Genomic DNA, 72,089 nt, shown 5'->3' on the forward strand with positions numbered 1-72,089 from the left:
CTATTATTTCTGTATTTATGATGCAATAAATGTTTCTTATAGTCTTAAATGCAGTAGTTCTACATTGATTAACTGAAGAAAAATTAATAATAAAGAATTTCAAGATAGATTTAGTTGATACTTTGCACAGGCGTTTGTGATTTTATGGTTTGCAAATTCACCATTTTATGTTAAATAAGAGAAACCCAAACCATAGATCTGTTAGTCACTACGTGGTGCTTAAGTCAAGGAAGAAAAATATAAAAACAAGCATGGTGGTATGGGGGTTGGAATATTCATTTGTTAACAGGATTTTTTGTTAATAGTTGTTAGAACGATCGAATCGAATAAAGATCAGTCTAAGGAATGTAAGTTCGTGAATATCGTTAAACCTTTTAGTTGATTAACTCTGTGTTGGTGTATATATCTCATTACTGTGATAAACTAAATCAGACGTCGTTAACGTAGCCTGGAAGTGAACAGTAATCGACAGGATCTATTTAATGTTATGTTACAGTCAACAGTACATGTCTTACAGTTACACCACGTTTGTTACTCTGGTCGCCAGTTTATAAAACGTAAACATCAACTTATCCGTTCTAACTAGAAATTATCATATGTCTAGCCGAACTGAACTATCTGTCCATTGTTATACAGGTTTACCGTGTTCTGTGAGAAACAGTCAACGCGCAGAAGGTATAACAGGAGTCGACCGTCGTACAAGTACGTATCTGATTAAGAGTGATCACTCTAGAGATATAAGTTTAATTTGTATCTATTATTCACATGCTACAGTTAAGGTAATATTAAAATATATTAGTGTTTTTTATAATCTGTTGTATGTATAAAATTTATATATGTGACGAACAGTTACATTTAAAATGACACAAAAAATGTAAAGTTGTCGACATTTATGGGAAAAACTCATCACGTGATGTTGTTTTAGAGGCATGTTTATTAGTTTTGATGGTAAAGCATCCATTAACTAAGGCAGTGCCCCTAGCTTGGATAGCAGTAAGTCTTCGTCTTTACAACACTAAAATCAGGGGTTTGATTCCTCTCAGTGGATACAGATAGCCCAATGTGGCTTTGCTATAAGAAAACACATACACCTCACACACACCAAAGCAGTAGCAAAAGAAATAGAAAGAATCATTTGCTCTGTGTCTCTGTTACATTGTTTGCTGTCATGTGTACCAATAAAAGTTTTGTTCTTTGCCATAAGAATTTGCATACAAAGGCTACAAGAAGAAGCTGAAGTGACTTACAGTAGCTTGTTTACAGCTGCAACCAGTGGGCCAGTGTATGATTTACTTATTTGTATTCTCTGTATTATGAATGAAGCAGTTAGGGTATGTATTATTTGCAGGAGAACAATTAATATGGTCTTGATTAACATTTCCAAAAGTGTAGGTGGAGGGAACAATAGCAGTTAGGGTGCACTTGATTGTGTAATAATGCAAAATTAATCATTTTAATATTTTTTATTAATGAAGTAATAAGTAATTGCAACAACACACAACCTTTTAATCTGTATGTGTGTATTGTATCTCTTTATTTAAGATAGGGTGTGTGTGTGTGTATTAAAGAGGAGATGTGGATAACAAGAATCCAGGAAGTGCTAGTCTAGATTTTTATTTCTTTGTTATGCCTACACATCTAAATGTTAAATGAGAATCTCTTTTTTTCATACAAGTTGTAATTTGCTAGGAAAAAGTAGTTTGAAGTTCCTGGATTGGGTCTTCAGTAACATAATTATGAAGTGTCTGTTTCTTTTGTCAAGAAAGTGATCAGTTTAAAACAGTTTCCTGGAAGAAACTTGTATCTATCTGTAAAGACTTTGACACTGAATGATTTTAGTGTTGCAATCTTCTCGCACAATAAAACTCGAGTTTGAAGATTTATACATAAATTAGATGGCCTATATATCAATCAGTTTGTGAAACTTACTAAATTCTGTATCAACACTGAAATGAAAGTTAAACATGAAAAAATATTGATCCATGTTTTAGAACTTGTTTCACACTTGACAAATTTATTTTTAGTTGCTTGTATTCATCAGTGGTATAATTGCAGATTATAATATTACTCTTTATCATGTTAATACTTGCATTGACTTTTTATGTGAAACAAGCCATTTTATTTTGATTCAATTTTAACTTTTAAATATTTGCTAGAACATGTCATTATAAGTAAAAGTTATAGGCAGTGGACAAGTCATTTTTGTAACTATCTATGGTAAACCTAATGATTAATGTTACTTGCTATTTTCTTTAGTTAAAACTTTGATATTCTTCACAAGTATAAAATATAAAACATTGCCTGAGGAAGTATCTCAAGTCTTAATTAGTTACAGCATTCCTGTTTCACTATGACATAATTTTTGTGTAACTTTGTTGATGTGATAAAGAGATCATCATATCAAAGTAGTGAAATATAAAATTATAGCAGTCTGATGAGCAACGTTACAGTAATTACTCAACCATGAAGTTATAGTTTACTGTAATGTCAGATTTAGATACAGGCTATTTGGATCAAAATTATTGTATAAGCTTATTTTAAATAACTTTGCAATCATTTTGGAAAGAGTCCTTTATATTTTTGCTTACATTTCTTTAGTTTATTAAAACTGTTGAACTTGGCAAACAATTTGGAAAAATATTACACATCAAGCTTATGTTTTGGGAAAGATAGTTATTACCCTACTCAGTGTCCTCAAATACCAAAAATGCATGTGCATAATAAAATTAGTTAAGTTTATTTTGTCTTTGTCCTTATTTAAGTAACCAAATATGCCATTGTTTAAGTTCACCAAATTAAAAAATATATATTATTGTTTTTATTATTTCATGTTTCCAGTATTAAATAAAGTATTTAATTAAATACTTTTTATTGTAATAACTCATTTAAAGTTGACTGAAGTTATCAAATTTAACAGAGTTAAACATGGTCCATGAATATACTGAAGCCAAGAGAATGATGTATGTCATCTGTAATTTATGTATCGTGTAGACATTATGAAATATATACTGATGCATAAAATTCTGTTTAATTAAATAAACACTGAAAATAAGGTAACAAAGATTATCTTCTTGTCACTTATTTTCACTCAATTTTCAGTTCAGAGCAATTTCTTCCAGTTGTTAATTCTATTAAGATGACAAACAGTACATCAGTATTCATAAGGTAACTGTGCTGATTTGAAGATCAAAGGAAGATTCATTTGAAATTTTCAATTAACCCTACCAATGAATTACACTATTTTCTTTCTGGAATGACTAAACATTAAAATTTAAAAACAGAGGTTTTGTTTGAATACTTAAAATCTCATAACATTATCCATTTATATATATGTTTATACTTTTTATTAAATTGACTCTACAGCTGTTTCTGGCTGACATTACATGTGATGCTGTGATTCAGTACACATGCACTCCTTACTTTATCCAAGAACCTAAAACTCGTCTTTACAAAGTGACCTGTATTGGCTGTATTTGTGTGAACTAGTATTTTGTAAAATAGTCACAACTAAGTTATAAAGTTCTTAAATTTAAGTTTTCTTAAAATACAGAACAGTAAATAAAGAAGTGGAGTAAACAATAATATTTTCTAGTTTTGAACTTTTTACTCATTTGAGGCTTGACTCAGTACTGAATATTGTCTTATCAAATTTCACAGGAGGATGTGGAACAAAATAACAGTAATCTTTTAGATTTAGCATGTATACATATCAAAATAACAAAAGGTCATAAATTACTAAATCAGTACCTTAGAATTGCACTATACTTTATAAAACTCAGTAACTTAGCTCTGTTTGAGTCATAGACAGAAGTGTACATAAACAAGTGCTTCCAAAAATGGAAAGAGGTAGGTAGGGGCACTGAGACTAATTTAGTAAATGCAGCAAGCAGAAAAGATGGGAGATTCAATTTTCCCTGTTATAGCTTTACAATATCAGTAATTTGAGTTCCTAACTCATTAGAAACTGTAGACTTGGTATTTGGACATCACAAACTCTAATTTGAGCACATCATATAATCTATAAAAACTGATATTTAGAAATTGTTTTCTTCAATATTTACTTTTAAATTAAAAATCTAACTAATATATAATACTAAAATTTGAATTATAATTTGCAATTTGAAACCAAACTTATTGACATGCATTTATAAAATAGTTTTTCAATAGAATTTTAAATGTATCTATAAAAATGATGACATAGCCTTTGGCCCATGATCATAAGAAGACTTGAAGAGAAGGGGATAAGTTAATTGCACTGAATGACCAAGTGAGCACATTGAATGAATTAACCATCTTGATATTTGTTTGAAATAATTTTTTTTGTGTTACAAAGTGATATTTGAGCAGCAAGTTATTAAATCCTAAATTAATTCATTCTTATATATTTTAATTATTTTCAAAATGTAGAAGAATTCTAATTTAAATTAATGGAACTGTTTCACCTGAAACTATTATACTTTATATTCATTCCAGTATAAAGGTACACAATCTTACTGATTTTGACCATTTTATTTAGCTATTCTAACCATCTGTTAGTTATTTGTTTGAATATAACTTTTTGGTCTGTGCAGAGATTCATTTGTTTTTAATTTCGAGCAAAGCTTTACGAAGGCTATCTGTACTAGTCTTCCCTAATTTAGCAATGTAAGACTAGAGGGAAGGCAACTAGTCATCATCACCCACCACCAACTCTTGGGCTTCTCTTTTACCAGTGAATGGTGGGATTGGCCAACATGTTTGTTGTGATGTGGATTCAAACCAGCAACCCATGTGTTAAGAGTTGAGTGCCTTAACCACCTGATTTGAAAAAATGTTTAATGAAAAATTTTGCGGTAAGTAAATTTTTCTTATCTAGCTTATATCATTGAGTCGTAGAAGTTGAAATGAATGTTATGATATCAAGTCATTCAGTAGACATGTGGTATTTGAATATGTATTTTCACCACCTTAGTTTCAAACTTCCAAAAGGAGTATGTAAAAAAAAGTGTTTTTTTTTGTAACCGTTTTGAAATAATACTAAATCATAAGTTGTTTTATCCATACCACAAAATTCCATTGTAATTAATCATTTTTATTAAGTAAACTGTATCTAGTCTAAAAAAAAAAAGCTTTCAAACATCACCCTTTCTTCATGAGACTATAACAACAACAACGAAAAAACAAGTTTACTTGTGAATACATTTTGCAAAGGCTGAGAAATTGTGCAGGAGGAACTCTGAACTTTTGACTGGTTATGCTGATTTCTCCAAGCCAGTTCCCTTGGCTGTGGTTTTGCTAGATAGTAGATAGGGACAGTGGGAATCTCCTTAATCCATTCATGCACATCACTAGACATTTGGCTAATTTAAGAGAGTTGAAGTTGTTCCAGCTGTTTACCCATGCGTGGTTGAATTTCTTCACTTTGACATTCAGAGCATTTTCAAAGATGGTAGTGATGTATGTACCAAGTTGTTTGATTCACCAACTGTATTGACATATATTTATAAAATAGTAATCCACTAAGATTTTGAATGTAAGTCTACAAATAAGATGACATGCTTTTTGATTCCTGTCTGTAGCATTAGGGTTAAGCATGTTGAAGATGAAACAGGTGTTCTTGTTTGCACAAAATAATAAATACCACTTTAGTAACTAGAAGTAGTGCTTATGGATTTTAATGCTATTGCACTGTTGTAATGTGCACTGTGAAACCACCATCCTCATACATTGGTCAGGTTATGCAATGTGTAGGATGTGTGGTGAGCTTTAAAATTATAGTTTTGTAATAGAAGATTTCGCAGCATTAAAAATGCTATAGAGCTGTGGTACAGATGCAAAGAAAATAAATATTATGTCAACAATAAAGGACTAGTAACTTAGATGTTAAACATGATAATATTGTATTAATTCACCACATGTATGTGTAGTGTGCATGTGTGTGTATTAATTTATAAAAATATTAAACATAGCTTCTAAAGCTAATAACTAAAATTTTACTCACTTGTAGCAAGATAAAATTAGTTGAAATATATCATGCAGTCTTTCACTTCAGTGTTACACAAAGAGGGATATCTGAGAAAAATTAACTACAAATGTCTTTATGCTCCTATTACACTGTTATTAAAGAAGCAAGCAGTCTGTCATTATTATTTATAGCATATTTTGTATTACAAATGTTATTATACACATTTTGTTAACATGAATGTTCCTTCATAAATAAGTTTTGTAGCATTAGAATATCCCAGTTAATTTTTATGCAAATAAAAATGTTGAAAGGCTTCTAATAACTTCTAAAGAATGTTAAAATAAATTAGTCTTTCCTTTGTACAAAAGGCAGAATAAACAAAGATACCTAACGTCAGTACCATTGAGTTTTAAGTGTTCTGCCTCTTCCATTCCTATGTTCAAATTTTCCTGTCTTGGCCTCAAGGGTGTGCTTGACAGTGTTTTGGGAACAATTGAAGCATGCAGAATTTTGTTGAGAGTCCAAAGAGAATCGCATAAAGGTCTTGTGCAAATTCTCTGATCTGCACTTTAGTGACTGTGGTATGACAACAAAACCTAATGTATACTGTTAATCCCTGTTTTTAGTTCCTGAAGTCTATGACTTGTTTACTTATTCCATCTGATACTGTTGCTGTCCACTTCTCTTTTAGTTTGTGATTTTAAACATTATGCAAACTTTTTGTGGATGTAGAAAGCATATCTTATCATTATACACATTAGTATTTTTGGATATTTAAAATTGCTAATTTAAGAATGCTGGACATTTGAGATGATCTTATTCAAATTAGGTGTAATTAAGCTACAACATGACATTCCTGAAGTTTAGGACTTATCCATATTATAACAAATACATCAAATATAAGTAAGTAAATTTACAACTAATTATCCTTTGTTCTTTTTATGTGGAAAATAATATTTTACACAATTTCTAATATTTTTATTTAGATGCAATATTAAGTGTGCAAAAGTAATGTTGAAACGCCAAAAACAAGTACTGTGTGGAATACCTAATAGCCTATAAGTTACACTGCTAACTGATTTACCTTTTTGCTTTTCAAATGAAATTAATATACTCATGCTATTGCTACTTAGTAGCACTATGTGGCTCTCCAATGGTATGTCTGCAGACTTATACCACTAGAAACCTAGTTTTGATACAGTGGTGGGCAGATCAGAGTTAGTACTACATATCATAAGAGTAAATTCTGACTGCATAAAAAAGTGTTAACTGTGTAATGCCAAAATGTTATGAAGTTATGTTATTACGAAGCATATGCTACACATTATTTGGATATTATCAAACTACCATATCACCATGTGGTGTTTATGCTGAGAAGCTACTGGAAATATGTTTTTATTGATGTGTAAACTGTTGTTGGGGGGAATCTTCTTTCAAAATCTAGGAACATGAATATGATACATTACTGTATTATCCATCTGAGGTCGTAAAAAGAACTGAGGTGTGTATATAGCTTCTGAGCCTTCTGCACTCAGTGGCACTCAGGAGTCCACCTTGAATGATGTTGAAATTAGGATTTGAGATCATATTTGAACAGATCTTATTGAGTCCATTTTAAAAACATGTAGTTTTACTTATGTTTTGTTATCTGATGAAAGATATAACAAATTAACAAAATTTCCTAGAGGGGTACCTTTTTATGAGGGAGAATCTCAAATAACATTACAGATAAGTTATTACACATGTGTGCAATATCTTTTTTTTTTTTTTTTTTGCTTTATGTTATTAACTTTATATAATACCTGCTACTCTGTGGATCTCATTAGAACCATTGAAATTTCAGATGGTAACATAAAGGGTGCAGGATGGGAATTATATTTATAATGTAGGTTGGGATGAGTAGAGTAACACCTAATGCCTTGTTATTTATGTCAAAACATTGTGTTGAGAGCTGAAATGCTAAATTCAAGGACAGTTTTGCTATTTCCCTTGTTGGTGTAATGTTTTTTCTCTAATTTATTTTCATTTTTTTTTTGTTTCACTTTATTTATTCAGTTTTTGGAAACATCCACCTTTCCACTTATGCTCAATTTTTGTCTTAATCATGTGAGACTGACAAAATGGAGGTTAAACTAGTTAAATGTTGTATTCTCCAATTCCATTTTTATCTCACTTCCCTCAGTTCCTCTGAACACCAGGACAAATTACATGATAACCTACCTTATGATTTGTGCCTGGTACTGGTTGTTTGTGTTGTTGTGGCTGTGATTGTTCCTCTCTCATAAATTGGCCTTTAATTATATTCCATCTAATATTTGGATAAGCTATGTTAGATTTGTGTTGTCCTATCTTTGGATATTTTCTCTTTTTAATCTTCAGATGTTCTGTACAGGTACAGTTTCCTTTCTCTATTCTCATGCAGGATGTAAGAATTAGAAACAATGTTCTCGTCCTCCTCTGACTCATTGGTTTCATCTCCAGTTTCCTAGTCAATAAACTAAGGGTTTGTCTGAGATGTATGGACACAGCTGATTAATGTGTTCTATATACATTGCATTTGAATAGCTCACACATTACAGGGCAAACTTTGTCAGAGTATTATACATACCAATATAGCCATATCGATACTGTTTTCATGCTTCTGGCATGTACTACAGTCATTCTCAGTCATTACATTGGGACATGTTTGTATAGTATCACCATTTCATCCTCTTTGGGCTGTCTTCTTTGATGTGTACCAATCTTCAAATTTCCATATGACTGGCTAGGTAAGTTATTTTTTTTTATTATTCTTATATTATTCTTGGGTTTTATTTACCTTTTGATGGTAATTGTTGTTATTAATGTTATTGCACCTTCTGAACTTGAAGTTTAGACAGTATGCTCCTCACCCTATCCCTGCATAGATGTCAGTTCCCAGTAACATAGATTTTGATGTAGTTGGTTTGCTGAATGTGATCTGTTGTGCCTTAGTCATTCTACTCTTGGAAGCAGTTCCATTGTTTTTTCACACATCACTTTGACACTGTTTTCCATTCACATGTACCACAATTTTCTTCAATGGACAAAGAATTCAGTTGTAGTACAGTCTCTCACATCTATTCTTTGCATCCTGTTCTTTTGTTTCCAGATGTTTTTCTTCTACGCTTTCAATGTGGGATTAAAAAAAACTGTATTGTAGGTTTTGGAGGTAACTGGTGAAGTTGGATCAACATTGCAGTGGGGATACACTGTTTTTCAACTTTAACCTCCAATTTACTAGTCTTACATAAGATTAGAAATCAGGAGAGTGATTTCCCACAACATCCCACATCTATATCACTGCATATATACATATGACTTTAAAATAACTTAAATATTGTGTTCCTACCAATAACTTCTCTCAACATAACAAGATTTAGCTGTAACACTATTTCTACACCATACCTTTATTCATCTTTCATGCATGTTTTAGTTCACATTGTTTTATTTGTGGTTGTTGAAATTTATTTTGTACAGAAAAAGTTAAGTTTGTTAAATTATTAGTAGCTTATATGATACTTAAATGCATCATTATTCGGAAGACTTTAAACATTGTTTAGTGTGTTAAAGCAAATCACAAAACCAATCCATTTCTTTATAAATTTTTGGCATTAGATCACAGTTTAAGTGTCATATCAAAGAGTGAACTTCTAAACATTTAAAAATTCTTTAGGTAGAAAAATGAACATGAAGAATTGAAGAAAAACAAAGATACAGAAAACTATTCTTTTCTAATTCACTCTTTCTTAACACTCTTGAAATAGAATTTTTTTTTCAATGAACAACACTTCTTTCTAGATAAGTGTTTCAAACTTCAGTCATTCATGTACCACCTTCACAATTTTTGCTATATCTGAGTATCACCTGTATTATTATTTAAGTTTCACTTTATATTTTTCTTTAAAACAACTTACTTTCAAAAGGAAATTTCATAACATTAGGATAAAAGGAAAATCAGTACCACTTACCTTAATACAGTAAAGTGTGTGTAAGGCAGGATCGCACGGGACCAAGCAAAACTTCTGGCTTAAGCAGGTTTTCCAGCTTACACATTGAGCATGCATTTCCTTATTATATATAATTTTTGAGTGGAACATTATATTGGCTTGACTCAAGGAAAGTAAGATGTTTGTGGATGAACTTATTATACTGTTTTTGCTATGTTTATTAGAATAAGAAAAATATAGACATTAAAAATACATAATTACACAAGATCTTAAATTTATTTGAAGAACGTGTTCAGTCTCAACTGTTTCATTTTTTTTAGTGGACTTTCTATTGTACTTGAACACCAATTCTGTAGTCTTTTCATGAAGTTCATTTTCCCCTTTCATTTTGACAGTGTTAATACAACTTAACACGTGCGATGAAGTAGGAATTTATATTTCCTCACTATCTTTTCCATTTTGTTCATTTTCTGAATCTCTTGTACTTTTACAATCTTGCAATTCTATTATAGATTTTCAATCAAATTCGTTAGTTTCTGTTTAAAACATTCTTGGGAGATTTCACAAAACTTTTCACGTGTACAGAATCATCTGCATCAGTCTTCTCAAAGTTTGGATTTCACTAGAATCATTATAACAAATAACGTCTCCACTATCTATGACATTATCAAGAATAAATCCACTTTTTCGAAAGCACTTTATTATTCATTTGCCTTTCACATATTTCATTGAATGATTTAAAAATGCAATTGCATCTAACATGTCAGTTTTCGTGGTCATTTCAGATTCAGTATCAATCGGGAAAAACATCTATACACATACAAATGAAACAATAGCAATTTTAACAAATTATACAGTTTTATAACAGACAGCACTTTCACGCCATTGGAGGTTTTAATTATTATCTACAGAAGTTGAGTTACCATATTTAATATATGACTCTATATGTATTATCAGTATTTCGTATATTTTGTGACTAAAAAGGGTTGATGCAGGTCATGCGTCATAAAAAGACTGTCTGCTGTATTGTATTAAAAATGAAATGGAAATAGGAAAAAAGAAATACCCCATAAACAAGTGGTAAATAATAAATAGTTTTTAATGTTTTTATCATTTCGGGCCTCTAGTGACTTTAAACTTTCATGTAACACAAGATTATCAAACCTGAAATGTTAGAAGTGTGTTTCTACAACAGACAAAAAGAAGAAACTGAGTGAATTATAAAATCTGTATTACTTCAGAATCAGGTTAATATTATTTTTGTTTGTTTAATTTAAGTTTGTTAAAACTACGCAATGAGTTATCTGCATTTTACACACCACGGTAGTGCAGATAGCCCTCCTCTGCGTGAAATTCAAAACAAACTAAACCAAACACAATTTGGCTACTGAAACTACTTTGAGAGTTTAAGCTTTTTAATGCTGAACTAGCTGGTGGAAGGTGGGGTGAAAAAAACTTTAAAATATATCACATTTTTGGAGGCAACAATGCCATGTTTCTAAAGTTTGAAAGTTGCATAGTAATCTACATTCTAAAAATTAAATATAAAAATGAATGATGATAAATATTAAATAATTAAATAGCAGTAAAAAGGTCGTGTGTATGTGTATACACAAGGAAAATATACGTGAGGGCATGCGTTTCAATATTTATAAACTCAAGTACATTTATGTTTGTTTTTTCTTATAGCAAAGCTCCATCAGGCTGTCTGCTGAGCCCACCGAGAGGAATCGAACCCCTGATTTTAACATTATAAATCCGTAGACTTACCGTTGTACTAGCGGGGAGCAAGTACATTTACATTCTCACACACATGTTATGGAAAAGTAAATCTTTCGATCCTTCCCCCATCGGTGTGGATTGCTGTACATGGTGAGGGGACCTCCCAGGGAAGGTTTTGTTCTATCTGGTTACCTTCTCTGTGATCTAAACATCCATCCACGTGTTTGCCGTGTGTGGCGACCCGTGAAGGGGAGGAGAGGATCCTGGTGGTTGAGGGGTCCAACCCTAACACACCACTTTGGCCTCGAATTCCTGTAGACGGGCGGCCTTTGGGTGGTCCCCCTTGGGTCAATCGGCTGGTCCACTTGGGCTAGAGTCAACCAAGTACCAGTGTTGGAAGTTCTCAAAGGGTGTTGTGGACATTGTGCCTGATGCTGGTGTTTGGGTATAGTGCTCACCAAACCCTGGCGTTGCTGCATTGTCCTTGTGTGACTTTGTAGTGCGTCCCCTTGTAGGGCTCCATGGTGGGTGGGGTCAGTGGGTACCGAACCAACTTTTACATCATGGATGTTATGAACCTGTTAAGATTGCTTTGTCAGAATACATTTTGAAACTATTATATGGATGAAGCAGAAAAACCTTGTTTAACAAATATGTTCATTTCTATGTCTCTGTTGATCAGTTGTGTGTCTTAATTTACAGTTGCTGAAGATCTGGAAAAGTAAGTTGCAGCATCTCCAACTCTTTTAACATGTTAATAATTGTAGAGAATTCCCTCACATTTTTATCATGGAAAGACTGAGTTGTAAAGACCAGGAATGTGTGGAAACTGATGTTGGAGATATTACAAACCTGAATGTGACAGTTCTGTCTAGTGATAGTCAAAGTATTCTGGCTTTAGGTTGATTAATTGGAAAGCACTCATGAGATATGCTTTAGAAATTATTCTTTGATTGTATATATACTGAAGTAACTCGGTAATTTCATTGCAATTAGTTTTCCTGGAGATATCTCTCCTTTTTTCACTAATATTTCCTGAATTTTCAGTATTAATCCTATCCATCCCTGAATATCTTATGTTTTGAAAATTTCTGTGATAATTAATCCAAAATTGCATACAAAATAAAATTATAAATGTCATAATATGGTTTCAAGTTTCTTTGTCTGGATAGAATAACTCATAAAATTCCAAATAACTAAGTGTAAGTTTTTATTTGGCTTCCTCCATCAAATTTGTAATATTTAATTATATTACCTGCTTTCACTGGTACAACTTGTCAGTATACAAAACAAAGGTACAAACCTGTAAACTGTTATCTATTTACATTTGTATGATATCTACCTCTGACTTTGTATTAATAAACCTGTAAACTTTGTTGCTTCTTTTTAGTTATCAACACAAATGGTTCAAAAACTGTATTTTTAAAGTACATTGCAAGAAAGTGCAAAATTTTCTATTTTGTCATTGATTTGTAATAAAGCTTCCTTCCTCCCTTATATGAAAAGTTTTAAAATTTCACTGCTACATTTTGGGCATATTAAGGCTTTGGAGGTTTAGCTCCTTGATATTATGGAAGTTTTTAGTAGTTTTATATAAGATGGAAAAAGTATGTAGACTTCTCTGCATTATTATTTATTTTGTAAAAGTAATTGTTTTTGCAGTTTGTTTTGTATACAAGAACTCATTCTGTTGTAACTTTGTACAAAGTGGATTAGGTGAAGGTCCAGATCTTGATGGAATGTATTCCTTTTAAACACCATTTCATAAATTTGTAAAAGAAGGAGAGAAGTTTTATTTATAAAATAAACTTCTATATATTTACATTTGTATAGTATCTACCTCTGACCTTGTATTTAAAAAGATTTATAATTCATAAATGTTACAGGATTTAAAACAAATGCTTTATACATTAGATAATGATGGGATGTACTGAAATAGAAATTTCATTTCTTTAGTCAGTTTATGATTTACAATATGATAGTAATTGCATTTAAATTTGTTATTTTGCTGAATAGTTCTTTTTAACATAAATATGAAAGATAAATATTTAGGTGAAAAGTATCTGATGCTAATAAACTAATGTAGAAATAATTTCTTATTTCAAGTTATATTGGCTCGAATGCATATGGAGACAATATTTTTTGGCTTAATTTTCATGTACGTGTTAAAATGAGATGATTGCTAATTTGCTGTGTGTTTGAAGGTCGGTGTTTTTATTGGGAATCCAAACTAAAGCACTTCTAATCTCCAATGGTGAAAATGTGGAGATGAAAAGTTTCTGGTCATTTAATGTTATGAAACTACAGTGTGTTCCTTTTTTGCACTTTGGGTCTATTAGCTGTATACATTTGGATAAAAAAAATGAGATTTTATAATTTTTTCATACATTATTAAACAATATTACTTTAGCGTGTTTTTTTGTTTCTCAAATTTCAATAGCTAAGCCAAAATGGTTTGTTTGCTGTTGAACCTAAGGCTACAGAATGGACTGTTTGGTCTCTGACAACTGTGGGCATCAAGACCGTGATTTAATGATATTTACCATAGTAATGGCTATTTATCTTTAGGCTATCATAGATTTTATAAAAATTAACATTGAGTGACAGGCAATAACATAAGCTACAATTTTATTTTTCATATTTTAAAGTGAATTTGATATATTGGGAATATAGTCTTAAAGTGCAGAAATGTCTTAATAAATAAAATCAAAGAATGACTTTAATATTGTTTTAATATTTTATGTGTTTGTGGTCTGAAAATAACCCTGCTTTTCACATTACATCCTGTACTGGAAAAATAGAAAGGTAAAATCTTTGTAAAATAATAAGTTACTCTATTTTTTTTCCATAAAAGTAATAAAACATAGTTTCAATGTACAATATTCTTGGAGGTTTTTGGGTTATAGAAATATATATGAAAAACTTAGCAACATAATCTGATTTATTGTGATTTCAAAGAACAAGCTTGAGTGAATCGTGTTAATAAGTGAATAGTGTTCTGTTAAGCACTCCTTATCAATCACATTAAAGTGCTATTACAGCTAAAACATTCATTTATGACATAATGTTTTCCAGTTTGATTATTTTTATCCAAATTGCAGTTCATTAACATTGACAAGGTTCTGACATCTTAACAAATCATGTCTAACATTCCTTGAAATTATACACAACTTTTCTATCAAACTAAAATGTTATCTAAAACATAGATTACAGAGAAGATAACAGAAGAAGGTGAAACTTCATTCTTTCAAGATTAAGCCCTCTTTGACAATGAAGAAGTCCCAGGAATTTGTAGAGGAATCTGGAGAAGATATTTTGGTTTACTTGACAGAAGATAACTGGTTGGTATCTAACCCTATTTTTATAATTCACTATTTTTATAATTCATGTACATTACAGGTTGTATGCAAGGTGTCATATCACTATTTTAAGATACAAGTTTAATTAAAGGACTGCAAATAATTGTGAAATAACAGTGAAATCACTTGATTCATGTAAGAAGAGTTTGTGAACAACATTTAATTTATTAGTGTTTATTAGTCTTCATACAGAGATATACAATGAGTTTCAGGCACTATCTACCGCAAGAAATGAAACCCCAGATTTTAGCATTGTAAGTCAGTAAACATATCACTAAGCAGTGGTGCAGTGTTAAATAAAGAAGTTGGGGAACATGTTTTAAAAGTGTTAGTATAATTTATATGTATTACATTTTCTATATATTAAAACACAAATTTCAGGAATATTAGCTATAATGGGATGGTTTTTGATCTGATATAATATGGTGCCCAATGTTCAGAAATTCTCTATATGCAGCAATTGAGTTTGGAAATGACAATCTGAAACATTTTCCAAGGAGTTCTGTTTCATTTTCTTCAAAGCCTCGATTTTTATCTGCTGACCACTTATTGAATTCTAAGGTACTTAGCTCAGAAATTATGTTTGGAATGGAATTAGAAATGCCTAACCTTGTTCCAGTTGGTTCATGAAAAAAGAATCTGTGAAACACTGTTGTCTCAAATGTTTTATAATACTAGTTATAGGTAACTATGACTGATTGAAACAACCTTGTTGCTATCGGCCAGTTGTTGATATAAACTTCATTTCTTTTATGGTAGTCCAAGAATTTTGGCTTTACATTACTTGTAAAAATAGCATGGTGCAGCAAATTAACTTGTCTGTGTAAAGTGTAGTAATATTTTCTGTGCATGGTTTTGGAAAGAAGAGGTAGTTTTAATACATTACACAAATACTGGTCAAATTTTGATTGATCTTTATCAATGTTACTACTAATTGACTTGAAATGGTAACATTAAGACATTTAACATTTCTAAACAGCTGAAACAGTTATGAATGAACTTACAACTCATCTAGTTCTCAAAATGTTTCATTTCTTCATTCTGTTTTTATATTACTGGAAACTAAATTTGCTACTCTTGTAAGTATGGTAAAATAGAAAAGACAATGTTCAAAAGCCCTTGCACACTTTGACAACCAATCAGGAAAAATAACTAATAAGTTTATTGAATCAGATCACACTTTCTGTGGAGAAATGTTGTAACTATTTTCTCCCATTTCTATACAATACTTTAGACAATCACATACAATACACTATTGTCTTCAAAGCTGGGAAAATATAGCTGCAATTTTACTTGCTTAAGTGGTTCTTGAAATCAATTACAAAACCAAAGTTTATTTCTTACTTGTATAAGAAAGTTTTATAGTCGCAAGTGAAATAACAAAAATCACACTGATGATGAAAATGTATAGCACATCAAGGCAGTAAACTGAACCTGATTATTTTGTTGCTCTAAATTAACACAACAGTCTCTATTAGTCGGTAAATCAGCTAAAAACTTACAAACATGTAACATCAAAGTTTGGGATTTGATTTTTCACCATGGATGAAGTAAAACCAATTAACACATTTTATATTAATTTTACAGGGAGACAAAAATCCTCAGAATGAAACGCCTGGTAAACCTGGCTAGAAAGACACAGTACTTATCCCTGTCTTGCGTTAAATAATGACTTTAGCGAATAACTTTTTGTAAACTGGGTGACCTTGTTCTAAAGATGCTCCTACTAAAATCAGGAGAAATTATGCAGTTTCTTCAGTGGGGTTAAAAACCTTAAATAACATGGTGGCCAATATTCCCCTTAAAAACTTTGTGTCAGCCCTTCTAAAAGTCGGAATAGGGTAACTGTCAAGACTGAAAATACATATCAGTTTACTTTTCAGTAATATTTTTCACTGTTAAAGTAAAACACAAGCTTACCTGTTTAATGGAATGGATAAGAAAACAAAACGCAGAACCATAACAATAGTATACAACTTAAGGTAAATATTATTCCTTCCTTATCACAAAAGTGTTTTATCAAAGATAAAAGTACAAAGCTTAAACTTGAAATGAAATTATATTAGTAATTAATATTTCTTTTGTGTAAATATGGGAAAATATCTATTTTTGTTGTTATTCTTCCTGTTAACTTCCTATAGCACATTTAAAATTAAGTTGAACAAGGCCTGAAAAAATATTCTGTCATTACTTCTTTACACAAAGATATTTCAGGATATATTTATTTAGAAAGAAACTTCTGTTACCTTGAATAAGACTAGTTGTGTTCCACGTGCATGAAAAATATAATAAATGAATGATTGGTCCGTGTATGACAGACACTACAATAGTGCAATTCAGAGGATCACAGAACAATTTGACAAATTGATTCTTCTTCTCCAGTTGTTGTATGGGTATCATAGAAATTGTTTCCAGAACACAGATTTAGTGACAGCTAAGTTTATCATAGCTGATAAATCAGAAGTCAAGTATTTGTATTTCTTCATTTGTATATTTGCAGCAGCAACATTTGTTTTCAACACATAGGAAATAAGACGAAGACATCTTTTACGAGCTAAAAGAGCTTCAACATGCAGAAATGATGCTCTAACTTGCTTTGTGGAACCTGCAAACAAATGATGAAAACCACTTGCATATTGTTTGCAAGTACAAGTTTAGAAAATAATATCAGCAGAACATGATAGAAGGTTTTTGTTATTTTGATTAACACTGTTGTTATTTGGATGATGCACTACAAGTCAACATTCATCACAAATTAAGGTTGCATGTTCTGCAGCTGTAATCAGAACATTAAAATCATAGATAAATTGTGTTTTTTGTTCAAATAAAACAGCAGTGGTGTTTATATGTTACCACTGCTCAGAAATCACTGTGATCACATTGTCATTTATAAAAGTTTCAAAGCTCAGACATTTTCTATCTTGCGTATTAAAGAATATTTGATAGTGTTTTCGGATCTAGTGGCATAGCGATAAGTCTTGAAAGATAAAAACCAAGCTTCAATACATGTGGTGGCTGCAGCTATAGTGTAGCTTCCTGCTTAACATAAAATAGAAGCTATTTCTTTTTATTTCAAATAGACATGATTTTTATTCAAAATAACATGAGGGCTATCAGCACGAGCTCTTCCCAGTTCAGTGCTAAAAACTAGAGGGGAGGGAACTAGTCATCACCACCATCCCCACCAACTCTTGAGTTGTTCTTTTTCATAACAATATCATATAGAATAAATGATTTTGAAATCATACACACTGTAAATAATGTTAAAGGAAATTAAATAAAATACTTAATAGTACACCAAGGAAATTACTAATTTATTTTATATTTATTCTTATGATAAATTCCCAAACCCTAATTGTATCAAATGTTTTAAATCGGATGTCTTTATTTCAATATTCTTATTCCAATAAGACCACACTGCAGGATGAAACGTTTTAGTGTCTTTTTAATTGTGATATTTTTCCTATCTTTAATATATTCTATTTTGCATTTCAACTTCTGTTTATTGAACTAATTCAGTTAAAACACCAAAAATGAACAGTATCCGAATAAGGATTAAACATGAGGACTTGGAAGGTACATGTAGTGTGTTTTTACAAATTTTGATGGTTAATAATTATCACAACAAATAGTTTTTAAAAGAACTAATTATCAAAATATTGAATCAGAGAACTGTAAAATTGGTTTTAATGTGTTTGTCAAATTGCAATAAATTAATAAAAATATATGTCAGAATAATTTAAGTTCAATATGAAACTACTTTCTTAATGGGTGACATACAGAAATTGAAAACACAAACCTGTGTTGTTGTTTTTTCATTATCAGTACTATTTCATGACATGAGTAAGAGTGTAATGCAATCTAAATCACATTAAAATATCTGCAATGCCTAAAGTTTAAAAACAAAACTGTAACAAGGATTCCTCTGGAGCCCAGGTTATTACTAAACCAGTGTGAACCTTTACTTTCAGCAGTGAGAAAAATAAAATTTGTCTTTACTCATTCGCAATGTCACAAAAGTTTTGAAGTAAATAACATCACGTTTGTTACTGAACTGACATTAACAGGTTTAATGTTGTTACTTTTAGATTGACTGTTTTATTTCAAAACTAAGCTTTCTTTGTATTAAATAATGTATTTGGACTGTCTCTACTTTTTTTCAGTATTTTCAAATTAATGTACAAGCTTTCAGTTAAATCACTTAAGCCTTCTATAAGTGCAAGACATTTGATAGACAACAGGATATAAGGTAACAATTCAAATCGCAAGTTGCATAACAACAACAAAAAACAAAACATGTCTAATACATTAAAAAAAATGTTACAAGTTGAAGAAACATAGCAAGTAGTACTGTAATTGTGGTTTGTTATACTAGAAAATAATAGCAAGAACAGCAATAAGGTAAGATAGATAAGAAAATAAAAATAAAATTAGGTTATTAAATTAACATTTTTACAGTTAATGAATGAATTGATACAAGTGGTTATAAGGGTAGGTTTAATTGTTACTACTGTAATGCTAGAAGTGTAAAAAAATAATGATGACAACAGGAATGGACAATTTTGATGTAATTAGAATAACTTGCACATAGATGATGTTGATGACAAAAGTTCTTTAAAATGCAGGTTTACAGGTTGTTGATAAAGTACAAAAGAGGAGTGGCTTTATCTGCCCTTTTAGTTGTGGAGACATTGTAATATGATGGTCAATCTCACTAGTTGTTTGTAAACGAGTAGCCCAAGAGTTGGTAGTTGGTGGTGGTGATTAGTCTTACACTGCTAAATTAGGGATGGGTACCACAGATAGCCCTAGTGTAGCTTTGCATGAATTTAAAATCAAACAAACATACCAAGTGAGCCCTGAGAAGATGCACCTGAGTGTTATTACTTATTCACACACGTGCATCTCTGTTTGTAAGGGAAATTAGGGTAAAAATACGTAGAAAAGAATATCTGACCTCACAATCTGCAAAAGGTAAGAGCTTAGAAACCTGAAATTTTGCACACATACTAAATGGGCCCTTAAAGATGTGCACCTGAGTATTATTACTGATAGACATGCGAGCTTATTATTATGATGAGACTAGCTAATTTAAAAACAAATTGAAAAGGTGTGACTGCCATAGTTTGAAAGAGAAATAACCTAAGCACTTGAATATTCCTCTAATACTGAAGGTGTAAACTGAGTATTACTTATCCACATGCATGTGCATCTTCTTAATGAAGTCAGCTAGCGAAAACCACCACAAAGAAGAAATGGTTCCTGATACTACAAATAAAAATCGCAAGTAGAGAAAGAAACTCATGGTGCGCATGCGTGTCTGTTTATGTTTTACTGCTATAGCTCCATGACAAAAGAATCTATGAACTTGAAATTTTATATCCATATTAAGTGAACCCTAAGGGTTTGCATCGGTATATTATTACTTGTCATCTTGAGTGTGCATATCTTTTTGTGTTAAAAACTATATACAAAAGAAATATGACTGTCATATCTCTAAGAGGAAAGAATCTAGAAACCTGAAAGTTTCTAGATAATAATCATTGTTCATCTGTTCTACTTCTCTTTGGTATATCCTGGGTACAATAATAAATGATCATCTGTACTTCCTCTATATGTTATATTCTAGGTATAGTTATCATTGTTCATCTCCTCTACCTCTGTGTTATATCCTGGGTAGAGGAATCAATATTTATCTGTTTTACCTCTGTATATTATATTCTTGGAACAGTATTCAATGATTATCTGTTTTATCTCTATATTTTGTATCCTGTGTACAATAATCAAAGTATGTTATATCCAATGTACAGCAATCATTTTTCATCTCTTTGACGTCTATATATTATATCCTGGGTACATTAATCAAAGTCCATCTGTTTTACCTTTATTTTTTATATCCTGAGTACAATTATCAATGTTCATCTGTATTACCTCTGCAATTTATATCCTCAGTGCATTTATCAATGTTTATCTGTTTTGCTTCTCTGTGTTCTATCCTGGGTACAATAAACAATGTTCATCAGTTCTACCTGTGCATGTTATATCCTGGGTAGAAGAATCAATGTATATCTCTTTTAACTCTGTAGGTTTATCGTAGGTACGGTTATCAATGTTCATATGTTTTACCACTGTATGTTATCTAATGGGTATAGAAATCAGTGATCATCCGTTTCACCTCTGTGTGATATATCCTGGGTATAGAAATCAATGTTCAACTGCTCTACCTGTGTGTGTTATATGCTGGGTACAATTATCGATGTTCATCTGTACTCCCTGTGAGTTCTTATATCCTTGGTACAGTTATCAAAGTTTATCTGTTTTTCCTTTGTATGTTAAATCCTCATACAGTAACAAATGTTATATCCTGGGTACAGAAATCAAATTTCATCTGGTCTACCTCAAGGTCTATCCTGGGTACAATATTCAATGTTTATCTGCTTTTCCCTCTATATTATATCCTGGGTAAAGTAATTAATGATCATCTTTCCTACTTCTGTATGTTATATTTTGGGTACAATAATCAGTTTTCATCTTTTCTACCTCTCTATGTTGTATCCTGGATAGAATAATCAATGCTCATCTGTACTTCCTTTGTATTTTATATCCTGGGTACTGTTATCAATGTTCATCTGTTTTACCTCTGTACGTTATATCCTGGATAAAATAATCAATGTTTATCTGTACTACCTCTTTATGTTATATCATGGGTACAGTAATCAATGTTCATGTGTTTCTATCTCTGTATATTATGTCCTGGGTACAATAATAAACGTTTATTCTCTATCGTAGGAATAAATTAGTTTTATAGTCTGTAATTAACCTCCATAAAAGGTAATGTTCTCTCCGTTGATTGGTTCTTGATGATATGATTGTAAGTATTCATTACTTGTGTACTCTACACTAATGTGGTTGTGTTTTATCTTTTTATTTTTCCTGTTTTGTGTTCTTAGTGTTTTAAACATGATGCCAGTAAATTTTATATCAGAAAATTTCATGGATATTTAAAAAAAAAATTGAATGTAGAAGAATATACTTGTCATTTCTTTATATAAACATTACTTGAAAGACAATTAGTTGTAATAGGTATTTATATCCCAAAAATATTTTGTTTGTTGTTGAGTACAAAGTTACATTATAAGCTCTCAACTGGTAGAGGGAGCATTGGCAAATTTAGGTAAGGGGTAGATGGGACCCAGCTCCACTGCCTATGGTCTTAATGGGAACCCATTGATTTTGTTCTATGTAAAACTAAATAGGATGGACAGACCACAAAAATTATTAGCCCCTGGGACCACAGAACTTTTAATCTGCCACTGAGAGGAGCAGTTTGTTTGGTTTGAATTTCACACAAACTATATTTGAGCTAGCTGCAGTAGCCGTCACTAATTTAGCAGTGAAAAAGTAGAGGGAAGGCAGCTAGTTATCACCATCTTCCACCAGGTCTTGATTTAATGTTTTATTAAGGAATAGTGGGATGTACCGTGACTTGTAACGCCCCTACGTCTGAAAGGTTGAGTATATTTGGTGTAATGGTGATTCAAATTCGCGACCCTCAGATGTAGAGTCAAGTGCCCTAATCATCTGGACATGTTTGATTGGAATTTGGTATAAAATTTCAAAGAGCCTGCAATTTGCCCTCCATGGGTATTGAAACCCAGGTTCTAGTGTTGTAAAATTGCAGATATCCCGTTATACCACATGAGGGCCAGAGGAACAGACAACAACGTAAATAAGATAGTAGCAACTATCATGAAAACAATTAAAAATGTTGCTTTAAAAGTAGACTATAAAATATTCAAATTATATTATTATTATTATTATTCCAACAGTTTAAAATTTAGTTTTCAACCACCATAATGAGTACCTTACGACCCTGAATAATGATATTATTATGCTACTCTTCTGAAAAGAGACAAAAGGAAAGATATATAGGATAATTAATTAACTTAAAGTATTTGATAAAATGAATTAGATTATATTATTATTTTCTACTAGTTTATCACATTTATCAAACATATTTCTAAATTGTTGTAATATCTGAATATGATAAGCATTGGTTTGTTTATTTGCACAAGGACTACCTGAGGTAGACATCCCTAACTTTAAAGTGATAGAGTAGATGAAAGGCAAAAGTCAAAACCAGCCACCGCCAACTTTTGAAGTGCTCTTCTTAGACCAAATTAAGTAGGTTGAACTCTTCACTGATATCACTTGTTCGTGCACATCCTCATAGAACGGGTAGCAATATTTTTTGGCGTTAACATCACCGTTATTTTGAGTCCTTTAACTTGTTCTTTCATAAAGTTTTATTATTTTGGAATTTGATGATGATGTAACTTAAAAACAATCGTTCTGTAACTGTAGCAAATGTACTGAAATTTTTAAATGATCGAATATCACATTTACAGTGAAAGAAAAGTTCGAGATTTTGTTTGTAGCTGTTGTTGATAAGCTGGAGTCACTACACTGAAAGTTATATCAAAAGTGACAAAGAAACAAATTGTTATACTGTGATGTTTGTTTTGAACAAACCATCTACTGAGAAATTTGTAGCATCATTCTTAAGTTATCGTTGGAGGTAAATGTTTGCTTTTATTTTCTAAAAAAATAAGTAAACTTAACTTGTACACATTAATAGAAATTTGGTTATATTTGTTCTCTTTTTTTTTTTTAGATCAAAGACATACTGAGCTCTCTGCAGTGTCCACTGTTGGGAATTGAACACCACATATTCCTAAACTTTCCACTGTTCCACCAGGGAACACAGGGGACAAACTAGTATATTTGTGTGGTACATGATTTCTTGTTTTTATTGAGTATATATTGCACCATATTTGAAAGTTATGTTAACTGGCATATTAGCCATGTCAACTATCACAAATATCAAATGTTTTATAAATGTCACTGTACTGAAAACTATTTCTACGTGTTATTAATTTAATAAAGTAATATTTTGTCTCAGAATCTTTAAGGAGACTCCATAAACAAAATGATTGATTTCAATTATTAATTAACATGTTACTGTGAACAGTATACCAGATGGAATTGGTGCTTAAAGACTGGGCTGGTTTTGAACAATGTTTTAAAATGTGAACTATCCTAAATATAAACAAACGTGGACAATACTTGTACCTTAAGGTTGCAAATACCACATTAATATACAATACTATTCAAAATATTCAAACAACATTGCAGAGTACTAATAGAACTAGCTGTAAAATAAAGGCACAAATAAATTCACTGTTGCAATGTTCATGTACTCATAGTATCCATCTTAATACGCCTTTTGATGGGTCATCAACAAGTTTACAGATTGAAAAGGCTTAAACCTAGAGTTCTTCTTTCTGCGATGAAGAAAACACAGATAGCAGCAATAAATCGTTTTATGCTTAAAAAACAATGTCCATCTTTGCTGTTTCGTCCTTCAGATGTACGTTTTGCCATCTGTAGGGAAATGTGCAAAGACTGCATGAAGTTTTCAGTTTTGGAAGTTTTTTGTTTTGTGAAATTCTTACTTAACTACCAAAAGTATCCATCTCCTGGATCGAAGTTACGTAAATTTGTGATCACACAAAGGTTATCGTAGGACATAAAATTTGTTTCCCTGATACGCAATTAATTGTAAAAAACACAAAAACACCCATAGAAACCGCAAAATTGAAAGTTTATATTTTTCTACGTAAACCCCATAAACGATCCATCCACAGAAGGTAAGGTCGTGGTAGAAAACACAGAAACGGCCACAAAAATCGCAAAATTCAAACCTAAAAACTGTATGTACTGCCGCATGGAGCTAATGAACCATCATATCAATTATGTTGAAGATCCATCCACACCTTGCGAAGTTGTTTCACGGATAGAAAATAATACTATTATATATGCAAAAACCTAAACCCTCAACTTTACGTTTTCATAAAAAAATTATCATAATGTCATAATATTTCTAATTATTAAAAAATTAATTTAAATTTTGTGCTTTAAAAGAGCAACTGTAAGAATTAGTTTTTTACTTGTTTTTAAAGCTATACAATGAATCCGCACGTTGCTCATCCCAGATAATCGAACCCTAGATTTTATCTCTAAAAAATATAGACAGAGTACGATGAAACTGAGTGATTTATATAAGGCTTTCTCGATTAAATTGATGTTTAAAGGCACAGAAGATATAAACATCTAACGTTTTATTTTTATGTTGATAAAATATCAAATTACAACTTGTTTGACTTTTTATATTTTAAAGAAGATTTAAAGTTCATGTTTATTTCATTATTGAAAGATTTAAGTCGTGGAAAGTGTTACACGCTATTATAAGAAATGGTGGCGACACGATAGGTATTCTAGTGAATTTGGATCCTCTGATTGCTTGTTTAAATTCTCGCAAAACAATTCTAGGGGCAGAGCGTGACCAGGTAGTTAAAGCATTCGAATCGAATCCCCATTATACTAAACATGCTAGGGCTAGCTGCGCTAGCCGTCCATATTTCATCTACAGATAGAGAGTGAAGATAACTAGTCTAAAGCACCCACCAGTAACTTTTACCAAGGAATAGTGAGTTTTACTGTCACAATATTTTTCCGTCACAGATGTTCGACGATGTGCTTCGATCCTTTGACACATAGATTGTGAGTCTTTTGCTGAGACAGTGAGTCCACGCAAAACTTGACAGCATTTTTATTTGTTTGGAATTGAGCCCAAAGATATACAATGCGCTGTCTGTGCTTTGCCCAACACGAATATTTAAACTGTTTTTTGTTTTTAACGGTTTGAGTCAGACATACCGCTGTGCCAAAGGGAAACATCTGAGAGCTAATTTGGATAAAATGCTTGAAGGAGACAAGAGAAATGTTAAGCAAACCCATTATAATTTCAAAAATACTATTTTTATTTGTATTTATGTTTGCCAGTAAGTCAAAGAGAAGGCATAATTTACGAGACAATCGAACATAAAATTTAGGTTCTAAATTTAAAAAAACAATTTGAACCATATTATATATTTAAATGTTTAGTAATTAGCCCAAAGAGCTGTAGAAGAAATTACTATTTTATTTGAAATGGTAAGTAAATTCTCTCTCTAGAGTTCTATTGTTTGTATACTTATATATCAATGCACTTAGAGTTCAGAGTCGCTAATTCGAATAAACTGAAAATCATTTCTTTAGTTGTCATAGTGTTGGCTATATTACACAGAAATAAATATAGCTTCAAATACTGACTGCTGTATCTGGGGAGAAAATAACAAAACAATGTTTTAATATGGGACAATAAATGTCTTAATAATGTTGACAATAATAATCTCGGGGAAACAGATAGGTTCAAAAAACCAGTTTAACACACAAATACGATACCCTATAACATAAGCGTTTTCAATATGAGGATATTTCTTTTTCAAGTACAAACTTGGATTGTTAGCCCCTGAGTAATAATAATTATTAACTATTTAACAATTCTATAAACAGTTAAAAATTATTTTACTCTAAATAAACGACCCACAGAAACTAGAAAAGTAATAAAAAATATACCTATACAGAATGGAAACATGGTCTGGAAGGTAAAGAACCAAGTATTTTAGCTACTACACCACATAATAATCTTAGTCACTTTCGAGAACTTAAAAAAAAAAGAATATATTATGTTTGTTTTTTATTCATTATTTGTAATTTTATACAAGAAAAATCAGCCGATTTAAACTTCTTACTTCTAAAATACACAAACCAAAGCACCTAATACTCATGGAATAGCCCTATTATATCGAAACAATCTCAAAATAATAACAATTCCCCCCATTAACATATCCTGTACCAATGAGATCATTATTTTCAAACATACTGACTTCCGTTGTACAAAAACTAACTCATACTAAAACACTTTAGAAACTCAGTAACCTAGCATTTATAAATTCCGACGCTATGAAACAATAACAGACCCATTACAGGTTTTTAAGTATGAGATACAATTCGAAAGTTATTACCAGTTTGTTTTTTAATTTCTCGCAAAGCTACTCGAGGGCTATCTGTCTACACCAGAAATTGCAGCCACTAACATGCAACCTCAATATAAACAAATTAAGTGAATACTGCCAAAAAATATGGAATTAAAATAAACACAGCAAAGACACAATTATTGATATTTTCAAAATCAACGAAACATCAAATAGTACATACCCAGATTTACATGAACGGAGAGCTTCTCCAGACTGCTTGCATCTGCAAAATTTTAGGACTAACACATGATTCTGAACTCACCTGGATACAACATAAAAATTAAAATTTGGCGAAGAATAAACTATGCTAGGAGTCTAACTGGTAAAAACTATGGAACAACACCTTAAAACATCATTAAAATATACAAAACATGTATAAGAAGAGTAATAGACTATGCAGCTCCTGCATGGATTAACGTGAGTAAAAAACAACTGCAAACCAAACTACGAATATTACAGAATACACTAATTACAAAAGCATATAGAGTACCCAAAACTATTTCAAAGTTCATGCACAAGTACTCTAATACATAAACAATACCACATGGACCTCTACATAGGACAATAAAATATTTCGATAAAAATTGGAGAAAAATGAGCTGTTATGCGAACTAGACAGGTATTGCATATATGATGAAGAGAGTCAGTCCTAAACACTTCTCCCCGATAAACTTATACATTAGATCATTAAACTAAAATTAAGTTGAAAAATAATAATAAATAAATAAAGAAAAAATAAAATAAAAAGAAAAAATATATAAAGTAATTTAAAAAAATAATAATAATTAAGAAAAAGCTAGTGCTAAAATAAAACAGGCTACCTATGTTTTAGACTTATAAAAAATACAAAACTGAAAAAAACAATATACATGGACATTGCCCTGTAAAGGGCCTGAGTTGATTATCACTCTGGCCCTCTTTAATTACTTTAAATAAATTAATAAGTCCACTAAAACAATGTAAAGGAAGGAGGAAGAGATCTGGTGTTCCTGGGTATACAAATTTTATATACCCAAACACCTAGAGAGAGAGAGAGAGGGGGGCTATCTGCGCATTATTGCCAATTAGCAAGCACTGTGTAAATGCAAAGAAATGAAGAGTAAATTGCAAATGTATTACATTTGTATACTTCAGAATAAATCAATAAATGTTAGTTATTATATTTATACTCACATTAGTATTAGTATAAAAATATACTAATAGCTGTATCTTTAAACATGTGGAATGAATAATTAACGAAGTCTTTTGTGTTAATTTTCATAGTTACCGTATATTTACAGAAATGTAATTGCAGTTGTTGGTCGTACGGGTTTTTGCAAAGATTTGTATCTGTATTATCGATATGTATATTAGACTAATGTTACATAAATTACACTAGGACTACTTAACATTCTAAATCTACTTTCTATTATCAGCTATCCTGATTTTAAGAGGTGTAACCAAGGTTGCTCAGTGGAAGGTTCATATTTACATAACCTAAGGAACCTTATAATCTACATTGCGGTGTTTATTGCATTCGTAGGTCTTGGATTATGCCATCTAATCCTTCGTGTATTAAAGGTGAGATTTTACTCAAACCATCTAATGTATTATATTTACTGAGAATCCATTAGGCAATTAAACAAAACAACAGCAAAAACTTTCATTTGAACGAAATCACACAATTGTCTATTGTATTATTTATTGATGATTAAACAGTAACTAAATGTCATGATTACTTTTGTAAGCTTTCTTATTTTTTATTGTCATTAAATGATTTATATTGCACCAACGGCATAAAACAAGAGGTGCTAGAATAAAAACACGAGAGTTTGATTATTTGTCTAAATACGATATTCAACTTTGTAGATAACTTTAATGGTGTGATTAATTACATTCTGTACAAAAGTCGAGAGATAATAATTAATCTTTGTTGACAAAAGCATGTTTGTGTGGTAAATTAGTAGATGTTTTATAATACTTTATATTATTTAATTTCTGTTATGCGTATTGGTGTATAAAAGACATTATTGTAAGTAGTAAACAACTTTACAACTCCAATTTGTTTGTGCTAAAGTACAAAACTACAGGGTGGCCCGTAAGTCCCTACCCATCCACATATCTTATGTATCCAGTGTATCTGTCTGCTGTCCCTCATTCTCGCTCGCTGCATAATATTATGCGACGCCATGTTCTGTGAGACATTTTCCTTAACATAGCAGGGGTTATTGTTCCAAATGCCGCGGTAACAGCTGCCCTCAACTCATCATTAGTATTATAACGTTATTCAGACACAATATATGGATGGGTAGGGACTTACGGGCCACCCTGTACACAAAAACTATCTGTGCTCAGCCCAACACGAATATTGAAACCTGATATTTAGCAGCATAAGCCCGCAGTGCTAATGGGAGCCTCCAAGTTTGTTTTTTTTTTTTTTTTAGTTAGACCCTCAACATTTCTCTTTACAGCTTGTTCAGGAGTGTTCTACTGTAATACAAACAGTGATTGACAGCACAAAGCGTCAATTTGTTTAAATGATAAATTTCAGACCATAGTGTTCTATATTACTTTTGGGTTATTTCACTGGGTTTACACACGGCAGTCTAAGTTATTGTAGTTTTCCACAGTCTTGGGTTTATATAATTCAAAAGCATACCTTTGATGACTACTGGTGGCAGAACAGATTCACAGTTACCCTGCAAATATATCATTGGCTTAGAATTATTATTTCCAGTGGCAGATTTAAGGTTGTGTAATCCAAGGGGCTATTAATTTCTGTGAATTTTACACCCATGTAATTTTACATAGAATAAAATTATCAGTGGGCTCCCATTAAGATCATGGGCTTTGGGGCTGAGCCCTCTCTAACCTCTACCTAAATACGCCTCTGATTACGTCAGAGTTGCAAAATTAATAATTACGTGTTTTTACCAGTACGTAATATCTGTTGAAAAAGAGGAAGTCAAGAACTACTCACCACTTGGACTGGACGGGAAAGATGTCATCATAATTAAGAAGACTGTGTCCACCAAATCCAATGACAAGAAAGTGGCAAATAAGGAAAATATGGAGAAATTAAGAACTACTGTTTCTTTGAAGGAGCCAAATAAAGAGAGTAATAAGATGTCAACCAAGGAAAATGAAAAAAAAAAGTGACAGACGAAGAAATCATGACAATGTTGAGAAGTATTGTTTCTGAGGGAGATCCCAATGAGAAATACACAAAGATGAAACAAATTAGCCAAGGGTGAGTTTGAAACTCATGTGTTCTAAAGAATGGTATTGTGGCTTAGAGGTAAATTTGTACTCAGAACTAAAATATTATAGATAAAAACTTCATTTTTGGAACGTAGTACTAATTAATTAGAATGTATTAGTTTACATTAATTATATCACTTCATCAGTCAGTTTTCTCTTTTTATAAGAACATATGTTGCTTTTTGTTTAATTTTTGTTATACGTTCGGTAGCATTTAGAAATCTTTCCATTATAGCTCTGCAGTTGTGATCATATCTTTGGGGTGAGTTATTAGCTTTGCATACTAATCCTTGATTTGGCCACTTGTGTTTTTTATTGAATAGGTTAAGGATTCTCTCGACATTCCTCTGTTCTTATGATACGTTTTCATTACTATATGGATGACTGGTTACTGATAGCTCATTCTGAACAGGAGTTTGCCTTTTATACTCTTAATGTTCTCCAGAAGATAACTCGAGTGGTCTGTTTAATCATACCAGAGATGTCTTCCTTCAACATACCTAATATCTGACAAATTTGGGTGTTTTTCAATACCCATCTTAGTAAGGCCTAACTTTTTACTCACCAACTTCATTCAATGGACGTTTCAGTTCACTGCATTCTTACTGGTCCCTCCATCTATTACAGTTCACGAGTTGCTATCGCTTTTGGGGTTGTGGTCTCCCCTGACTGCTCTAATCCCTTGTGATTGAGTTGATATTTGAGCTCTTCACAATTAGTAATCTTGCACAGGAACCTTTGCATGCATCTATTGCTCTTCCTCCTACGATAAACAACGAACTGTTTTAGTAAATGGACAAAATTCATACATAGGCAAGTATATTCCAGTTTATTGCCTTCATTCTAATTTACTTGTTACATTCATGAATAGAGGGAAATGGTCGATCAACAGGAAGGCTTTAAGGTGTTGGTTTGTAGCTGAGAAGTCTTATCATATCAACACTTTGGAGCTTCTGGATTTAGGATCATTTACTCCATCTGATCAGACAATGTTTGTCATGATTCAGTCAACTGTTTCGCAGTGGTTGCGTATCCGAATGACCAAAGTGACACCCTTTCTCAGTATGTTTTATTTTGTTGGACTTTAGATTCTTGGCCAACACGCAGGATATCCATATCACTGTAAGTCACGTTCTCGGTGTTTCAGTCTAGCCGCAGATCATCTTTCTTGTCCAGACAAAACTATCCAATGAAGTGGTTTCTTGGTCCTCTCGTTTTCTGGTGGCTTCAACTACAGTGAGATACTCCTTACACTGATGTCCTTACCACATCCCTCAACCAGAAACTACTTCTATTTTCATCTTCAGTCTCTTATCCTCTCGCCATGACTATCAGTGCTTTCAGTTATGACTGAACCAACAAATACCTATATATTTATCATCACATGCAACTTTTTCATTGGATAATTTTTTCATCCATACCACTCAATCTCAGGCTATTCTTATTGCCCATTATTGGCCTTTTCAGCCGTGATTTCCCCGACTTATCCAGCTTCCTTTTTCTCCGTCTATCTGCCTTCTTTTGCAACTCAGTCATCAGTGCCTCATCTCACTCTTCCTGTCCTCCATTTTCATCCTTGGTTTTTACTTGGTCCTTTGTGAGAAAATTTAAACTTGTTAAAATATGCAGTTTTATTTCTGGAATGTTCCATTTGCCCTTCCTCTATGGAATTTTAGCAACATAAATGGAATGTTTTGTGACATTGGTCTCTGGGCCAGGAGCTTTCAGTTGATTGGACCACTGTTCATTGTATTTCTACGATTATTACTTGGATTTTTGAGTTGGAATACTCAATGTCCTTGGTTTTCTGTTATCGGTTGGCTTTGTCCCACATTTTTCATTTTCTTCCAGTATCATAGGGTATTTACCTCTCTCTCCATGTTGATAAGTTCATTTCAGATTTGTCGTCCTCTGTGGCTTTTCTTAACTGATATTTTAATGTGGTTCTCCATTGCCTCAATCAGCCCCGATTCAAACCACTTTCCACGTGTTTCTTGTTCCAACGTTTTCTTAATATTTCTTTTATTATCCCCTTAATCTTGGACGTTGGTAGTCTGATTTATTTGCTAATGATATTTCATTAATTCTTTGTCATCCTACATATCTTCTTCTTTAGTTGAATTGCTCTTTATTTTCCAAAACCTAAAAGACTAAGGGGAGTATATTCTACTTTTCACTGATTTACCTTCCTTTTTTTTTTTACTTTTATCCTACATGTGAATCAGAAAGACTTTTTTCCTGTGCGTGCTCTTCAATGTTACATTACCACATGGTTTCCATCTGTGATTTTTCTTCCTGCTTTTCTATCCCTTTTCAACCATACTATGTTTGTGATATTTCTCTTTCTACATTTTACCGTCTATCTGCTTTCTTATGTAACTGATATAGGGTTTTGGATACAGTTTGCTTGCTTATTCGTTTCTTTTGTTGTCCTTTTGTAGTTTGTTCCAGATGTCTTCTTATCAAATTTGACACCTTACTTTTTATCTGTTGTCTCGTCTTTGTTATTCCCCAGAGGAACTTCTTCAGTCGGGCACGTAGACTATTACTAATACATTAACCTCCCACTATTTGCATAGTATCGTATTTTTTCCTCTTTGTACTATCGTATTCCACATGTAGCCATTCTTCAAATTTCCATGCGGCTTTGACTAGTGAGTTTTTTTTTATTCTTATTTAATTTTTTCAGGAACGGTATTTCCTTTTTTATGCTAATTCTTATTGTTTAAGTCTCATTTTATAGCAAAAGGTACTTGACGAAAGTTTCCTTAACGTTTGAAATCCACACTGTTCAGCCATATTGACTTGCTTATTATGTTCCATGGCTATGCAGTGCATACTGCTGGATTGGTTTGGTTGTTTTGAATTTCGCGCAAAGCTACACGGGGGCTATCTGCGCGAGCCATCCCTAATTTAGCAGTGTAAGACTAGATAGAGGGAAGGCAGCTAGTCGTCACTACCCATCGCCAACTCTTGGGCTAATCTTTTACCAACAAATAGTGGGATTAACTGTCACATTATAACGCTCCCACGGCTGAAAGGGTGAGCATGTTTGGTGCGATGAGGATCCGAACTTACGACCCTCGGATTAGGAGTCGAGTGCCTCAACCACCTGGCCATGCTGGGTCACCATACTGTTGGAAAGGTCACTTGAAGGTTTTCCTCACGATGGAATTTCTTTACAAATACGCTCGTCTCTGACCATACCACTCATGGCCTACATGGCTAAAAAACAATAGGATAGCTGTCCATCCCTACCATGCCTTGTATTGAGTAACTCATTATGGTCTGCTTTTAAAATTTGGGTTTTTGTGGTAATCCATTGCACTGTTTCAGGTGTTATTGTTCCTTTAGACTCTCCACTATGTTTTATGCGCCTCCCTTTTCTTCTAGTGGAGATTGAGAGTCCTTACTACCTTCCATTTCCAAGCTGGTGGGGTGATGGATTTTAGAGGCATACTTTTTAATGATTTAATGCCTTAAAATTCCATATTGAAATATCATTCACTGCAGAGTAGGGTGGTGGTGTTCTGCTGGTGTAGAAGGCATGATAACCTCTACATTAAAGCATACAAAAACCAAAGAAGTAAGACGCAAATTTCAGTTGAACCCATAAATTTGGATCACTCATCGTACCCAGACCTCGATGTCAGTTGCCAATGGTTGAGTTTTGGATTTAGAGTAAAACCAACCAGCATAAGTTCTCTTCACACGTGTATTACATATGTTGATCTTCCTCGCTCAGTTATATACTCCATCTGAGTCGTGGGTCGTAGTAGAGGTGCTGAGGAATGTTACAGTTCCTTATCTTCTGCTCTCATTGATGTATCTTATTCCGAGGAGTTTGCTGCACCTGGTGAGTTTCACTCTTGAGATAGGGTTAATTTCTATGTGGTAGACATTTTATGAAGACTAGATATTGGGTTCCCAGATTGATATATCATTTCGCATTCTTAAAATGTGCCATGTTCTGAAGTCGGGGGTGGTTTGAGATCCTCTCAGTCTTTTAAACTTCAGGTGAAGAGAGTATGATCATCATCCTCTCACAGTATGGATGTCGGCTCCCAGAAGCATGTGTTGTGGATATTGTTCGCTTGCTTAGTGCGGTCTGTCACACTCTAACCATTCTACACCCACTTGGATTATCTTCTTTGATTTACCGCTCGTATCTGTCACACCTTTCTTGGATGGCTGGAGAGTATACCTGGTTCAGACGTGGTACTATCTCCCACATCAGCACTTCAAATCTGACTCTTGGCTCCAAAAATGATCTTTGGATGATTTTGATGGATTCTTCTTTTCTTCTCTCACAGTGGTTCCTCTTGATAAACTGGCCACATACATAGCAGAATGCGCCCGGAGAGTGCTTGCAGCTTTTAATGCCATCTTGGATAAAATCAGATAGGTCTATATGTTCACTTTGGCAGCTAGAACTAAACTGAAGTGGTTAATAGTGAACCCCTGTATATATGTTACCATGGAAAGCTCCAGAAAATTCCAAAAGGTTTTTGTAAATTCTCGGAAGTCCTACAACATTCTAGAAAGTTCGAGAAAATTATCAGCTACTTAGCACTGAATCTTCCTGTAATGTTCTGGAAAATGGGTAAATTTGAAAATTGCATTACCCAGGTCACAAAAGTAAAGTTTGAAGAGAAAAATAGGTCTTTTCCATTTACGTTAGACACAAGCAATTGGGAATTAACACTTTCTGCCTAGGAACAAGAAAAAGTAGAAATTTTTTTTTGACTCGTAATCCGAGGGTCGCGGGTTCGCGCCCGCGTCGCGCTAAACATGCTCGCCCTCCCAGCCGTGTGGGTGTATAATGTGACGGTCAATCCCACTATTCGTTGGTAAAAGAGTAGCCCAAGAGTTGGCGGTGGGTGGTGATGACTAGCTGCCTTCCCTCTAGTCTTACACTGCTAAATTAGGGACGGCTAGCACAGATAGCCCTCGAGTAGCTTTGTGGGAAATTCCAAAAAACAAACAAAACTTTCTTTTATTGTTTTAGTGGTTCAGGAACTGTCTATACAGCCATAGCAACTGACACTGGATTGGAAGTTGCTGTTAAAAAGATCAATATAACGAAGCAACCCAGAAAAGACTTTATCATCACTGAACTCTTAATAATGAAGAAATATAAACATCCCAACATAGTCAACTATTTGGATAGCTTTCTTGATGGTGATGAACTCTGGGTAAGTGTTGTTAGTGTTACGTACATGTTAATTCTCTTCTGTTTTTAATCTTACCTGTTATAGAGTGTAGGTTAACGTACTGTTTTTATTTAATTAAGTGGTCAATTTCAAGCAACCCTACAAGTTTAAGAATATTTTTACATATCACTGTCAGAGGTCTGCTTTGTGTAAATTATAGTTATAAATAATACGTGACAGTTTTAGTCATCTTCCTTGTATGTTTCACGCACAAAGTTTTACATGTGGTTATTGAAATTATTTTATTCAGGAAAGGTTGAGTTTGTTAAATTATTGGCATCTTATACAATACCCTTAAATGCAGCATTATTTGCAAAACTGTAAACATTGTTTAGTGTATAATACAATAAATATTAAATTTTCAGTTTCTCACACAAAATACAATCCAATTTAATATTTTATAAATGTTGTGAATCAGATTACAGCTTTAGTTACAAATATATGAAAGAGCATATTTCAAGAAATTTAAAACATCTTTTGAGGTAGAAAAATAAAAGTTAGAATTGAAGAAGCAACAAAAATGTAGAAAAGTGGTCTTTGCTAATTCACACTTCCTTAATACTTGAAATTGAGTTTATATATTTTCTCTGAACCACAAATCTTTCTAGACAATAAAAATCTCACACTTAAACAATGTTAAACAACTGATGTTACTTCAGTTCTTACTTCATGAACGATTATTTGAAGAATTTTTCTGTTTTTATTAGATATATGATTACTGACAGAATCTTAAAATAGGAAAAATAAATTATTTTGTCTCATTGTTAAGTATAATTTTATTAGAAAATAAATTGTAAGTGAAATTTTAAACTTTGTTTGTTCAGGTAATAATGGAATATTTAGCAGTTGGCTGTATGACTGAAGTTCTTGCCAAAACCTGTCTCTATGAAAATGAAATAGCAGCAGTTTGTAAAGAAGTATGTAATATTGATTGTTGTTAGTAACTATTCAGAGGTTTTAGAGGTCTGATGATTGTAATTTATTTTAACATTTGTTCATCAGTCATCGTAGTTCCTTGTCAAAACTCTGTGTACTTGCTTCCATGGACTTTCATTTCTCGAGAGATGACAAAATTTTATAAAAACATTTCAGACAGTAATTATGATGCTCCATCTAATGTAAACTCAGTATAGTTCTTTCTAGAGTTACAGAAAGTTTCACTTCCAGTACATTGTATGAAGCACATCTTCAACAAGTGTACAAAAATTATTATTAGTTTACTATTTGGAAATTTCAACTGCACTAAATATCGTAAGAAACTTATATCTGTGATATAAAATGCATAGCACTTTTTAAATCTTCTGTCACACCAGCTACTAATTTCAAAATAGAGTAACATTAAGAAAAAAGTGATAGTTCAAATAAAATACATACTGTGTAAACTTACAAAGTAGTTCGGCATGAAAATGGGTTACAAATTTACAATTATAGAATTGATTTTATCCAAAATCACAAAACTAATTAAAGTTATCAAGTACCCATATTTAAAAACTTCTGCAGGCAACAGTCTAGTCTTTCAAGATTATATGGAAACATGAAATATCTACTGTGTATGTTGTGCAAGCAATATTATGCTAAACATTGTTTACATTGGTGTGTATGTGTGGGCACCATAGCTCCAAAAGGAAAGAACCTAGAACTGTGAAATTTTGCACCCTTACTAAGTGCATCTTGATGGTGTGCATCTGGGTGTTATTACTAATACACCTGTGTATGCATCTTTTTAATGTGGAAAGGAAAGGTAGCAAAATACCACGTAGAAAAGAAGTGGTACCTTGTATAACAACTTCATGTATATAAAATAGTCAATATATTTTGGTAAAGATGTTTTCCAATAATGAGTTCTATGTCATGCCGCTGAGCAAGAAAACTATATAGGTTGTAGTTTTATGCTGAAATAGGCTCAGAATATCTACAGTCACATACTCGTGTAGCAGAGGTGGTTTGATACCCTTTGGGGGAACATGCTATTTCATTATGAGATGGGGCTCATACCATCCCACCAGCAATCAGAGTCATATGTAACCTATAAATTTCATACAAGGAAGGCCATGTGCCTTGGCGCAAAGCCAGTCCACGTTTTTCACACGGAACATATCGACCAAAAAACATGACACTTGCTGGGTACATTTGTTCATTAAACATCTAATATATACAGGGTGGTCCATAAGTCTCTACCCATCCATATGTTATTATAAACAACGTTATAATACTAATGATGAGTTGAAGGCAGCTGTTACCATGGCATTTGGAACAATAACCCCTGCAATGTTGAGGAAAATGTTTCACAGAACATGGCATCACATAATATTATGCAGAGAGAATGAGGGACAGCACACAGATACACTGGATACATAAGATATATGGATGGGTAGGGACTTACGGGCCACCCTGTAGAGAAGCCAATGTGTTTTGGTAATCGTACTTTCCTGAAGTGGCTTTTGTCATGTTGCTTAGCAACAAAAGTGTAGCTTAATATTGCATATAAATAACAAAATTGGAAAATATTAAAAACTTCATTTTTCATTAAAAACATTGGTGACATAACAGCAAATACCTTAATTCAGAAATGATTTAATTTTAAAATTACTGAGGGGTAGTCACTCAAGGTTTGGGTGTCAACCTACAAAGCCCACACTTTACTCATGGTCAGCTTGATGTTGGATGTCAGTGTTAGTAAGAACCTTTACCTTTTGGCAATAGATGTTATAACAACTAATATATCAACCTAATAATATGATGAAAGTACTTGTGGTAGTTATTAATGTGCAGAAACTTTGATATATTTGTGTTATTGTCTCCAACTATCACAATATATACATACATACATATATAAAATATTGAATGCAACAAGCACACTGAATTAAAATTACACTTCTCTCTTGAAACATTTAACTTTGAAATAAATTCATATTTCATTTAGCTACTCCAGGCAATACATTTCCTTCATGGCAACAACATAGTTCATAGAGACATTAAAAGTGACAACGTTTTACTTGGGAAGGACTGGACCATAAAACTAGGTAAGTGTTTAAACGTATAATGCCTTAGTGAACACAGGCATTTCTAAGTATTTTAGCTTCTTTGTAACAGTTTCATGTCGACATAGATTACTTGACAATGTGTATATTTTATGAAGATGTTGAAACATCACGTGATATCAGTGGGTTGTTTGATTATATAAAAAGTAACTTATTAATCAACATAAATTACATAACCGTAAGTACAAATGTTTCCAGTTCGTTCAGTACAAAATATGTACATTTTATAACTTGATACATCTTCAGAATTGATTTCTAAGAGAATATATCCATGTTTTTATTTTATTATTTTAATAGTTGCTGTTATATTTCATAGTTTAATTTTACACTCTGGTTCTTTATTTTTTCACTTCAATATCAAATTTGAAAAATATTATTGAGAAATAATTCCCAACTAAAAATAGACTTTTTCTAGCTATATAAAGCACTGAATATTTTTAAAATCTTAATTCAATTTTTTTCTGTAAACTTACAGCATATAATGAAATAAATCCAACTGTGTAGCACAGCTACTTATTGTGCTATTAATCAATAGGATTGTAACTTGACATAAAAGTTTGATTTTATGTGCACTTACTAGCAACAGTACAATCTATGTCAAATGAACTACTAGCCCACATTGTTGCAAAAAATTATTTTCTGATTTAATACCTAAACGTTTATAAATGTATGATTCACAATGACATGAATAAAGAAAAGGAAATCTGTGGCAAAGCGATTGCAAAAATGGAAATAATTTCAATTTCAAACTGTATTTTTAAGTGTTGGATTTAGGTATTTGGTAATTATAAACAAAATTGTATATTTAGTTGGATTTGACATTTTTTAAGGCCAGCAACTTCAAAAAATGTATCATTAAGTACTATTTGTTCTGTAACTAAGCAAGAAACATATGTATAAATAGGGGATTTCTATCAACTTTTTGTTTACTGACAAGTTTTATTTGTACATTTGGATGATTATATATTTCTATTTTACAGCCAAAATTTCAATAAGAGGAGAAGAAACCTAAATTAGAGTTAAGCTAGTTTTGTAAGGCTGACTAGCAGTTATTTACAAGTTATTTATGTTTTATTTTTCTCTCACACAGTAACTTTATGTTTGTTACTTTCTGTCATATAGCTGATTTTGGAATAAGTGCTCAGCTCTCCCCAGAACAAAGTAAGAGAACATCATTGGTTGGAACTCTCACACAGTAACTTTATGTCTCAGCTCTCCCCAGAACAAAGTAAGAGAACATCATTGGTTGGAACTCTCACACAGTAACTTTATGTTTGTTACTTTCTGTCATATAGCTGATTTTGGAATAAGTGCTCAGCTCTCCCCAGAACAAAGTAAGAGAACATCATTGGTTGGAACTCGTCGCTGGATGGCTCCAGAATTAGTAAGAAGAATAGAGTATGGACCTGAGGTTGACATTTGGTCCCTTGGTATAACAGCTATTGAAATGGCCAATGGTCAACCTCCTTATCGTCAAGAAAATAGTGACATGGTAAATGTTGGTAACCAGTAATTACATCCAGTACCCAAATTTTTAAAAGCTACATATTTGTACTTTAAAACCCAATCGTATGCTTTGTCAAGAATGTCTTTCACCAACTATGGAGAATAGCTATAATAAAAACAAAAACAAGACTGTTCACATTATTCAAACATGAAAATGTATTGAAGATAATGATGAACAGTGGAACGATGACAGCAACAATGAACATTTGACAAGACTGTATACAGTAACAAACAGTTAATTATTGAATGTTGTGGAATGTACATGTTATATTATTATATTTCAACTTCTTAAACTATATTTTCTGCAATAGTATGACTACCATTTTGCTAATCCCCTATAAATAAACACTAATACACTAGATAATTAACCTACTGTATTTAACTACTATAAAGGTATACCTTTAGTGATATTTAGACATTATTAGGAAGGATTATCCAAAGATTTGTACATACTGTTAAGTTAGGTTATTGATTTAGTCTTCAAGTTACACTCTTTTTCAGGTATTTGATTTAATATCAAGAAATGGAAAACCCAATATTGAAAATAAAGATAACCTGTCTCCAGTGTTTCAAGACTTCCTGGACAGGTGTCTGGAAGTGGATGTAACTAAACGATACACTGCCTCTGAACTCTTAGAGGTGTGGTATAAATTACTGTTATTTTACAAGGCTATGTTTGTTTGATTTGAACCTATTATCCTAATAACATACACCAAAAAATCAGTATCATTAAATGTAGGAATTCATTGTTATTACTGGCTGTTCATCTTACGTTGTGAAAACTTCAACTTACTATGGCACATCTCATAGTGTGATATTTATTTATTTTGTAATATTCATAATTCCATAAGATATCAATTTTTTCTCTGTAAAAATGTTTAGTTTCATTTAAGTCCATCTTATAGTACTGTGCAAATGTGTTAGGACAAAGTCAAAATCAGATTTCAGGCTACTTTCAAAGAACAGTTGAAGGTAAATCACAGGTAAAAATCAATATTTTATTATTATTCACATTTAGTGCAAGAGAAATTTAGTGAGAATGTTTGAGTTCAACAAACAGTGAATATTTGTTGTGTCCCCTTTTCGCTTTAATAACCATGTAAAGTCTTTCAGGCATTGTTACAAGTTGTTTGATCACAGTTTTCTTTGGGATTTTACTTGAAATATGTCAAATACACTCCCATATAGTTACATTGGAAGTAACTTTTGATTTGTCAAGTTGTATGTCTATCAAGTTCTAGATCTGCTCAATCGGATTGAAATTGGGGCTCTGTGGGAACCACTGTATCATTTGAATGACTTCAGTAGCGTATCTCTTATCTAATTGATTTCTGCATAGGTTGGATGACTGTTTAGGGTCATTATCTTCTTGGTAGTAGAATTCATTACCAATAATTAGCAAAGCACTTGGTCTACCATGATGGATCAAAATCTAGTGGTACTTGCATTGGTCCATTATTCCATACAGTTTGCAAAAATCTCCTGCTGAGGTGACACCCCAAAATCATCACAATGTCTCTCCCATGCTCTATCACAGGTACTATGCATTAAAGTATCTTTTGCCTTATTTCCACGGGACGTACAACGTGCACTTTGAACTAACTATTTCAAACAAGAACTAATCCATCCATATCACTTCTTTCCAATTATCAGCAGTACAATTTCTTGACAATATTTGGAGAACAAAGTAAAGGTTTTTAACTGCTATACAATCAAATATTCCATTATCATTGAATCTTCTTGATACTGTAAATCTGGACACTTTTCTATCATTTGGCATTTAGGTAATGCTTGAGACCAGGAGCAATCAGCCTTCTAAGACCACTACAGATAAATTTGATGGAGAGACCAACTAGTATGACATAAAGCTTTTACGCAAACTCTCTGCTTTACTGACAATTCTCGGAATTTTTGGTCTGTGGAATGACAAGATAACATCGTATATGTGTTATTACTGTTTTTATCAAGATTTATTTGTGGATTGCTATTAAATTTATTCTTTCTAGTATACACTGGTACAAAATGCTTGCTTCATTTTACATAGTTAATACATTGCATGCAGTACCATGATATTTATTTCAGGCCCTGAATTTTATCACTATATTAATTCAAACAGAACCATTATGACTTGTTCAAGGTACAAGTGTAGGGAAATCTAAAAATAATAAGTATTCTCACCCTGGCTCATTTAATTTTTAAAAGCAATCAGCGAATCACTACCATTTCTACAATTAGTAATGACATGGAAAAATTATCTCATAAAATGGAAAGAATGACAAAATATTCTTTAGTTCTAACACTTTCTCACAGTACTGTATAAAGAGACTAATTAAACAAACTGTATGTGATGTAGAATAAGCACTTTTGTTAAACTAATGTTTTTTATTTTTCACACAGCATCCGTTCATGGAGGTTGCCGACCAATGAAAACAATACAGGCCACTTCAGTAATAACTAGATGTACATTAACAGTTGAAAAACCAAATATCCCAATATGCATGTTGAAATATGTTGACCATGAGGACTGGCATTATTCTAGGACAAGAAAATTAACAGATTGTGTTTGTTAGATCTCTCCAAGAGCAGTAGCATATTAAGTGCCATGATTACTTATAATTCAGTTTCATAGATTTTGAAAATAATATTAATTTTCTCTACCGAATGTGTAGCTTTATGCTTAATTCCAAAGAAACAAACTAAATTATGGAAATTATTTTATTAATTAGTAAATCTAAAACCATACTAAATGTTTCATAGTTTAAAACAGTGAATTTAAAACATAGATAAACCTTTTGCATGAAAAATCTTGGAATATGCTTTCATTGTTAAGGAACTTATCAAAGAGTGCCTTATTGTAGAAACTAAAGAGCATCGTTTAATATCAAAAACCAGTATTTTTATTTATGTTTGTGTGTTTTATGTAATATTTTTAAGTTAACAAGAATACCGTGTTTCCCCGAAAATAAGACAGGGCTTATATTAATTTTCATTACAAAATATTACACTAGGGTTTATTTTCGGGGGATGTCTTATTTTGATATATTAAAAAAATGAAGTTACAAAGTAAAACTATTAAACTAACCATTTAAAATAAACTATTATTAAATTATCAAACTAACTGATTAATACTTAAACAAACTAATTAACTAACTATTAAACTAATTAATAAATTATTTTTTTTTATTTCTTTCCTCTTCCTGCCACTCTTAACTAGGGCATATTTTAAGGGTAGGGCTTATATTAAAACTATCCCCAAAAATCACACTAGGTCTTATTTTATGGGTAGGTCTTATTATCGGAGAAACACGGTAAATGAATTTAGAAAACATAAACATATATTTTTCACACACATACATATATATATATATATACATTATTTCAAGTTGCTCTTCACTATTTTTTTTTTTTTTCTATTCGTCCATGTATCTGATGATTCTTTTGGGAAATATATTAACAAAGCAGCTCTTACAGTAATACTATAAAATATTTATCTATAAAACTAAATGTTTAAGAGCTTGTGTTGATTCTGTTACATGATTTAATTTCCTTGTTTTATCAACTTTTTGATGTGTAGGATTTGGTTAAATATATAAGTTAAAAATTATTCCTTTCTTTACGTTTCGTGCCCTCCTGGACAGTTCAGAAGTAAAAAACAAGAAGAATGTGTCCCCTGACCCAAGGACCATTACGGTGATTATTTTGGATCCTACAAATGTTCGGCTTGTCCAGAAAGACGATTTACAAATACCAAAGCCTTTTTTACGGGATGCATGTAAACATAAGTTTTATCAGATATTTATAACCGCACTATGAACAACTTTATCTCAGTTATATTTAGAAACTATATTGCAGCAAGTGCTCAACTCTCAAATAGCTTTAGAACTTCTAGTCATTATCATTAACAAGTAATGTTATTTATGTAGTTTAATACTGTCCACTTCTCATACAGAGAGTAAAGCAACTTACGCTATGAACTTTATACCAAGTTCGGACAATTGACCTGTTTCTATTATTTAGACAAATTATTTCACTATAATTTTATTCTTTGGTATCCCTAATGTTTTTTTTTTCAAACAGAGGTTTGACTGGTTTTTGTTTAGATGTTCTTTATCAGTTACCTTTAAGGTTTTATCTTCTCTTTTTTTTTGTTGGTCTTATTGTCACTTCTGTTATTTTATTATCACCGTTTGTTCCTAATTTTCTCCGACTTTCCTGTTTGTTGCTTAAAAATACATTTATCTTTTCCAGCGATCTGAATTATACGTTTTCACAATACAGAATGTAAAATACAGCAGCTTGTTGTATTTGTAAGTTATGGCCACATGCTTTGCATCTTATATCTGAATGAGTACAAAAAAGTTTCAAAATAAAAATATTCTTGTATTATGGTTTATAACAACATAGAAGCGTCTTTTAAAAGTTTTGTTAAAGTTTTAATATGCTAGAGTACAGACTGCAGTATATTGTATACTTTTAAGTACCATAAACTCCAGAAAAAATAAATAATAATCTGTTTGACATTTCGTTTCTACCGTTTTTTTACCAGGAGAGATTTACTAACGTAAATACCATTTATTAAAAGAATATTCAGTAACATGTGACACATACATTTATTTATTAAAACAAACCTCATTTGACAATTATTAATATAATTTATTAGCGTGCGAAATAAATGAATTCAAATATTCTTGATTTGAAAATTACATTTATCTCTAGATGTCACCTTCCCCAACTCGATTCGAAATCAAGGGATCGCGGGTTCGAATCCCAGTCACACCAAACATTCTCGTCCTTTCGGCCATGGGTGGGTTACAAAGTGACGGTCAATCCCACTATTCGTTGGTAAAAGAGTAGCCCAAGAGTTGGCGATGGGTGGTGATGACTAGCTGCCTTCCCTTTAGTCGTACATTGCTGAATTAGAGATGGATAGCGCAGATAGCCCGAGTGTATCTTTGCGCGAAATTCAAAACAAACCTGACTTTTAGCATTAGGCCTCTCAAAACATTTGACATCCAAACTAAGGACCCTCTTTTAACGGCTTCACAGGGAAAATAAATAATATTTTTTCAGTGGCATAATCGCCCAAAAACAGTGGCGCTAGTTCCGAAGCTCAAAAGAGGGCCCAGAATGGTAATTGTTATGAAACATGTCTTCTCAGGCCGAATTGAAGCATATGCACACATTTCGTGTTATAGCATATGGTTCCCAGATGAATTGACAAGGAGGAAACACACGAGGTCACCCCCCCCATATTTTTTTGTAAAATGACGCTTCTGTTTACTTATTAATTATAACTTGTTCTTTGCAAATAAACAAATAAAAAACTTAAGTATAAACAACCTCCTGCCGTCATGTTTATAGTAATAAGTGAGTTAACGCTTTAAATATTGCTTTGTGGTATCAGAATGCTTTTTAAGAGAATATTCCTATATGTGTTGAAGGTCCTTTGAGACCGATTCGCGAACCCCACTTTGGGAACCCTGCATCACTGGAACATAAAATAGAAACAAACAACAAAAAAAAAAAAAACGTCTGCGCAACTTCTGCCCAGTTAATCATATTACCACAGATAGGAAATAACGTAATTTTATGTTAAAATAACAGCTTACAAGTCTTTGAAACTTATAAACAAACAATTACGTCCAGCGTTTCCCTAACAATGGTAAACAGTTCATTTACTGGTACTTCCTGAAATTCTTGTTAGGTTTATTAACAATATTTTCTAGACATAAACATAATTATTATAGTGCCTGCCACTCGTAATCATACTGCATTAGAAGTTTAAAATTCTGATATTAAATTGTGTACTTTTCACTTATTATTTGAATAAACTGATGTGCAAATTACAACATTTTGAAGCCAAAATTTGATAGGTTTGATCCATATTATTTTTTATGGTAGTTCAATGAATATATTTATTGTACGAAATAATTTGTTTTCATTGTGAAAAGTAGAAGTTTTGATGAGGTGAAGAGTTCGCTACCTAGTGGACTTAAACACTAAAACCCCGGGTGTACAGAGCACAGCAAGCTTGTTGTCCAACTTTGTACATAACTAGAGACACTAAAAACCCCGGGTGTACAGAGCACAGCTGGCTTGTCATCTAACTTTGTACATAACTAGAGACACTAAAAACCCCTGGTGTACAGAGTACAGCTGGCTTGTTATTTAACTTTGTACATAACTAGAGACACTAAAAACCCCCGGGTGTACAGAGCACAGCTGGCTTGTTATCTAACTTTGTACATAACTAGAGACACTAAAAACCCCGGGTGTACAGAGCACAGCTGGCTTGTTATCTAACTTTGTACATAACTAGAGACACTAAAAACCCCGGATATACAGAGCGCAGCTGGCTTGTTGTCTAACTTTGTACATAACTAGAGACACTAAAAACCCCGGGTGTACAGAGCACAGCTGGCTTGTTATCTAACTTTGTACATAACTAGAGACACTAAAAACACCGGGTGTACAGAGCACAGCTGGCTTGTTATCTAACTTTGTACATAACTAGAGACACTAAAAACCCCGGATATACAGAGCGCAGCTGGCTTGTTGTCTAACTTTGTACATAACTAGAGAGAAACAAATGGAGAGAACGCTTATTTTTTTATCAATATCAAAATCAATTTCTATCTAGTTTTAGGTAGCCAGTGTTTCTTAACTTTATCATTGTAGTCTTATAATCAAAATGATAAGCAACCAGTTTTGGACTGACAACAGATAAAGTCAATTAACACTTAACATTAAATAACTATGTTCATGGAGTTATTGTTTTAATGAAATAGTCTCCCGATGGTACAGCGGTAAGTCTATGGATTTACAACGCTAGGATCAGGAGTTCGATTGTCTTCGGTGGACACAGGAAATAGCCCGATGTGGTTTTGCTGTAAGAAAAACTATGCGTGCTTGTTCATTCGAAAAGCTTTTCATTCACTACAGTTAATTAGAAAGTTACGTTCTTGTTTTCTACTTCAAGTAAGCTATCAAATATATTAGACAAAAGTGAAAGAAGATTACCTCATACTTACAGTTTGTGATCCCTACATACAGCTGTCAGATTTTCATGTGTTACACGTGGACTGATATTAATACAGCTACAATAAGTACAGTTCTATATAATTTGTCTGAACATTTTCAAGGTATCTCTTATTGTAGCTGTATTAATATCAGTCCAGTTGTAATAAATGAAAATTTGATAACTAGTTGTAGGGACCTCAAACTGTGTGAGGTAATCTTCTTTCACTTTTGTCCAATAGATTTAATAGCTTACTTAGAGTAGAAAGCAAAGAACTTAATTTTCCATTTGCGGTCACATACAGTGCTTGTACTAACTTAGCTAACTCCGATCTACTGTTTTCCACTGTAAAAGCTAACTACTGTCAATAATTCTGAATTTTGTCATTGAAAACTAACATCTCAGCTCTTGTTTTATATATTTTATTTTGTTTTTATCTGATATGTATTGATATATTAGTGATACCAATGATCTGTATACTTTTCTAATCATGGTATTCAGTTGGTTGAGTCAAATAATTCATATTATTCATTTGTTCACCTAAAAAGTAAATAATTTCTCTAGAGATTTATCTCTGCTGATCGAACTATTGTCACTGCACCAAATAAAAATTTTAAAATACTCCCATCTACGTTAATTAAACTGCGTTTTTATTTATTTCGTTCAGAAAATGATACGTTATCTTTTATATCATTTAATTGTTATAAAAATTGAACTGCCTTATTTTGATATAATAGTTTTTAACAACCTTCGTGTAATTTCCTGTTAATACTATCTGCATTACTCTTAGTACTCTCAGAATATTTTGTAAATTATAAAATATTGTAAATTAAAAGTATCATCTTCAAATTATAATACATCGAACAAGATTTATTAAAGTTTATTAATATAGATATAAAAGTGTTTCTTGATGTTGGTTTAACGTGTGTTTCCTCTTGTATTACAAGGAATTATTTGGTTTATCCTCTAATGATGTTGGATTCTCTGTTTGGAATTTAAATGTTACCTGAAGTATATTTATTTGAGTTGCAGTGTTAAATTTAAAAACGTGAGATTCAATTTTTCTGTGTTACATGAAAGTTGTTTTGAGTTTCGGACTTGTTTCTCTGACGTAAAATACGCTGAAGTTGCCATAATGTATTGTATAAGTGACATTAGTATTGCATTTGCTTTATTCATTAAAGACTTTAGGTATTTTGTTTATTGTATTTGGAGTGATTGACTGGGTGAGTATGCATTGTTGACTGAGGTTTCTCTATATCACCGTTATCACAAATCTCCTTACTAATCGCTTTATAACCTAGAAACGTCGAATTATATATGAGTTTTGTAATAAAAAGGTTTAAATTACCCATTGTAGAATGTCTGCAATATTTATTAGCTTCATGTGGATTCCTCAGAAATATAAATGCATGAAGTAGATTATTACAATAATGTTAAAAGTACTTACAAGGAGTTATAACTTTAGAGATAACATGAAATCAGTTTTTTCTTAATTTTAATGAGAGGAAATGTCGATATTGAAGTATGGTATGAGCAGGAACAAGTATAGGTAAATATATCGACATATAATTACTATAAATGTTACCATCAATGCTACATATTCTAAAGATAAACCCTGGGACCCTTTGTTCGTCTATACACTGGTCCAACTAATCAGGACTCCAGTAATGGGTGATATTGCCCAATTCCAAGGTGCTAAGTGGGTCGACATATTATTTGAAGATGTTAATATTGAGAGCTGTAATATACTCTTGGAAGATGCATCAGTTGATGCTAAAGATGTTCTGAAAAGAGCTATTTCAGGGCAGTGATGAAGACGAACTCGTAATCTTATCGGTACTCGTATTGTAAACATACAGTATCAATGACAGGCTGCCACTGATGTTCATAGCAATAATACTTTACAGTTTATAGGGATTAGTAGGTCATACCAAAACAGCTTTGAATAAGCAACCTGGCAAATAATGTGACTCATTCTCATATAAAGTCACGGTAGAACAGAATTTATCAGAACTACTTTATGACATAGCTTAACATTTCATAAATGGTGTGATGTAACCAAAATTGGTTGCTTTTGGGAAAGGTATGGAACAGACCTTTCCAATGTAAATTTTTGTATGCCCATATCATGAAAATATATTCAAATGAGAATTTAAATTTTTCGAAATAAAGATATTTATTGTATGTAAGAGCATCGAAAAAATAATTTTAGTTCGCCAGAATAATTCGGAAAAAGACCTACAACAAGTCGTACGAACACAAGTGCCAGAGATAAAAACCGCTGAAGTGTCCCAGGCGACGTACGTAAAAAAATATTTCAGTCTTCTAACCGCTGAATAATTAGATAGATATGCATGTTATTGTACACACAGACATACTAGTCACGTGACTGATGTAGGAATTATAGATTTCTATGTGATCAGAGACTAGATGGATTATGGTAACCCTGTAGAGAGAAGTGGTGAGGCTCCAAAGTTATTTTGATATAATGAACTCAACTTCTATATTCTGAAAAAATCTTATGAACTGTTGAGATACAAATTATATCTACGAAGTGTTTTAAGAACGTATTTTGAATAAACAACACTTTAAATTTACAGTGAAAGGTGTTAGATCGCTATATTATTTATCTTGATAAATCCACAAAAAAATTAAGTATTTGCTTTTATATTAACTTCAAATGAAAAATTTTCTCCGAATGCATTTCATGCAACTTCTGCATTATAAAGATATTATTTGATATTTTGTTGTATGCAAGACACAATCATATACTGATACATTTTACCAACGTAATATTCCCAAAAGAATCTGTATTTTCATAACTGATATTGACATGAACAGTAACAACAGTTTCACGTTTAACTGTGACAAATAAGAATTTTACAAGGGAAACACCAACAGAAATCAAATGTACCTATAGATATAACATAAAAAAAAGATCGTGTGTAATTTAATAAATTTCCAAGTTTGTGTGATTAGTTTCATTAGTTAACTTAATCAGGAAGTACATGAAGAAACAAAAGTCTACTGTTAAGAAACTGTTTTGACACGTTTTATTTTTCTCACGAAAAGTAATATTAATACATCCGGGGTTTTTAGTGTCTCTAGTTATGTACAAAGTTGGACAACAAGCTAGCTGTGCTCTGTACACCCGGGGTGAGTTATAATTAATATTATAACTAGTGCGTCGTGCTCATTGTGAAAAACCTTAAAATTCAAACGGTGACACAAAACGTGCTAACAAAAATATTAACGCTCTGTTGTTTTCCCCAGTGTATATTTCAGCCGAGAATCTCAACTGTACTCTAGGATACCGAAGAGATGCTGACAGGTGTTATAAGTATATATGATACTCAATTACTTTAAACTGTTCATATTAAACACAAATAGATGAAAGACTTTTAAAAATATGGAATTTTAGTTCAACAAATACATTTTTTGATACTAAAGACGTTGTTAGAACAATAAAATTAACACTGGGTAAATAAATGTTTAGCTATGTACTTTTAACGCTTTTAGATCCATGTCCTCCTGGTCACTATGACAATGGATTCCAAACCCACTTACTGCCTGCCGTCTCCAGGAGGGACATACATGACATCTTTTGCTGCTGACGCCTGTGTAACTTGTCCTGAAGACGAAATTACTGATGAAGCTGATAATAAAGACCTTTGTAGAAGTAATGGAAACAATAACAAGAAACTTAAAAACCCTTTTGTTCCATTACTTTCACAAAGATCTTTATTATCAGCTTCATCAGTAATTTCGTCTTCAGGACAAGTTACACAGGCGTCAAGCAGCAAAAGATGTCATGTATGCCCCTCCTGGGCACGGCAGGCAGTAAGTTTGGAATACATTGTCATAGTGACCAGGAGGACGTGGATCTAAAAGCGTTAAAAGGGTTTTAAAGTTTCTTTTTATTGTTTCCTTAACATTTTAAGAATGTTAATTTTTGTTGAAACATTGTTATAATAATACACTTCTTCATAACTTTCATGCTTTTTAGTGCGTTAAAAAGCTTTGCTTTTACTGAGAAATTCTATTATTCGTTTTTAAAGATGGGCTCAAACATTTATGACAAATACCACTGGTATATCTTTTCAAACGGCTAACACTGAAAGTCCTCGTTCAGGTATCCGCGAAATTGAAAAACAAACAAATATAAAGGTGTCTCGATCTGTTTGCGTCACATTATTACTAAAAAGACCTAAAGATATTTAACTAAAACAGTATGTGTCCCAAAACATAACTTAAATCTATTTTTAATATTTTATTTTGTGTATATAATGTCGTTTTTGTAATAAAATAAAGGAATTTGTCCAAATTCAAAACAAATGTTTTAGTATAAGATTATAATTGTATTGGATTATCAAAACGTTAGCACTGTCTCATGAGTTCTGAATAATGTATGTTTGAAATGGAAAGCCAGTAGGATTCTTGTTATATTGTCTAATAATGTAAATGTGTTGGAAAACCTAGCTGATTTCCTGTTATATAACTATATAGTTGTAGTTATTACATAACTCTATTACTTGTCTACTAGTAAGGAGCTCAAATAATATAATAGGCGTTATTTTTCTTTGCTAATTATCTGTTTAAACTGAAAAGAAATATATATACAGTTGGCAAATTGTAAAAGTTGTTATCAATGTTTAATATGAAAATATATTATAAATGTAAGAAATATCATATTTATTTAATTACAATTTTTAATATGTTAAATCAAGATTATTTTTTAGTTTAAAGAATAACACTCTTTACTATTATTATTAAGTTATATTTGAAGTTTTCTTTCGGTTTTTTGTGATCGATACAATGTGTAAAACGGTTTTAAAAACAACTCTCTCTTATGATCCAACTGAAGTGGTTCTCAAGGTTACGTTCCTCTGGGCTACCAAACCTACAGTTGTAATATATCTTTGGTGGATGGAAGAGCTAACACTAATTTCGATTTGTCTTATTGCTTTGTGGTAAGTTACATGTTATCTTCCAGTTCTTGATAATTAAAGTATGTGGAATAGGGGTGAGAGAGCATCTGACCTCAATACCCAAGTATCTTTTAATTGAATAGTAGGGTTAGATATTTGAAAATGTCAAGTGTGTTCAGTGCCCCTTTGGTAGTTAATTTCTGAAAACACTAATATGAACCTGGTAAAGCTGAATATGTTTAATTAACCTTACAAATAAGGTAAAAATAACTTTTCACTTATAGCTAACACTTCTCACCAAACTTCTGTATGGTGATTTATCAAGTGTTTTGTAGATTTGTTTGATTACGAGAAAACCAACAAAAAGACAACTATTTAAAGTTAATCTTTATTAGTATTGTTTATATAGAAAACTGAAAGAAAAGAATCGCGTTTTTATTTCTCAGTTATTTTTTATTTATTTATTTATTTTTATTATTGTTTAGCGTTATTTGTTGCTTCTGCAACGGAATGAAAAAGCCCGGGGCAAATGGAATGTCCTGAAAAACCGCGTCTTCGGGTCTTGTGGAGTTTTTGCCTATACAAAGCTAGAAGACTAGGCGATTGTAACTGACAAGATCACCCCTAGTGAATTAAATGTTTTAGAAGCTGTTTCAATGATTCCTGAACGTGAGAAGGTCCCGACAAATAAGTTTAATAAAAGAGAAAATAATATGGTGTTAAAGGAAAATCAAACAGAACCAACCATCTTGCAGACAATAAATGAAAAGTACCCAATAGAAAGGAAAACAGAAAGAGCGGAAAACGTGAGCAAGCCTGTTTCAGGTTCTGATAGAACTAAATCAAAGAAACTCGTTAGCATAATCGTGAATGATGACAAATCTGAAGAGACATTAAAATATGATTCACTGACAACGGTTCGTATACGTTTAAAGTTCTTTTTCTTTATAGTACTCAGTATTATACAGCATAAGTATATAACCATTAATAACAAGGATGTGCTCTTAATATTAAACTTTCACTTCGTACAAGTTTATTTATACCTACACATATATATATATTGCACTGAGTAACTGAAATATAATGGAATTAACAGCACATTAATAATGTTAATGCAAAATGCCTGTTATAAAATAATTACAACCATTCTCATATTTAATTTCTCTGAATATCTGACATTTTATTATCTGTATCTGGTTCAAAATTCAATTAATTTCTCATTTATCTTACGTTTACGATTAATATTTGGTCAAGCTGTGTAACCAATATCATATCGATGTTGCATGCTTAAAATAAGTGTTGTTAAGAGCCTGAGGCATCCACAACTACAGAAAAAGATGGGTTTAGAGAATCCTTGATGTTCAGAGTCATTTGAATACATGCAATTCTTCTTCCATGTTTGATACTATTGAGGTTTGATAAGTCTGTACCCTAGTTAAACTGATCAATCACCTCTTCTTCAGTATTATTCCATGTGGGAAGACAATTATCATCCATTCAGCTAGAACTAAACGTAAACATATATGATTGTGTTAAAGGTACTTTAATTGCTATTATGTGTAGCCTTAATGACATCTGAAAAACATAAAGGTCGGAGTGTCCGTTCATGATATTTCATCACCACACATACTTCCACTACTGGTATTAAAGTGAGTTATTTTGTGTCTTACTATAACTGAAATATACCTTTTGTTGTTAATATTGCCAAGCTTCTTGAGTTTTATAACCGTGTGTACACTGAAATGACGTTCTGTTGAAGCTACGAACATCTGATTCTGTTATTAACAGTTATCCCACAATTGCGGCAAATTGTTAGATATTGGTAACCTACTTAAAATGTTGATTTTATTATTCTTATTCTAGTAACAGCGTATTTGTACCATTTTATTACAAGTGATTCCACCATATCTTGTTAATAACATGTTGATACATTTTGCATCAGTGTTTGTTTTTATAGTCAGCCAACTCTCATTGGTCTGACAGACATTTAATGAAATATCCAGTTGTCTTGTTTTGGACTTCAATAAGATTATTGAATATTTTAAATTACTATAAACTGCGTGATTTACTTCAGTGTTACAATTATTATAAGACAGTTTGAACATTCTTTCTCTTTATAGTCATTTGTAGTTCAAATTACATAACTTTTCATGTTTAATTTATATAACAATGAAACGAGGAGAATAACTGACATTTATTTGTAACAGTAGTTTCATCTTGTTTAGCAAGTTAGTATTTGTAAACGTACAAAATATAGATGTAAAACATTATTTAAAGCTATTGTCTGCTGTATATTACCTTCCTCACTATTTGGGATAATGCTTGAGATATATTTCATAGTTTCGAGAAAACGTTTATCAGATATCTGAAATCAGTTTGATAATTTACAATAAACATTTATTTGGTTTTACTCATAGTATAGTAAAATGATTGCTACATAAAGAATAAATTACATATTTTTAAAATGTTTATTAACTGATTATTGTTAGTAAAACTTTTTTTTTCGATTGATGAGTGTCGCCTCACTGATTGTGATTTACATCTTTAGGCAGAAACGCCAGCTTCAAATCAAATAAAAGACGATGAATGTATCGAGAGGGAGATGTCAAGCAACATCAGGCCTCCATCTACTAGGCTTGTCTTCAATGCTGATAAAATTATCAGTGTTAGACTTGGCAGTAAACCAGAACATCACCAAAGACACGTTTTTATTGCTATTGAAAATGCTGAAAACCGAAATAAATTTATTATTGGTAGAGCTCCAAAACCAACACCTGTGTGTCAATTAAAACGTTACCAAAGCAAATATAATCTTATTGGACATGAAACTAAAAATAATAATAAGGTTAAATATGTTGACATCCCTCACAAGATTGTTTTTACAAGAGCTCCAAAACCAAAAAATTAAATAATCCATGAGCTGCACTCAAGCACATCATATTAAAAAGAATTACTTTACCTTATCACATAAGTTACTATTTTTTACATTTTACTCACTGATATAAATAATAAATAAAACACACAATTGGGAATTTCGCACAAAGCTACTCGAGGGCTATCTGTGCTAGCCGTCCCTAATTTAGCAGTGTAAGACTAGAGGGAAGGCAGCTAGTCATCACCACCCACCGCCAACTCTTGGGCTACTCTTTTACCAACGAATAGTGGGATTGACCGTCACATTATACACCCCCATGGCTGGGAGGGCGAGCATGTTTAGCGCGACGCGGGCACGAACCCGCGACCCTCGGATTACGAGTCGCACGCCTTACGCGCTTGGCCATGCCAGGCCCTATTCTATGACAGGTCTTATGTATGTTCTGTAAAATTTTGATATGTTTTCTGTTGAAAATTCTTGTTTTTATCATCCAAATTCCTAAGGTAACTCGCTATTTTCCAAATTCTGGTTTTTATGCTATTAATGTGTGATATCCAGTTTAATTTTGAGTCAAAGTAATCCTTAAGAATTTTGCTGATATTGTTACCTGTAAGAGTCACGTCTAGAGATAACTGTAATATTAATTTGATTTCCTTTCTTACGATTTTGTAAATAATATGGCTTGTATTTTGTGCGTATTTATTTTAATTCTCCACTACTGCAGTGAAAAATCCATATTGTTTAGTAGTGGTTGTTTGTTGGTGTTATCGTTTTGTCGGCACTCTTCTCGATTGCAACATCACCTGTCAACTGTGAGAGAAAAGTGTGGTTTGGGTCTTTGAGAGGCTTTTCGCTAACGCGCCCTCTATCAAAACGCTCCTCGTCATACAACTCCTACAAATTCTGAATCTTTGTTAACCTGAAGATAACCAAACAAGGTCGAAACGTTGTTCTTTGTTTTATTAGTGAAAGTGTTAATACCCACACCTGCGGGCTTGAGACACATTTTACTTCAAGTGGGTTTCTCGTTATCACGAATTACTCCTACTGATACTGTCTTCTGGTAACAGTTTGTAAACCCGGGACTCACGTGACCTGCTAGACTCCCTGATGTGTGAGTTTCGACAAGTTAACGACTTAGGTGGTTTGAGAAAAGTTTTTTACTTCTTTACGTAATAAACAAGGATATGTTTGACTTGATATGGACGTCAGGCAGATTGGTATAAAAGGATAAAAAGAAAAGGTACTTTATAAGAGCAAAACACTATTACACAGAATTTCATATCAGTCTATGTTTATAAATACATATATTTGAACATTACATGAAATTTGACACAGGAAGTTGATATCTGCTTCTTAACTTTCAAAATTTATGGACAGTAAATGTAAAACTAAATTTCAATATTAACAAATCTGTAGCAGACGAAGATAAAAATAAATTGATTTTTTCATCCGTAAATAAACCGAATGTTAATGAAGTTCAGAATTGGGATTATTTTGGTGAAATTAAAATATAATATTAATTAAACTTTAACCTTTGAGACGACCTCATGAGTATTACTGGAGTTGTTTGTTGGTTTGTAGTTAAACATAAAGCTATAGAGTGGGATATCTGTGTTGTGTCCATCTACTTGATATTAAGTTTTATAAGTCCGAAAACATACTACTGAGTTACTGGGTGGCTTATTGGAGTTGAAGAAACAGTGAAAGGAAATCAACAAGAAATAAAATAAAAAATAGTAAAACGAGGCAGAAAATTAAAATATTATAAAAGAGTAAAATAGAAATAGTAAATTATATTAATGAGCAAGAAAAGTCAAATATCAGGAAGAAAGGTATCTTCATATGTAACAGGTTTAATGTTAATATTGTATTACAAGTGTAATTGTAATAATCCTTTAACAGCTTCTGGGAGGTGAACACGACATAAAATATTAATTCACTATATTATTGTTTACAATAATTGATAACGTATTGACTACCGATACTAAGTTGTTAAACACAGATAAATATAAAATACTTTATTCTGTAGATACAACATTTCAAAGAACATATCTGCCGCAAAAAATACTTCATTGCTTCTAATTTGTAAAATGTTCATCACGTATGTGTACATAAATGTTCAAGCAATGTAGATCGTACATAAAACAATAATAAAATAACAAGTTAAAAATCATGAAGACTGACTGTTTCAGCTCTGTAAAATAAAATTATAGTTACTGCTAGAACTAAATATGTAGCGGGTCTGTTGAAGAAAAAGGATTGTGAAAATATATTAGAAACTTTGGTTTTGGTTATTCGCTGATTTCGAATTTGAGACAATAACTGAAAAGCGACATATGCACAGGATTTCGAGCGAATATGCCAGGTAGGTCTTCATATCTAACTTCTAATGACCTGTAGATAATATAATCCAAATTAATTTTGTGCTACTTTCATAAAGACTTAAAATCGTTGCAGAGAGTGTTAGCTCTACTATCACCCTCCTACTTCTGAACAATTGATTTACCAATATTGTCAAACCACACTTCCAACCACGTTTCGCACGTTCTCCTATTGTTAAATATGTTAGTGATAGTTGAATGTGTCCTGTATATACGTCTTAGAAGTACATTACCAAAAGAAGATTTAGGCCCGAGACGCTGTGTTAAATTAAAGTAATTCCGTTATTTTACTACCTTGTATTTAGTGTTTTGTTGTTTTCTTAAATTTTATCTTGTATCTTATTTGCGGTATGTATGGACATATTTTTGGGTCTGATTCAACTGGAACAATTATTCTGCAACCATATCTAATAGTAACGAAGCTTTAGTATAGCTATAACTACAGAACATTAAAACATTAATTCTAGCAATAAAACTCTGAGGACCGTAATATCTACTAGTAAAATAAGATGAAAGAAGGAGAATACTTGTAAGAGAAACGTTCAGAAATGGTTCCAGTATTTAATTCCATCTTGGTACGTATTAATTATCTTTCAATTATTTTACCTTTTACATAACTTAAACTAAAAGACTTTTACTGAGACTAACTGCACTTATAGATGCTTTCAACTATGGACAAGGCTAATATTTATTATTTCAACAAAAATATGCAACTAAGAAATAAACAAATACAACACGAGAAAAGGAAAACTGAGGCACAAGTTAACTAGTTAAAATAGGTTTAAATCCAGTGAAGACTGTGTGTTATTCAATGATGGAAGAAGAATTTTTTATGTACAACATTTATGTTATTCCAAGTTCAGTATCTTGTTTGGTTCTTGAAAGAATTTTAAAGTGAGAGAGAGAAATCGGGTGTCCTGCTTCTGTATTGTGTTGATAGATGGAGGAGTTGGGAGGGTTTGTAATCTTTCTTACTATTTATATAGATATATTCGTAAACAACATAAATACCCCAATGAGTATACGCTTGTTCATCAAAGACGCTCAATTATTGCTCTTGTGAAGTAAGTATATCATTTGAACTTCGGGTGTAAAATTGGTGATCAAGACAAGAAATGGGCACCTCACATTTGTTGTGCGACATGTGCTGTCTGTCTGAGAGCTTAGCTCAGAGGCACTCCAAAGACAATGGAGTTTGCTGTCCCGATAATATGGCGAGAACAGAAAGACCATGTGACGGACTGTTACTTCTGTTTAACTAGCATGTCTGGTTTCTCTGCCAAAAACAAGAAATAAATTGAATACCCTAATCTGCTTTCAGCAATGAGACCCGTGCCACATGAAGACAGTCTTCCAATTCCGAAACCACCAGAGGAATGGACTTTAGACGAACCGAATGAAGAAACTGCAATGCAGGGAACTGGCAGTGACATTGATCCGGATTTTGAACCGTGCTCCTCAGGTGATCCACATTTCATAACACAGTCAGAATTAAACGATCTGGTCAGAGATTTGGGTCTGTCAAAAGCAAAAGCCGCATTGCTGGGTTCGAGACTGCAGGAGTGGTGTTTGCTGTCACCAGGTATGAAAATTTCTATTTTTCGAAGCCGCTAAAATGATATAACCAAATTCTTTGCACAAGTTGACAGTCCCTGTTTCTTTGTTGACATCGAAGGATTGTTTTCTGCTTTGGGTTGTGAACATGACCCGCAAGAGTGACGTCTGTTTATTGATTCATCAATGTTAAGCCTCAAAGCTGTTCTGTTACACAATGACAACGTTCACCCTTCAATACCTGTTGGCTATGCAGCACACATTAAAGAAACCTTCGAGAACATGGAAATGTTGCTGAAGCACATCCAGTACAGCAAGTACAACTGGAATATTTGTGGAGATCTGAAAGTCGTTGCTCTGTTACTGGGACTACATCTCGGCTATACAAAGTACTGTTGTTTCATCTGTAAATGGGACAGTCGTGCCAAAGAGTCACATTATTCTAGACAGAGCTGGCCACTCCGTAAAATGCTATTTCCAGGACAAAAAAATGTGTGTCCATAAATAGCCTTATGTAATTTATCTTTATCAGTCGGTCATTATCCGTCAATCTAGAAATCTGCAGTAATTAAAGTAGTCCCGAATAAGACGCGAACCTTAAATTACCAAACGGCTATACACCCATTTGCCTTCTTAACAAATTAAGTAAAATGTTGGAAAAAACATTTCTAAAACCCTTATTGCACTTTCTAGAAAGTAATAACATTCTAATCAGCAGCAAAAAATACCAGCAGAAAACAAAGACAAACTGACCGTTTGGTAAGAATAATCGAGTCAGAATATAAAGGATTTAACCGCAAACATACAACAATAACCTTTCATTTCTCGATTCAAATTGTTTAAATATAATGCACCATATATAGATGGTTATCTAGTTTTACACAAACAAAATCACTAAAGTTAAAATGAACAACCTCATAATCGATTCGGTCCCGTTAAAAGCACGAGTTCTACAAGGTTCCGTTCTCGGTTCTCTACTACTTGCCCAATTTGTAAATTAATATAACATACCATTACCTCAGTAATCTCACCGATGTACCAATAATATAAAACCAATCCGTAGACTAAAGAGCGGTAACCAACAACTGAGGCACGAAATGTTGTGAGAATATTTCACCGAAACTAACAAAAAAAAAAAAAAAGTTACCAAGGCACATTCTCTTTTGAGTTGGGAGACTGCTGTTGCTACACAATACAGTATACTAACTATATCACTTTAAAGTTTCTTCGTGATCAGTCAACTAAACTTAATATAAGTTTTAATGCAAAAAAAAATCGTTTAAATAATAATATACTGTTCCGTAGGATTTTGTCAAATAAACCTTCTGACAAATGCTACTGTAGTGTATTATCAATGTTAACAGCGGCCAGCATGGTGCTGGTTTCTCTGTTGATATTGGACAACACAACCAATAGTATTTTGAATTCAGACAAGTACATAAACTAAATTACTTTCAGAAAGAAGAATAAACATTTATAATTTTATATACTGAAGAAGAAAAAGTACCATGATTATTACTTAAAATAATTTGTTTGTGGGTAAGATATCGCTAGACGAATAACGTTTCGACAGTTATCTCGCTTTCTTCACATGTATACTTATATACTATCCGCAGGAAATGTAACTATGCATGAGATTTTGAGCACACAGAACTCTTGGTTCTTTACCCAACTTATTTTGAATTTCTGCAAAGCTACACGAGGACTATATTTTCGTCAACCGTCCATAATTTAGCAGTGTAGTCATCCCCACCCACCACTACTCTTTTTACCAACGAACAGCGAGATTAGCTGACAAATTATAGCGCCCTCAACGCAAATAATAACTCTGAACCTAGGTACAATTTCTCACTGAATTTAAACGGGAAATTTAATTTTATTGGAAATTTAACATCTTTAGACCTTTCTTACTATTATCTCTCGCATGTCAGTTTTATATTTCTTTACACCTTTTTCTTCTGCTACTCTTTCACTACGTCATTTCTTCACAGCAATTGATTCACCAGTGTTGTGACGTCACTTTTCGAACCATGCCTCGTACTTTCACCTATTGTAATATTTCACTGATATTCGAATGTGTTGTGTATATTTAACAGAATTAAGTTGAAGAAACAATTTATGCTTGAAAAACTGTCTGTAAAGAAAGGTTCTTAGATTTTATTATTATTATATCTAAAGTTTCTTTTTTTTTGTTTCTCAAAATTAATTTGCAATCCAGAAGAAACAATTATTAGCTAATTTAAAACAACGTTGACTTGTAGCAATAACCAATAGAAACAACACTGATACGTCATTACGTCAAAAGTAGTACGTTCCCGTACCTAAGAAACAAGTTTCGTTCAAAAAAAAAAAAGAATCATGACAGACAATTTCCGCAGTTTTAAAAGTAAAGCTTTTAAAAGATTTATTAACATCTTCAGATTTGGCAACAGAGTAAAGTATGCTGTTCTATTGAGCGCCATATCTTATTGCTTTAAAATATTTTGCCAATTAACATTTAATATTTAAATATTTAGGCAGTGGCAGCGTCAGGATATTTTTGTTGAGGGGGGGCTGAGGTAAACTGTGGAGGGGCTTCCCAAAATACCATCAATGTGAAGTACAGATGGTAAATTATAATAATATAAATACTGAGGTGTCACCCGCTAGTCCAGCGGTATGTCTCCGGATTTACACCGCTAAAATCAGGAGTTCGATTCCCCGCGGTGGGTAGAGTAAAGGTTCTCCTATTTGGGGGTTTGTGCAGTAGACTAATAACCTACTCACTTAAAAACCAGTCTGTCACCGAAACCGCAAGTGATTGCGGCCCTATGTTCTTAAGGAATTTAGTGGCACTTTACTTTTTTTTTTTTTACTTTAAATACTGAGGTACATTTCAGAAAGGTGTGCTATTTTGAACTGTGTTTTCAATGCAGTTTTCCATTGGAAACTCATACTCTGATTAATAATTCATCATTACAAATTAGAAATAATCTGTTTATGAAAATGTGCGTATATGTAAAAGAGGAAGCTCACCTAAATTCCACCCAAGGTAATACATAATAATAAAGAAAATCAAGATTAGCTTAGATTGAACATTTAATATACCATTAAGAGTAAAGCTACAAATCAAAAGAAATATAACATAAAAACATGGTTTACATAGCAGAAACGAATTATCCCATGTGAAGTCAATATACTCTGAGGAAAAGTAAGGTCACTATCAGGCTAACTATCTTTCATCATGTTGTGTTTATAGTCAATATTACTTCAAAACAATGTGCCTGTTCTGGTGATTGGCAGCAAATATGTCTATAACAGTATCAATATCGAGTTGTTTTGCCCTCCTGTAGTTTACTGATATGACAGCAAGGTTGCTGGTGCGGTTGTTACCACTGGTGTTGTGCAGGGATGTCTTGAGAAGCTTCAGACATGAGAAACTTCTCTCACAGGCAGCTGAAGTGACAGGCAGGGTCACAGTGATGCATACAAGTTTGTGGAGAACCATGAAGGCATCTGTGTATAGCTCCAGCATGGTTGCAAGCTCCAATGGTGTGTATACTTCCTGTCTTTTGTCATTCTTCCTGGCAATTAGCCAGTTCAACTGGTGGACAACCACTGCTAGGTCATCCTCTGCCACACCATAGTTTGCTGTCATTCCTAAGAGTGCTTTCTTGTTCAGAAATGTGGAATGTTTGGGGTTCAATGCAGTTGCACCCATCAGAACACTGAGACATCGGAGGAGAATCTTCTATTCAGCTCATTGAGCATTCTGTCTATGATGGCATAGCAGGTGTGTCTCCTGGCATCTGGTGTTGGTTCATCTCTCTGGCCAGTACTAGATGTGATTATGAATTTGTCCAGGTGTCTGGGGGTAGATCTCTGTCCACCTTTACGCACCATCTTGGTGCGTATTCCCACTTTCTTACATATATCCTCAGCAGACTCTTCCAAGTCTTTCCATGCTGTTTCAGTTCTCATTTCTGAGAGACCTGAGATGACAGATTGTACTAGGTCTTCTGCAGAGGCCAGCTGCAGGTCAGGTGACTGGAGGTGGTCTGATAGCTGTTTTGTCATCAGCAGTAGTTTTTCTATGGCCACTAGACTGATTACAAACTGCTGATCTAGGAGGATGCACAGGCCCTTTGATTCAGTGGCTCTGTGGACATTGTCCCCCTCCACAAGACGCTTTAGGGTTGTCACAATGGCAGGGAGGTGTCTTTTCACAGCCGACAAGTAACATGTTGACAGATCCATCTTGTGTCTGACAGTCGTTTCAACTCTATGTGCTGGTTCACGGGTTCAAGCTCCTTCTGTACCTTCAGAAATTCTTCATCCACAACTGGTGTAGAGAAGAATTTGTACAGCTTCTGAATTGTCAAAAAGAACTCTGTTGCAGCCTGGACGTTGTGCACCCAATCAACTAGCACAAGGTTGAGCCTGTGTGCATAGCAGTGGACATTCACAGCCTGAGACACCTCTCTCCTGAACTTCTCTTGTACGCCACTGATGTGCCCTGACATGACTGCAGCTCCGTCATAGCACTGGTCAGTGCAAGCATTATGGTCAATACCACATTTCGCCAGAGTTTCCATGATTTTCTTGAGCAATATATCTGTATCCAGACCCTCAGCAGCTGTGAAGTCCAGGAACTCCTCGTGAAGACTCTGTTGGTGGAGGTACCTAACCACAATAGACAGCTTCCATGACCTCTTTGCTGATATCCTTCCTGATCATTCCCGCTGTGATGTCAAGCAGTTCGTTTTGGATATCATGGTGCGTGTACTTGGCATTGCCAGGACCACTCAGCTTTTTCTTCACGATTTCATCATACCTGGAAATCATGTCAAGAAGTTCCAGAAAATTGCCCCTGTTATCTGACTGACTACTTTACCTGTGACCTCTCTGGGCTTCATTCTGGCAGGCTGTGTAGAGCAGTGCATTTATCACGGATCTTATGTAATGCCGGTTTTCCTCCACAGTTTTAGCATGGCTTGTATCGAGAGCATGTTAGATCCTTGCACCCTTTATTTTCTGCAATTTAAACTCTGTCCAAGCTTGCATGTCAAACTTGTGTCCTGCAGAGTTATCATGGGACTTCAGTGATGTGGTCACCTTCTTCCAGTTTTAAAAGCCTTCATGGGTGAAGGGCTTCTCAGTTTTACTGAAGTGTGTGTGACCGAAAAGACGACAATCGAAGCAGAATGCAGCATCTTGGGTCACAGAGTACTCCAACCACGAGTGCTAATTACGTCAATTCTTGTTGAATGACCTTGACTGGCTGCTGTATTCTCTGGCCAGGTATCTCTTGAAGTCTGGACAGGTAGTACCACTATCTGGAAGCTGGCTCAAGTCCTTGGGTCCTGGTGGTAGTTTTTCACCCTGGGTGTGAGTGGTGCCCTCTTGCGGCTGGGGTCCCGCACTAGTCGTGTTTGCATTCTCACCATTACAATCACCACTGTTCTCACTTGCACCACATGTGTTTGTTGGACCATCTTTTTGCTGCCTTTTCTTGGGTAGCAGGTAGTGTTACATAATCAACTCTATGTGTAGTATGACCAGTTTATGTTTTGGTGGGTGATGTCTGACTCTTGTCTTATGTGTTGGTGTCCTTGTTTGAAAACGAGTGGCTGATTTTGATTTCCTTTTATTAATCCAAACTGAGTGTGTGTTCCAGTGTGAGGCTGAGTACCAGAGAGAGCGAGAGCCACGTAAACAAACATAACTCCCTTTTATACAGAGCGCGCGAATGTCAAAGTGATCCTGGCTGACTGCTTGTACCACTTCTTACTTCCAAGTTGTGTTAGTTTATATGAAACGAATGAGAATTTCTCTCCTAATATTGGCATTAGGGCTTACAAAGGATATTCATTTTAAACATCGAAATCTAAGGTTTGGTTTGGTTTTTGGAATTTCGCACAAAGCTACTCGAGGGCTATCTGTGCTAGCCGTCCCTAATTTAGCAGTGTAAGACTAGAGGGAAGGCAGCTAGTCATCACCACCCACCGCCAACTCTTGGGCTACTCTTTTACCAACGAATAGTAGGATTGATCGTCACATTATAACGCCCCCACGGCTGGGAGGGCGAGCATGTTTGGCGCGACTCGGGCGCGTACCCGCGACCCTCAGATTACGAAGCGCACGCCTTAACGCGCTAGGCCATCGAAATCTAAGGAAAAAGATATAACATACTATTGGGTCATTTCATGAATAAGGAACAAAAAACAACTAAACACAGTTCAACATTACGAACAACTGCTCTGCGGCATTGAAATCACTAAATTATATTCATAGCACAGGAAAATCCAGAACATATCCGTGAAATACTGTTAGAGAAAGTGTTTATCTTTAACCATATAGCACAATACTTAATTAGAGGTTAGCGATAATGTAAAATTACAGGGCTAATTAGGGAACACAAACACAACTTTGATATTGCATGTAAAACTGTGGGCAGCTAATGGGAGTGAGCGGGGGTGTGTGTGGCGTGCGGCTGGCATCTGGATCTCGATCGGGCTGAGCCGATCTTCAGCCGTGTGCAGAGCGTACACCATGGTCAGCGGCTCGGTGATCATACGTTTAAGGGAATCGTGCGCTCGAACAAATCAAATCCGTGACCTGGATATTGAATGGTCATAGTAGCACCAAAACAAAATGTCTAAATTGCAGTTGAACCTTCACAGAAAGGCTGGTTTCTTTATAAGTTCACATTATTCATTCAGGCCAAACTGTGACTGTGATATTGTTCTTATTATCATAAGTGTGGCAAACACCTGTTACAATAATGTAACTACTACATTACATTAAATTAGGCACTTCTAAATAGCCAGTGACAATTTCAAAATTCATTGTAGAATTGTTTAGAAATATTATTTGGTCAGTTAACATGTAAGGTTATTATCTAACCATAAGTATAGCATTAATTGTATTGTAAGTCACAATTTTAAGTGTATGCCACAATCATCAGTACAATTTTGGATGGCTGATACACAGTGCAAAATGATCTAACAGAGGACACAACACCAGCTAAATGCTTCATATTTTTACCTATACACAATACACTTATACATGCATGCTATGTTTTACTTTTCAATAAAAGATAAATGAAATTAATGGGTAAATACCTGTGAAACCTTTGGTTTATCAAGTAAAATCCCTGATTATCTGTTGTAACTTGAAATCAACGTGGTTGTCTAATCTTCATCAAAGCTTAAGATAGAATGGCATTACACAGGGAGCGGCAATACAGTGCATGAGTTTAGTGCATTCAATACGTTGCTGTGGGACGCATGACACATACTTCCGTATTAATGAAGACGTTGAGTTCTACAGATCTATGTCTCTTTGATGTTAATTGTTAAGCAACAACGACGATCGTGTTTTCCATATTTTATGAATATATATAGGTAATAATATTTGGGGCTGAGGGGGCTTGGCTCATTGGGGGGCTCAAGCCCCCGAAGCCCCCCTTGGGCGCCGCCACTGAATTTAGGATAATAACTTTCATCTCGGTAAAGTTGTCATAAAATACAGTAGTGAGTTAGTGAATGTAGGTTTCCCCCGAAACCAAAGTGTAATTGTTCATTTCACATTCTGTATACATATATGTATATATATACATATATGTAAATTTGCTTATGTGTGTATAAAATGAAATAATTTGTAAAGATATTGGTTAGGAACTTCTTAGAAGACAAGTTTATACAGAAAACATCTGTATAATATTTCTTCTTCAGGCGTAATACTATCAGACAAGATCGATTTGGGAACAACTCAACATGATGTTACTGAAACCATAAGACCTTGCCTTTCTCAGGAGACCTCATCTCTTCCAAAAGCAATCAGTGACTCATGTATCCAAAGCGAAAAGCTAATGTCTCCTCTGACGTACAAGAACAGCCAGCTCCTTGAGAGATGATCATACCCAAATGTATGTATTTTGAAGTAAATCCTAACTCTTAGCTTTACTGGTTGTCAGGATCCTCTAGTCACAGTCTATGGGACGCAAATTTGAACTCTCGTCACACCAAACACCCTCATCCTTTTCGCCGTGGAAGGTGTAAATGTACTATAACGTATTCATTATTTGTAATTATTGCTTTTATTCCAGTGACCTGTGCAAAGGATCGACGTCGTCAAAAAAGTCACTCAAGAAGCGACTTCAGGTCTTTACAAGATCTGCCAAAAGTGCCATCAAAGACATCTTCAGCAGGGAACATGTATACAGACCAAACAAAGAGGAAAGACGGCAAAATCCGCACACCTCGAGAAAATCACATTGTTTATTGAGAAGGCTGAGAATTCCCACGTGCTTCAGAAGAAAAAAAAAGGAAGTACTGACAACCAGACTGACTCTGTGTGTCGCGACTCGTAAGTACGAGGATTTAAATAGGATACAGAATTTCTATATTGCATATACCGAACGCAAACTATTGCTTTAGAAGAAACAAGTTGTAATACATAAATTGTAACTGTAAAAATTTTGTTCAGTCTATGGCCTAACTGGCCTTATCGCTTCTTAGTATCATCTTAGAAACATACATTTTTTGACTATACATATATGCAAATAATCGCTTCTCGAGGTGTACAGTTTAGATGAATGTCAGTATAAGTGGCTTTGTGGAGAATGTTGCATGCCTTTTGTATATTTTTCTCATACAAGTGGAAGTTCTACTGACTATTTAGCTATATTTTACCTGGTGAAATAACGATAATTTCTTAGTGGCCAGTTTAGTACATAAAATGGTTATTTACCCAATAATCATTATATGATCCACAAAGTGATTTCAGTATTTTTAACATGGGTTTTTCGAGGCACTAGTTATCGAAAAGAACCACTAATCAGACTAAATGTCTGGAGGAAGTTTAACTTGAACTTCTAGTAAGTGTTTTTTTGTTTCAAAATTTCGTGCATTTTAACACAACTATTGTTTGGTTAAAAATTGAAAGCTCATAATTTTTCAAACAATGGCAGGTCACAATCATCTTATCCTTCCTAATTTTAAACAACAGACCGATCACTTGGAAGCACCCACTGCAATAAGATACTTTATCAAACTCGTAGTGCCGGAACTGACTGTCATTCGTATTACGCGGGACAAAACGGAAATGACGGACTGTATTTAGCTGCACTGTAAATCGAATTTACACTGAATATTATCCACTGCTGGCCCGTTTTAGTAGGAGATATTAAAATAAATTAATGTTAAAGTTTAACTTCAGTAAAGATCTGTTTCAAAAAAGCGTGTGATTTTTTTTCGGATGTGAAAAATTACGGTAGTTTTGACATCACTTGTGGACGATGTATGATTATTAATTTAATATTCATTTCATAGCAATGTTTAAATTGCATGGAGTTTGCATATTATACATGTCAGTGTAACTTCTTTCAACAACGAAGTCGTGTTTTAAATGTTTGTTACTATCATCCACTTGACATAACAGTAATTGAATGTTTTAACTTCTTCATCCACATTAATACAAAAGAAAAATGTCAATCTGTACATTAACTTATTTCTTCACATGACGTATTAAACCACATTTCAGTCACCCTATGTCTGAGGATTTTAATAAAAATTTTCCTCTTCTTTCCGAATACACGTGTGGTCGATTAGTTCAGTTTTTGTCGGATGGCCAGGCGGGTAAAGGCGTTTGAATCGTAATCTGAGGGTCACGGGTTCGAATCCCCGTCGTATCAAACATACTTACATTGCTAAATTGGAGACGGCTAGCGCAGATAGCCCTTGAGTAGCTTTGCGCGAAATTAATAAAAAACAACAAAAATAAACAATTATGTCATATAAGTGAGACTTAACATTGCAATTTGTATTGCCGTGACATTAGTAAAACGTGCACATGCCATGAATCATGAGACTAATTATGCACTCTGTAACGTGCAACATAGCATGACGCATGAACTTGAAAACAAGAAATAAAAATATTTGTTACTCTTCATTTTGTTTTTACCCTTGAAACAAAACACATTAGAGGACCCTTCAGTAAGCATCAATTTTTTAAATATATTTCATCGGTGCAAATCTAACCAAAGATGAAAGGATTATTTGTTATTTTCAGGTTAATTCATTATAGGGAAAACAACATTACCCTGGCAATTATCATGATATAATCCTAAAGAAAATAAAGTAACCATTAATTTCAAAATAGAATCACAATTGTTATTGTATTTTGAAATCAATTATGTGGTCTATCAAATTCGTTACTAAATATCAAGGCGAAGCTAGTTTAGACGCCATATACTATTTTATCAATCAGTATTTTTTTATTTTAGAGGAACGGAAAAATCACCTGTATAATTAATTGGGTTTGAAATAATAGATGTTTGACATCGTAACGGAAACCATTTTATCTTAACGTTTTTAAATTTCCCTTTATGAGTTCTATGGTGCTTCCCGCTAGTACAGCAGTATGTCTCTATTTACAATGCTAAAATCAGCAGTTCGATTCCCATCGGTGGGGTCAGCAGATAGCCCATGTGGCTTTGCTATAAGAAAACACGCAGACACACACTCCATAAGTTCTACCTTTTCAGTTAAATAAAGAAATTTTCCAAAATAAAGTTTATACAATATCTATGGTGGGCACAGCACAGAAAGCCCCTTGTTAAGATTAAACACCCACACGCACAGATTTACACCGAACTGTCGTAAGATAGATTAATTTGTGCTTTTGCATAAAGTAGATAGGAATTAGTTACAGAATAACACCTTCCAACAACTGTTGCACCCACGAGTGGCACAGCGGTATGTATACAGGCTCACACTGCTATAAATCGGGTTTTGATATTCGCGGTGGGCAGAGTACAGATAACCCATTGTGTATCTGCTTTAATCCAAATAAACAATCAAACTCTCAAAACGTTATTTTCTGACCGAATAACTGATTTGACTTTCACTCTTGAAGCATACCCACAGCCTCAAATTTGAAGCATCTTGTTATGGTAGTGAGACGTGAACTAAAATACATGCGGTTCACTTTCCTTTTCTGCTAACTCTAAGGTCAAGCCCGGTCCACTTAACACTTTCAATAGGAAAAAACATAAAATTATTCGATATGACCTTGTGTATTGTCTCTCTTTAGTAGTTAAAAGCCTGAAAAAATGTCTGTAATTTGAGAGATATGTCAGGGAATAAGGATGCGAAATTGAACATGGTTAATAACGACATTGTCTCCAGGACACGTTTTAATACTAACAGTTATGTAACAAGACTCATAAAAGAAGTGGGATATTTACACCTACATAAATGTAATTCGCTGTTCCGCATTTTTTAATTTATTTGATGTTGCTTTAAGCCACAATTGTTTATTACTTGTTTTTCTGCCAAAAATAGTTGAATAACATTCAGTATTATTGATAAATGATTAATTTATTAAAAACATTTAACTATTAGTTTGGGAAATCCTTACCTGTAGAAAAAGCGCAATCTAATTTTTCATGTATTTTGTTTTTCTATATAGATAATATTTTAAGCTATTTCTTATTCGTGCCTAACCTCACTAACATAGTCGAACAAATCAAGTTAGATATTAATGGATGAATTTTAGTTGGGTAGGTAAAACGCAATAACAATGCAAATTCACTACAGATATTTCACTATTGATATATATATATTGTTCTGTTGGTTTCAGGAATATTTGTAACCCGGATGAAAGGCTGAAACATTGATTTTGCTCTCTGGGTTTCTTGATGCAGACTATGAAATTTTAGAGGTGGACGGAATCAGCGTAAAAGAAAGAGACATTGCAGAAGTATACGACCTAATAATAAAAAAGAACAAAGAATTATTGACAATCTTACTTCAATCCAAACGGAAAGACAATTAAAAATGTACAAAAAAGTTCATCGACCATCGTTGATTCGCCATGTGGGTCTTCTAACAGCGTTTTTATCATTAAACATAATATCTATGTACATGTGTAAATATGATACGACTTAAAGATTAATACTGAGAAACAACGGATGTAAAATAAACTTAAATTGTATTCTTTACTGTGTTATATGTACATTACAAAATTTTATTGGTTAATAAACGGAATCATACCCGCAGGATTATACGCAGAATAGCTATAGATGAATCAGTCGAGAAGAGATTTAAGTTCTGTATAAAGTTTTACTGAGACTAAAGGGGTTTAGTCCTTACAACCAGAATAATTAAACAATGTAACTGTCTTTAGCAACAGACCTTACGTGGTTGGCAGCGCTTTAAAGATAAATCACTGTTTAAAACAACATAAACAGACAAAAAACAACAGTATAAATAGATTGTAAGAAAAATATTTCTTATAATATGTAACTCTCGTCATTATCCTAAAAAATTTAGGTTATATAGAACATTGCATACAGAAACTTTGTACTCAAATCATAACAAAAATTATAAACTCCAGTTTACAGTTGCCTATTAAAAATATTTTTGTATGACCTAACTTTTATTATATTTTTAGTTTTCCCATGCAACTTCTAACTTTATGTAATAGTTATGAAAAACAAAAGATAATAGACGTAACTAGTTATTCCAGCTCTTGAGCAATATGCAGCCAGATGGACGAAGGAATCAGATGGAGAGGTGGTGTTATACACAACATGAAGCGTCTACTAAAATAACTTTTTGGAACAGCATGTAACCTATTTGACCATCTCAGCTGTTCCATCCTCTAAACTAAATTAAAATGATTTTAAGAATTATAGCCAGCCGATGTCATTCATATACTTATAAAGAATGTTTGTTAAACGCACATTTTTTACTTCTAGAGTATCTGAAGGTAACCCATTTCAAAGGCCAACCACCCTCTTGGAAGATTGAAACTGTATGAGCTGAATAAGACTCCTACTCTGTAAAAACCTATATTTGTGTACCATATTTCAATCAGATCTACCATAATTCTTCTTTTAGCAAGAGAAAACAATTTCAGAAGATTTAATACCTCCTCGTATGACAACCCCTCCATTTCAGACACTGCATTATGAACCCTTCTGTGAAAACCCTTTCCAACAATTCAATGTCTTTTTTTAAGGTAAGGAGCCCAAGACTGAACACAATATTCCAAATCTTACCGAACTTGTGACAAGTTTAACGAAATCATAACCTCTTTAGACATATAATTCAATATTTCTGTTGCTAATTTAAATTTTTATTTGCCCTATCACTTGCAACATCTCACTACTTAGAGGGCTTTAGAGACAGATCAATCATTAAACCACGCTCCTTTCATGATATTGATAAGGCCATTCCCATTCAAATTATGCTTATAATAAAATTATTAATACTCACATGTAATATTTTTCATTTTCCATAATTAAAACTCATATCCCGTTTATTTTCTATTTTTATAGAATTTACAAATCTTTTCCCACAACTG

At 33.1% G+C, this 72,089-nt stretch overlaps 1 protein-coding gene across 1 annotated transcript; it reads left to right on the forward strand.

The window, feature by feature from the left end:
• Positions 1–217: 217 nt before the first annotated feature.
• Positions 218–46,953, forward strand: LOC143250644 (serine/threonine-protein kinase Pak-like). The gene is made up of 13 exons (XM_076501509.1): positions 218–347; positions 637–702; positions 4,626–4,832; positions 14,841–14,975; positions 23,668–23,784; positions 28,390–28,534; positions 29,891–30,203; positions 35,223–35,409; positions 36,252–36,344; positions 38,351–38,450; positions 39,764–39,960; positions 40,476–40,613; positions 42,372–46,953. Exons 7-13 carry the CDS (start codon positions 30,127–30,129, stop codon positions 42,399–42,401), a joined length of 822 nt encoding a protein of 273 aa, XP_076357624.1. The 5' UTR covers positions 218–347; positions 637–702; positions 4,626–4,832; positions 14,841–14,975; positions 23,668–23,784; positions 28,390–28,534; positions 29,891–30,126; the 3' UTR covers positions 42,402–46,953.
• The last annotated feature ends 25,136 nt before the right edge of the window (positions 46,954–72,089 follow it).

Source organism: Tachypleus tridentatus, chromosome 5 (assembly GCF_004210375.1).
Source record: "Tachypleus tridentatus isolate NWPU-2018 chromosome 5, ASM421037v1, whole genome shotgun sequence".
NCBI classification, from domain to species: Eukaryota; Metazoa; Arthropoda; class Merostomata; order Xiphosura; family Limulidae; genus Tachypleus; species Tachypleus tridentatus.

Excerpts from the sequence above, each read along its gene's own strand:
- LOC143250644 (XM_076501509.1), top strand. The coding sequence starts at position 30,127 with ATGACAATGTTGAGAAGTATTGTTTCTGAGGGAGATCCCAATGAGAAA. Across the intron at positions 36,345-38,350 it reads TAGCAGCAGTTTGTAAAGAA|CTACTCCAGGCAATACATTT; the intron begins GTATGTAATATT and ends TATTTCATTTAG. Across the intron at positions 39,961-40,475 it reads GTCAAGAAAATAGTGACATG|GTATTTGATTTAATATCAAG; the intron begins GTAAATGTTGGT and ends ACTCTTTTTCAG.